This window comes from Eupeodes corollae, chromosome 3, assembly GCF_945859685.1.
Source record: "Eupeodes corollae chromosome 3, idEupCoro1.1, whole genome shotgun sequence".
NCBI classification, from domain to species: Eukaryota; Metazoa; Arthropoda; class Insecta; order Diptera; family Syrphidae; genus Eupeodes; species Eupeodes corollae.
The window spans coordinates 84,311,166-84,383,254 of NC_079149.1; the positions used below are offsets into that span (position 1 = coordinate 84,311,166).

General features: G+C 34.0%; 3 protein-coding genes across 4 annotated transcripts in view; all 3 read right to left on the reverse strand.

The window, feature by feature from the left end:
• Window positions 1-1,458: 1,458 nt before the first annotated feature.
• Window positions 1,459-25,454, reverse strand: LOC129950658 (facilitated trehalose transporter Tret1-like). Its single transcript, XM_056062583.1, has 11 exons — window positions 25,342-25,454; window positions 25,031-25,260; window positions 20,788-20,918; window positions 20,373-20,716; window positions 19,897-20,309; window positions 19,747-19,840; window positions 10,436-10,665; window positions 2,810-2,940; window positions 2,401-2,738; window positions 1,935-2,347; window positions 1,459-1,868 (listed from the first exon to the last, which is right to left on the reverse strand). The coding sequence occupies exons 1-11, from the start codon at window positions 25,418-25,420 to the stop codon at window positions 1,662-1,664; spliced, it is 2,610 nt and encodes an 869-aa protein (XP_055918558.1). The 5' UTR covers window positions 25,421-25,454; the 3' UTR covers window positions 1,459-1,661.
• Window positions 25,455-35,218: 9,764 nt separating this feature from the next.
• Window positions 35,219-48,472, reverse strand: LOC129951443 (facilitated trehalose transporter Tret1-like). The gene is made up of 6 exons (XM_056063585.1): window positions 48,159-48,472; window positions 47,870-48,099; window positions 36,481-36,611; window positions 36,071-36,408; window positions 35,596-36,008; window positions 35,219-35,532 (listed from the first exon to the last, which is right to left on the reverse strand). The coding sequence occupies exons 1-6, from the start codon at window positions 48,235-48,237 to the stop codon at window positions 35,326-35,328; spliced, it is 1,398 nt and encodes a 465-aa protein (XP_055919560.1). The 5' UTR covers window positions 48,238-48,472; the 3' UTR covers window positions 35,219-35,325.
• An 11,867-nt stretch (window positions 48,473-60,339) lies between these two features.
• The window catches only part of LOC129951442 (facilitated trehalose transporter Tret1-like), a 14,995-nt gene continuing 3,245 nt past the window's right edge, over window positions 60,340-72,089 (reverse strand). For both annotated transcript variants that reach the window (XM_056063584.1, XM_056063583.1), the window contains exons 4-7: window positions 61,583-61,713; window positions 61,179-61,516; window positions 60,704-61,116; window positions 60,340-60,647 (exon numbers count right to left, since the gene is read on the reverse strand). In XM_056063584.1, the coding sequence (XP_055919559.1) occupies window positions 60,435-60,647; window positions 60,704-61,116; window positions 61,179-61,516; window positions 61,583-61,713 (1,095 nt within the window). In that variant the 3' untranslated portion in view covers window positions 60,340-60,434. The remainder of the gene's footprint in view (window positions 60,648-60,703; window positions 61,117-61,178; window positions 61,517-61,582; window positions 61,714-72,089) is intronic.

The window sequence follows — 72,089 nt, forward strand, 5'->3', positions numbered from 1 at the left end:
TGCTTTTATAATTCTGTTTTCTAAAGCTACATTTTGACAAACATTCTTTAATTTATCAATTGTAAACAGGCAGTCGTCACTACTGTCACTAGAATGTTCGGGATGTAATTAACGCTATTCCTTAATCATTGTCATATTTTTTAGAACAAATCATTCTTAAAAACACGCGTCATAATTTGGATCATTTAAAGTTAGTTTGAACACATATTTGCCATAGTATAATGATTGCTGTTCGGCCTAGAACCTTTAAATCAAAATTACAACTGTGTCTTTCATTTTTTTTCGATCGGCGGTTTGGTTTGAAACGTCTCATACAAATTTTCTCATCTTTTGGATTATGCGCATTTTACAGTGAAACAATGAACTATGAAGAAGCAGCAGTTTTCAGTCGCCCAGCTCACATTTTATCACCAGAAAGTGGTACATTTCTTCAATATATTGCAGACAATGCTGATATTAATGTAAATACTTTGGACGGTAATAATTCACTTTATAAAATGGGAAGTATAGAAATTGTTACCCCAAAGATTCAGTATTACAAGAAGGGCCGGTGCCACGACTAACTGAAGTTCTTTCAGCAAAAGATCCAAAAATCCTAAAATTTTAACCTTTGAACCCGAATAACTTTTTAAGCTCGCATGGGATTGATTACTGAAACCTAAGGCATGATTCGCATAGAGACAAAGAATGTTCTAACCTGTGCAATAACAATAAATAAAGCTCATGGGCAAACGCTGAAAGTTGCAGGTGTAAATTTGGACAAAAAAATTGTTTTACCATGGACAATTATATGTAGCGTGCTCACGAGTCTCAAACTCCCAAAGTCTTTACGTTCTGGCCAAGGAAGGAAAAACAAAAAACGTCGTATATAAAAATATGTTGGAATAACTTATCTTCTTCTTAAAATGTTTTAACCTTACCTAACCTTAGCTTAGAAAGCTAAAAAAACGCGTGGTTGTGGTTCAGCCGTAAAGCCTAAACTGTCTGATTGCTTTCGTAGTCAGTGGATAAGAAGGACCAAAACAATCGCGTGATCCACAAAGACTATCCACGTTTGAGTTTCCACTTTTCAAGTAAATTTAGATTAATTTTATTAACGCATTTACATTATTTTAATATGACACTTGAAATTCCAGTTAAGTTTCACTGGTGTCAGCATTATCAACTTCAAACCACAAAATGAACTTTCACAATTGTGGACTAATCTTAATTCGATAGCTATCTCAGTTTTTTGGATTTTATGTTTTTCTTTCTTTTTTAATACTGAACATAAAAAATATTCATATTTTCTAAATGGCATTATTACGGTTCTAGTACACTTTATGACATTGTGTGGGTTCTTGAAGCGATTAATATTTATTTGTCAAATGTTCAAAGACGACCACTTCAAAAGTTAAAGCCGTCTAATTTTAATGGTCACTTAAAAGTCTTAAAAGCGAAAAAGTGGTCCAAAAGAGATTTCAATTTTTAAGTGCATTTATTAATGTTTTCATTGAATTTTGTTTAAATAAACTTAATATGGCAAATTATGACATTGTGAAAAAAAATTAATATTTTTCGTACATTTTTAAATACATTGATATTTCTAAAAATTATTAATCTTAATACTATAGTAACATTGAAGTTTTCTTATTTTTAAAATAAACTACTATTCCTACTTATTATGGTTTTTCAATGTCTAATGATTTTCCTTTTGTTTCTTTCAAATACAATATGTTGAATATAAAACCAAATAAGGCGACTCCTCCGCATATCCACATAACGCCAGCTAGTCCGATAATCGTCATTAAAACTGGAAATGCTTTCAAAGAAATAGTTGAAAAGAGTCCCATGAGAACCAAACAAAATGTCGACCCTAATGAACGAATCTAAAATAAAAATTAATTTAATTAAAAAATAACTATAATATGTAAATGTATTAAAACAAACTTTACCTTCAAGGGAAGAACTTCAACGAGAATTACAAAAGACACCGACACAACTCCCAAATTTGCCGAAAATATAACAAATGAAATCATCACTAGAGGTATCCACTGATAGTTGGTCAGGTCATTGTGGTGCGACAAATAAGAATAAGCTCCAACTATAGCACAACCTGTGCAAAGAAAACTTGTCGAAAGCATCATTAACATTCTTCTTCCGAGTCTGTCAACTAAAATTGTTGCGCTGTATGAACCAAGTATTTGTGCCAATCCAATAACTATTGAACTTCCGTTTGGATTCAATATTGAACCTATGTCAGCAAAAATTATAGATGAATAATTAATTATGGCGAAATTTCCTGACAGCATATAGACTCCCATTAGAATTCCACCGATTCCAAGGCCATTTAGAGCTCGTTTAGTTACTATAAAATATAAACTGTCAATAGAATTTCGATTTCCAAAAGCTTTTACTTACAGAAATCATGAATTGTCACTTTTTTCTGATTTTCAGCTGATTGAATGTTTGTTTTTAGTTCGTTAAAATCCAAAGACATCTGCTGGTCTTGTTCTTTATTGCCACTTTTATGGTTTTTGTAGAACTTAAATGATTTTTCTGCCAAAGAAGTTTTCCCTTTTCGCAGCAGGTATTGAGGCGTTTCAGGGTATTGAGTTAAAAGCAGTAGATTTAGAATAGGCAAAGTCAAAATGACACCGGGAATCACAAAATAAGGAATGTATGATCCAATCACAAATCCAGATACCATACCGCTGTTAATTGTAAAAATAAAAAGCGAACCCAAGGAACCACGAACTCTGAAATATGCATTAAACATTATTGTAACTGATTAAAAAAATAAATTGTCAAAATGCATTTTCAAACTCACCTTGGATCAGCGATTTCAGAAATGAATATTGATATAACCACAAAAATGCCACCCCCTGTTACGCCTCCTAAGAATCGGGCTATGTAGAGGTGATAAACTTCGTGGGCGAAGTAAATTATGATCCAAAATGCCTATGTATAAAATTGAACACAATTTAATAATTTTAGTTGGTTTTGAATTAATTAAGAGTTATTGTTGTCGAAAATTCAGAATGTGTAAGATAATTTCTCTACCAAAGCTGTTTCTGTCAGTAATTGTGTCCGAAAAACATAGATGCAGCTGTAAATTTTGTTGTCAAACTGTTTAAGATTATTTTAAGAATTGTGAATTGAGAAGCGATATGCAAGGATGCAACCAGAATTTTAATCAGGGGGCGTCACACACTTAAAATAAAGGTAAGATTTTAAAAACTGCTTAAAAATGATCTTTAATGTTCTGTAAAGAAGGCTGACAAAATGTTTGTCTTAACCCTACATTTACATATTCCAAGTGCCAAAGTGACATTTTTAATTGTTAGATTATTTTAGAACGCTGTTGTCAATAAAGATAGTGTCTAACTATTTAAGTTAGACGACTCCCTACATACGAAATCATTCCAAGATTCCAACATTTTTCGAAATATGTCATATTTAGACGCTAAAATATAATAATTTAAAGTGTTTTTGGTGCATTGCACGCAGAAATGTTAGGAAATGTGTTGAAACGTAGATTTAAAAAAAAGTAATATCTTCTGTTCTGAACGTTACAAAAATATAGCAACAAGGACCCAGAAAATGAGAAAGTTTTGTCAAAGAAATGTTATCTTTTTTTGTAAAAAAATAAAACAGAATCTGATATGAAGAATTTTCGGACTCAATTTTCTGAAGTGTCCTAAAACTTTCGTTATCAGCCTGTTTTCTCTAAAATTACAACGGATTCTAAAAAAATAAATTCTAAAAAATTAACGTTTCGCGTAAACCTTTTGAAAATATTCTAATTTTAAAGCAGTCAACAAAACTTAAAAATTGTAAAGAGAATAATGTTTGGTTCTTGAATTTAAGGAAATAGATGCATTTAAGTTAATTTTAGTGTGACACTCACAAATCACACGTGGCAGAAACTCTTTTCCCTTCTTTAGTTCAAGAGAGATTTAATGCTTTTATACTTACTTACTTAAAGTGGCGCTACAGTCCTGTGTGAACTAGGGCCTCACTCAACAAACTTATCCATCTAGCTCCGTCCCTAGCTAGATGTCTCCAGTTTCGCGCTCCAAGTTGGGTGAGGTCACCTTCCACTTGTGCGCGCCACCTGATCCGCGGTCTTCCTCTACTGCGCTGTCCTGTGGGTGTGAATTCGAAGACTTCCCGGGCCGGAGCATTGGTTTCCATGCGCTCTACGTGACCAACCCATTTTAGTCGTTGGACTTTTACCCTTCTGGTTAAGTCTACGTCGCTGTACAGCCCGCACAGCTCGTCGTTCCATCTTCTCCTCCACTCTCCTTCGATGCATACGGGACCGTAGATCACACGAAGAACTTTTCTCTCGAAGGTCTTATATAGTAACACTTTGGTCCCTCGTGAGAGGACTTTACCACTCAATTGCTTTCTTAGTCCAAAGAAACAGCGGTTAGCAAGAGTAATTCTGCGTTTGATCTCAGCGCTGGTGTTGTTTTCTGCGTTTACAGCGGAGCCTAGGTAGACGAAGTCTTTGACTACCTCAAAGTTACGTCTGGCGATGGTGACGTTTGCACCAAGACGTCGGCGTTGTATGTCTTTTCTTGACGACGACATGTACTTTGTTTTGCCCTCATTAACCGTTAAACCCATTTTTGCCGCCTCTGCCTCATTACTCACAAAAGCCCCATTGACATCACGATGAGTTCTTCCGATTATGTCAATGTCATCAGCATATGCTAGTAATTGGACAGACTTTTCAAAGATAGTGCCTCTAGTGTTGACTTGTAAGCTCTGCACTATTCTTTCAAGCTAGATCTTAAAAAAATCACATGACAGTGACCTTGTCTAAAACCTTTTTTGACTTCAAAAGGTTCTGTTAAGTTGTTTCCAACCTTTATGGAGCAGCGTAAATTCTCCATGGTCATCCTGCACAAACGGACGAGTTTGGCAGGGATGCCAAAACTAGACATGGCTCTATACAGCTCGTCCCTGTAGATGCTGTCACATGCGGATGAAAAGATGGTGGGTGTCGATTTGGTGTTCTTGGGTTTTATCAGGTTGTTGACGATGGGCTTTAGACGTTCACATATTACGGCAGAGAAGATTTTATAGGCGATGTGAAGTAGACTGATTCTTCTATAGGTGGTGCAGTTTAGAGGGTCTCCTTTTTTCAGGATCGGGCAAACAATACTGAGGTTCCATTCATCGGGCATGCTTTCTTCCGACCATATCTTACAGAAACAGTTGGTGCTTGCTCCTTACCATCCGCTCCAGTGGCTTTATTAGACTTCAGCTTAGATTTGGCAATCTTTACTTCGTCTAAGTCGGGAGTGCGGGATTGTTGGCTATCGTCGTCTTTGTTGAATAGATCATCCTGCCTGACAGCGGAATTCAGTTCGTCGTCGCCATTATACAGTCTGCAGAAGTGGTCATTCCATATCCTCAGCATTGACTGCTTTTATTCTAAATTTATAAACATGGAACGTTTACTATGTTTTTCAATTGGCCATTAGTTTGACGAAGGTGTCGTTTTTGCTGTTTGTGGGACATATACGGTCTTGAAATGTGTCTTTTAATCCCAGTTCTAGACCATCCTAAGAAAATTCACTTCAAAAAGCAGATTTCCTTAATTTTTAAGACTTTAAAGAAAATCGGTTTTGAAAAAAAAAAACTTTAAGAAAGCCCTACACTATTTAAGTACGTCAAAAAAATATGATGGAATTGAAGACAAGTTTCAGGAAATTCCTGAATCTTGTCTTTAAGTTTCAATTAAATTAGGCAATTTAATATCAAACTGGCGATTTTTTATTCAAAGTTTCTTCTTAAGAACCTGAATATTTGCTTTTTCTTAAAAAAAAAAAAATCTTATGAAAATAATTCAAAGCATTGACTGCACTAAATACAGTGAAACATTGCGCTAATTATAGTAATTTTGGCATTGCATAAATGATCTCGAAAATTGACCAAAGCTTATGGAGAATTTGTGAATGTTTGTGGGTTCTGTAATTGCCACTTCTTTCGGCAAATTCTCTGGCTTTAGGTAAAACGTTTTTGGTTTTGGATTTGGTGTTACAGTTTTTTGTCTCTTTCTTGTTATATATCGCAATATTTAAGTCTTTAGACAATAAGACAAACATGTTCATATTTGTATTTTCATATTAAAGTCTTAAGTTGTTTGAGTCTATGTGCCCAGGTTTCTGAATTAAATCTTTTTTGCCTATCGTCAATGAACTAGTTTCCCGGTTGAGTTTGTACGTCTGCAGGGACATCTCACACCAGAAACAAAAACACATCTCAATAACAATGTATTGATGATTAATGGTTTGTGTTTTTTCCTATTTCCGTTTGGGACAAACGACTTTTCTTAGCTTATGAGTAGGTTATTTTATTATAAGAACTAGGACGAATCCAAAAGATTCTTGTGATATGAAAAAATATGTCTCTGCTTAGATTTATGTATGGTGATAGGTGGTATTAACATCATAATAAGAGTAGATAGGGAGGTTTATCGAAACAGTTTAATGATTTTAGGATCATTTGTAGGCTCTAATAATTTTATGGTTGGAAAAATTGATTTGTGATAAAACAACTAGAGTGACAATTGTATTGTTTTCGTTTTATAATTTCTTAAAAGACTTTTGTGCATGATTAATTTTGATAAACTTCAATTAGAAATACAATTTGGTTGCTAAAGTTGTCGCACAGAGACGCTAGTACTACATTAACCATAGTGTCGGAATCAATTTTGAAACGTTGAAACAAAAAGAAATGGCCTACAATTTTAAACAACCTATTGTATAGGGCATACAAATTTACTAGCAATCAATTTGCAAAATATTTAGCAATTTACTTAGGCGGTCCAATATTTTAAACCTTTCTTTTCATTGTACTAACTTGTAAATTAATAATTCCCTTTTATTAAAAAACGAGCATCCAAACATGTCTAAAAAAAAAAAAACAGTTTGTGTAAATAAACCACTCAATAATATGTTTGAATGGATCTATTAATTGGAATTTCGAACTGTTGCGTTGACTCGAAAATTTCAACCATTGCTTAAATAAGAATAATTATTCAGAAGTCATATGGATTTAGCAAATTGATAAAAGTTAAAGTTGCTTTTATGTGATTTTTAGTTTTACAAAATTTAAAATTAGCTAATTCATCTTTTAAGTTTAGTAAATTGCCAAAAATGGTTTTGAGAATTAATAAAATCGTTTAAAAATTGTGCGTCATTGCTTTTAAGGCTTAAAGGAGAGTCGAAATCAATTTTAAAGCTTTGAAACAAAAACAACATTTTGTATGAAATGGATTGAAAAATATTTGTTCTCAATAAATGCAACAATATTTTACATATGCTTATTTATTATGTGCACAGAGAAATGTTACAGTTGTTAACTTCCCATAGGGTCCGATTTGTCAAATTAAAAATGTTGACATTTTTCGAAGTTTCAAGATCCCTAGAGTCGAAATAAAAGATTTTTAGAAAGATTTCTGTGCGTGCGTGTGTACGTACGTTCGTACGTTCGTGACGTTTTTTTCGTCGTCCATACCTCAAGAACCAGAAGACATATATTAAAGCAGTTAGATGCAGAAAGGGCTCTCAAGAAAATTGCGTTTGTGGTTTTCTTACCATAGCAGTTTAAAAAAGGCGAACATTTTGGTTAATCCTGAATATCTCATGAACCAAAAATTAATTAAATTGTATATAATGTATTGTAACGTGATACCAAACAAGGGTATATATTGAAAAAAAAAAAAATAATTAACGGTTTTCTTATAAATCAACAAAAACTGAAAAAAAATTGCCACCTCTAAAGTTTTAGGAATACAGAATGATTTTATCTCCAAAACAATTTTGTGCAACGAAATATAACGTTTCAGACATCTGGTTAGATTTTGAAAAAAATCGAATGGATAGTTTTATTTTATAAAGAGTAAAAATCTAAAAAAAAATTACTTAAATTTGTTAAAAATTGAATTTCGACTTAAATATCTTTTCAAAACTTTGAGATATTGGCTTTTAACTACTTTCATCTTTTAAAAAATATTGTTGTCAACATTCAGTAAATTTTTGAGAAAAATCTAAATGACAGTTTTCTTACAAAAAATAAAATTAAAAAAAAAACAATACTAAAACTTATTCAAAATTTACTTTCGACTCAAATTGCCTTCAAAAATTAAAAATATTATCCTCAAACTTTGTATAATTCACAGAAAATATTGTTTTCGACATTCAATAGTTTTTTTTATAATTTTTAAGAATAATTCAACTAACAAGTTTTTTGAGCCAACAAGAAAACACAAACTTTTAAGCAAGACAAATCGACAGACGGGATGGGAAGTTATCAGTGTGGGTCGCATACCACCCTCCTTTTTAATAATTATACGTTTCAAAACGTTTGGTGGGATGTATGTGTTTGCTTTTGTCGTATACGTTCGTACGTCCAGTAGAGTTATTGATTTAAAAAAAAAATTGTTATTTGCGGGTTATTATTTACTATAGCAATACAAAAAATTAACAAGCTCAAAATAGCTCACAAACCCATAACGCTAGCGACTTGTTTTAATTGTCATATTATATAATGTAACGTGATATCAAAGTAATACTAATTTGGAAAAAAATCAATTGACGGTTTTTTTCATAAATCAAAAAAACTTGCACCTCGAATACTTTACGAACGAAAATGATTTTATCTCGAAGATAATTGTATGCAACTTAAAATAACGTTTTTACATCTGTAAAAAATTTTGAGAAAAATCGAATTGACAGTTTTCTTACAAAAAATAAAAACCTTAGAAAACATTACTAAAACTTGGTAAACATTTATTTTCGAATCAAATATCTTTTCAAAATTAAATTTGGATGTGATAATAACAATTTAAAAGCAGCAATTGCTATGTTTATAGTTAAACCACAGATTAAGCCTTAAGCTTAGGTTTAAATTTATTTATAAATAGCCTTAACTCTTGACTTGATTAATAACAACTTAGCAAGAGTTTAGCAAACAACTATGAATATGCCCCATTGGGTTTGAATCATATTCAGCTTATACAAAATATTGTTTTCGACATTCCATAAAAAAAAAACTGTCAATTGATTTTTTTTTTCAAAATATTACTGAATGTTAAAAACAATATTTTTAGAAAGATAAAAGTACTTTAAAGCCATAATCTTAAAGTTTTGAAAAGATGTTTGTGTCGAAAGTCAATTTTTACCAACTTTGAGTAAAGTTATTTTTAGGTTTTTATTTTTTATAAAAAAAATTGATTTTTATCAGATGACAAAAACATCATTCTTCGTTGCACAAAATTGTGTTGGAGATGAAATCATATTTTAGTCGAAACATTTTTCGAGGTGACAATATTAAGTTGTACTTTTTTCCAAAAATGTACTTGTTTTGTATCACGTTGCAATATATTATATAAAATTTAATTTAAGTCTCTAGCGGATTTGGTTCATAAGATATTTAAGGTTAACCAAAATTGTAACCTTATTTTAAACACCTATGGTAAAAAAAATCACCCTCGTAATTTTCTTGAGAATACTTTTTTCATATTTCTGCCTTAATATCTGTATATCAAAATGTATTGGAAGTCGATATCTCTTTTGGTTCTTGAGCTATGGACGACGAAAAAAACGTCGCGAACGTACGGACGTACGAACGTATGTACACACGCACACACAGACAACTTTCTAAAAATCTTTAATTTCGACTCGATGAAACGTCGAGAAATGTTAAAATTCAATTCAATTTCAATTCTACAAATCGGACCCATTACAATAACTTTCTATGGGAAGTTAATACAAACTTTCAAGGAAATGCTACTTAAATTGGTAAAAATTGAGTTTCGACTAAAAACATCGTTAACAAAAATAGACTTTGAAATGTCTATATAATTCATCATATTCAAAACATTGTTGTAAATTAATTAGTTAACTTTTAAGACAAATTCAACAACAAAAAACTTAGTAGAACAAAGAAAGATAATAATTTTAAATTACTTATCTCACACAAAATATTTATATATTTGTTAAGCAAAACAAATCGACAGACGGAATGAGATCAGTGTGGGACGCACCGCGACCATTTTCTGTATTTTTAAAAAAGAAGAACTTCCTGTTTACATTGACATTTCAACGTTTGCTTGTATTCCTTTTTTTACCTTTCAAGAAGTTTATAAAATGGGCTATTTTTCTATGCAGAAAAGGCATTATTTAGGTAATAAAAATAAATTATATGATTATTTTGGAATTTATATTATTGGTATAGTCACTAACTAAGTCAAGAACTAACTTTTGGCTACCATCATGCAGTATGGAATATCGCATGTTTAAAAAAATTTCATTATTTCATAACAATCGTAAGTTTGAGATAAAAATACACAATAGCAAAGCCTTACGTGAAAACCTACACATTTTCCACCTTTTTCTGTTATAAGTACCAATCTAATCTAAATTAATTTACTTACCATGTGTGGTAGAGGCAATAAATACAAGGACATTTTTCTTCCAACTAGATCCAATATGATACCAAACAAAATTGTTCCCAGCATTCCTCCAATGCTAGTAAGCGATCCAATCCATGAAACTTGCTCCACTGTGACTTTGAACATCAAAGGTGAATCTTCCGATTGAAATAATAGAAGCATCGGAGAAAGCCATCCCAAACCAATTCCATAGCTATATGCGATTATAATAACTGTTGTTTGTTGTAAGAGATTATTTAAAAAATCTGATGTAACACTAATTTGAAAATGATATAAATACCTGTGAAAGTGGCCGTCAATTGACGTCGATAGGATTTATTCAACACACTTCCTTCATCATTGAAACACGATATTGTCATTTTAGTAAATATTTTTTTTCTTTAAGTCGAATGCACGAACTGATGGAAGAAAATTAAACGTAAACTTTAGAATTATTTGCAAGGTTATATTCTTGCATCCCTTCCGGTGTTGAACAAATTGGAAAGCAAAGTGTATCGGTATTAAAACGATCTAGAAGTTCTTTTTCTGCATTTCGCCACTGGTTAATATGATGCTCTGAGATCACACCGCCGGTTAATGGTGATTTTTAACTAATGGGCAAGTTATGTGTTTATGCTTATGAAATGACTTAAAAAACTTCTTTTCTTGCATCACCATCGACCGATTAATAGTGATGCTCTGAGATAGCACGCTTCTTTTGTTACTATCTAAGTTTATAATTACTTTGCAAATTTGTTGCTTGAATTTAATCTTATCATACGAAGTTGACAAACATTTATAATATTTGCTCAAATTGTGTTTTTACAACCTAAACAAATTAAATTGTCATTTTTGAAATGATATTTGTTTTGTATGTGATTTTAAACAATACTAAGCCTTTTTCACAGTAAAATGACTTAACAAAAACCCAAAAATAAAACATAAAAACATAGTTCAAATAATATATTTTTTTTGTGAAGAAAACAAAACAATTGAATCTCACTTCTTTGATCTTATAAGATTTCAGATTCAATCTTTGAGGGAGTAAATATTAGTTGTTTTTTTTTCATTAATCCCAACTGCCTTGAAGTTAGGAAGTCTCGAAACTGACTGTCAAGCGGTAATTTATGCAACAATTTGGAAATTTCATTTAACTATAAATAAAAGCTTAAAAAATGAGATTAATTATTGAATATGTAATTAATAAAACAACTTGTTCGTTGATCCGAAGTTATATGGATACAACAAAATTAAGTCATCGTTTTACAATATTTGTACTAATGGCATTAAAAAAACATCCTTACTTTCTCCTTCAATCATGTAGCCTTATAATTTAAGGCTAAATCCTCTTAATCTTAAATTGTTATACTTGTTAATAGGTATTTTATATTAAATCAAATCGTTTTTACTTTGTTTTAACTTATATTTTTTTTTTGAAAATTAAATTAAAAGTACTTCATGTCAAAGCAAGCGTTTTTCATGTAAAAACAACATTGCTACACTAAAAAATGTTTTTCATTTTGATTTTACATGATTTTTGTTCTAAAGTAACTATTATTAAATTATTATTATTAAGGTTTCGTATAAAAACTATAATTCATGTGAAGGAGCATGTTTAAATAATATGAATGAAGTAATTATAGTATTGAAATAATATTAAAATAAAATGATTAACATATATTTTCCATTTTAAAAATACTTCATGTTAAAAAAGCGTTTTTCATGTAAAAACAATATTGCTTCACTAAAACAACGCTATTCATTATTATTCATCGGAATAAATTTAAAAAAACTGGAGCTCCATACATATCACACAAATATGTAAGATCGAGCTTAAAGGGTGATATGAAACAAACCGCCTCTTTTAGATATTTCATATTATGATAAGTATTTTTATAAGATTTCAACAACATTTTACAAATTACAAGCAATTCAATTAGAATTTTCTCTTTCCGTTACTTTCTTCAATTGTATTTTTGAATATCGTTTTTACACTTAATAAATTATCTTTCCATTAATGTATAATAAGTTGACTTTTCTTGGTTTACCCTGTATCTATCAAATAAATAAATAGGGTGGCACAACAGTCCGTTGAGAACTAGGGCCTAGTGACTTACAACTCTCAAACATTCCTGTGTGCGAGTAATGTTGTCAGGAATGGAGGGGACCTAGGGTTTATATGCCGAATCTGAACGCCTCATTTGAGAAAGCACTTTTTCATGACAAGAGTTACTCTTGGAGAATTTGTCAATTCCTCGCAAGAGGCAGTACCCGTGAAAAGACTTTTAGATGGTATAGGCAGGGATCGAACCCAAGACCTCTGGCATGACAGTCCAACGCATTTTTTTTTTTAAATTCATAAAACTAGCCTAATTATCCATAACTTACAACTAACTTAATGGTCCCATACGAACACTCTAAGTTAAACTATAACACTAACTAATAATGCCTTTCGGTCCTAAGATCTATTTTAACTTCAATTCAATTTTATTTATTTTTGTATTAATTAGAAAATTTAAGAAACCAATATCAATATCCTTTTTATTTTTGCTTAAAAACTACTTAAAATAAGGTCCCTAATATAAAACTTAAAACTAACTTAAACTACCTATTCTACCTATAAACTACTTAAAACTAGAACAACCACAGTAGCAAATCTAACGTTTTTTGTTTTTATATTTTACTGTCTTTTTCGTATGTTTTTTTAATTTTTTTTTTTGTATTTTTTTTGTGCCACCATGCCTATTCTACTTAAAACTAAACCCTAAAACTATAAAACAAGTATGTAAGCCGGCCAAGGCTTAAAACCCCATCCCGACCACCTACTATCAAGTGCCGATTGAAGCCCAGAAAACTGGTTCTCCTGCTTCACCCTATCAGTTCGGTCCCGTTCGGACACAGCCCTACTGAACCGAGGGAGCTCTGTTCCGCCTTGTGCCATGACGTGTACAGGAGTCGCCTATCCACGGTTCTTCGTCTGACGTGGTAGATTAACGGAACTGCCAATCTATCCTGCATCAGACCGCATTTGTCTAAAAAGAGGAATGCCTCTGGTGGAATGAAGCCGCTCAAGCGTGCACTTTCAAAATACTCGTCGTTCGGATAGAACGCCCCGAAAATTAAATTGTTGGTCGAAGACATAGCTCTTGCAATGTGACCTCGAACGAGTTTTATCACGAAATTGTCAATCCTGTTGATTCGAGCCCCGTTGTACAGGACCTCGTTGGAATAGTAATGCACATAAGAAGATTCGGCTGTTCGATATAAGCCGGTACAGCGTCGTAAACACTGCCGCTCGAACACCCGAAACTTCTCCATCTGGGAAGGGGCAACGTTGAACCACACAGGACAACCATAAACGATCATCGGCCCTGGTCAGAGCAGCATTTATATGTCTGTCGAAATATAAATACTGATCTAACCAGTTACCGAGGTACTTAACTACACTTTTGCTTGCTAATGGCTGCCAGTGAAGATCAACGATGACCATCTTGCGCCAATTCTTGCACGTATCCCTCGTGGCCCTAGCCAATGGAGTCCGGAAGAGAATTGTCTCCGACTTCTGGACGTTTATTAACTTCCCATAGGAAGTTATTGTAATGGGTCCGATTTGTCAAATTGAAAATTTTGACATTTCACGACGCTTCAAGGTCCCTAGAGTCGAAATAAAAGATTTTTAGAAAGATGTTCTGTCCGTGCGTGTGTACGTACGTTCGTACGTCCGTACGTCCGTACGACCGTACGTTCGCGACGTTTTTTTTTGTTGTCCATAGCTCAAGAACCAGAAGAGATATCAACTTCAAATAAATTTTGTTATACAGATAATAAGGCAGAAAGATGCAGAAAGGGCTCTCAAGAAAATTGCGTGGGTGGTTTTTTTTTACCATAGCAGTTTGAAAAAAAGGTGAAAATTTTGGTTAACCCTGAATATCTTACGAACTAAAAACGCTAGAGACTTGAATTAAATTTTATATAATATATTGTAACGTGATACCAAACAGGTATATTTTTTGAAAAAAATCAATATAATGGTTTTTTTATAAATCAATAAAACAGAAAAAATAATTTGTCACCTCCAAAATTTTACAACTGAAATATGATTTCATCTCTAAGACAATTTTGTGTAACGAAAAATAATGTTTTTGACATCTGATAAAATTTTGAGAAAAATCGAATTTACAGTTTTTTTTATAAAAAATAGAAATTTAAAAAAAACATTGCTCAAAGTTCGTAAAAATTGAATATCGATTCAAATATCTTTTCAAAAACTTAAAATTAAGGCTTCAAACTTATTTTATCTTATAAGAAATATTGTTTTCAACATTTTGAAAAATGTTGAAAAAAGTCGAATTGACAGTTTTTTAACAAAAAATAAAAACCTAAAAAAACATTAATAAAAGTTGGTAAAAATTGATTTTCGACTCAAATATCTTTTCAAAACTTTGAGATATTGGCTTTAATTTACTTTTATCTTTAAAAAAATCTTGTTGTCAACATTCAGTTAAAGTTTGAAAAAAATCGAATTAACAGTTTTTTTTACAAAAAATTAAAAACCGAGACAAAAATTAACAAAAGTTGGTAAAATATGATTTTCGACTCAAATATCTTTTAAAACCTTTGAGATAATAGCTTATAATTATTTTTTTCTTATAAGAAATATTATTTTAAACATTGGGACAAATTTTGAGAAAAATCGAATTCACAATTTTTTTACAAAAATTAAAAACCTAAAAAAAAAATGTATAAAAGTTGGTAAAAATTGATTTTCGACTAAAATATCTCTTCAAAAATTTTAAATATTATCTTTACACTAATTTTATCTTATAAGAAATATTGTTTTCAACACTTTTTATTTATTTTTTATATTTAAAAAAAAATCGAATTGAAAGTTTTTTTTACAAAAAATAAAACTCTAAAAAAAACAGTACTAAAACTTGGTAAAAATTTACTTTCAGCCCAAATAGCTTTTCAAAAATTAAAAATATTGGCTTCAAACTTATTTTATTTCACAAAAAAATATTGTTTTCGATTTTCAGTAATTTTTATGTAAAAATCCAACAGTCCGTTTTTTCATATAAAATAAAATCTACAAAAAATAGTACACAAATTTGGTAAAAATTGATACGAGTATATATAGACAAACTTTTAAGCAATATCGCTGAATCTTGTCGAAATCACGCTGCAAGAGAATTCTAATAACCTCAACCTTTCGGGCCGTTCTGTACGCAATTAGATCGTCGGCGTACGCAATTGCCTTTGTAAGACTACCTATCAGATCGCTGGTGTAAATACTGAAGAGAATCGGCGAATTCACCGCTCCCTGTTGAAGACCATTTCTAATTGAGAATGTTGTGCTAGAAGTTACATTGCCACTTTTGACAACAAACTTTCTACCGTTAAGCATATCATAAAGTATATACAACAATGGCTTGCTTATGTTAAGCCTGCTCAGTTTTAGGTAAAGACCCTCTAACCATACGGTGTCAAAGGCCTTTTCCAAATCAACCAGAACAGCACCTGTGCATTGTTGTTTTGATTTATTCCATTGGATATCAGAAACGAGTTTAGACGCAGCATGAATTGTGTCATGACCCGCCTTGAACCCGAACTGTTTATCCGGAATTATTTTGTTGTCCGCAGCCCACTTAGTCAGAGCCCTATAAATGATCTTTTCGAAGACTTTGCTGATGCTCGGAACAAGACTTATCGACCGAAGATTTGACGGGTTGGAGTTGTCCTTTCCCTTTTTCGGGAGAGGATGAACCACAACGGTCTTCCAATGCACTGGATAATATGCATTATTCAGTGCATTGTTGAAGAGTGGGGTGTAAATGTCAATTGCTTCCGTCGTTAAATGTCTTCGTACAACGTTGGATATACTATCGATACCTGCCGACTTTTTGTTTTTTATTGAGTTGAAGATGAGCTGAAGCTCAACCTTCGTCACTAACAAGGGACTTGGTCCCGTTTGCTCGGCGATTATGGCATTTGCCAAGGAATCGTCATTGAACCGCATGAAACCGCGGTTCTCAGATCGCCAATGTGTGATATCATTACGGAGGTAAAAGTGATTAAGTAGGGCTCTGTTTTCCAGGTCGTGGTTGGGGCGAATGCTAAAATTCACCTTGTACACTTGCTGGAAAGCAGCTCCCACCGCCTCCACTTTTTCCTTCGGATCTTCAATTATATAAAAGTCATCGTCAAAGATGGCTTCTTCTGGATCTATTTGCGCTGTCATGAGAACGTCTCTGTTTTCTTCGGTTCTTTGGAGTTTCAGACTCGGAAGGTCATTGTCGTTCTTTTTCCTGAATATCTTGTTGATTTTAGGGAACATACTAGGGTCACTCGAATTAACTGACCGGATCTTGCGGTCCCAGTACTTGTTAATTGATAGCCTGTAGTTCTCCTTAATCAACAGATTGACATTTTTATTGACGACTTCAGTGTCCTAACCTCCAAGTCGTGTGGGTCTGTAAGTCGTCTGTACAAGTTTTTGAGTCTTGTCAGTAAGCCACTCTTGTGCCTACGTAGTGCGTCAATAGTCGCGTTTCTGTAAGCGTTCATTTGGTCCCGTTCTTTGTACTTTGGAATTGTTCGTTCCATCGTTCGTTTTATTGTTTCGTCCATCTGTTGTAAATGTTGGTCAATTTCTGTATTTGACAGTTTCTGTTGTTTCGTGGGGCTATGTCACTCGAACGAATTTCTCTCGCTAAGGCGTTGGTGAAACGAGGCCAACGCATCTTACTGTAATTGTAAGAGTGCGTTGCAACGTATTCTTCCAATTCCACGCGTTCGTTCGGAATCTGCATTGCAGCAGCCAGTCTGCAGTGATTACTGTCGTACTCGACTGTCTGTAAGCAGTTTCGAGGTTGATTACCCACTTTGTCTGTAACTGTCAGTCTGGTGTCGTACAGCAAAAGATCCAGAAAGGAGCCACTTCTTGGATAAGTCCAACGCACTAACCATCATGCCACGGGTACTACTACCTGTATCTATCGTCATTTGTAAATCAACGTTGAAACCTATTCAATCAATTTGAATTCCTTATTAAACAAAATGCAACCTCTAGAATTTAAAAGGAAATTATGTAGAAGTATTATTGATTATAGTTAAATTCTTCAAATTTTAAGAGATCCCTTTACTTTAAAGCCAACCAATATTTGGGTTCGAATATGTAAATCATTTCCGTTTGTTTCGTGGCTTTTTTTGTAAGGTTTTGTGCAAAGTGAAATAAAAATAATTATGTGTGATATAATCAATATAAGTGAAGCGAAATGCATCAATTTCATTACCGATATAGAGGGCAATATCGTGTTAAATGTTCCGGACAGCATCGAACAAAAATTGGATGACTTCTTAAAAAAATTCAACCTGACTCAAGCAAACAGAAAATACCTAATTGGTAAGTATTTACGAGTATTTACATATTTGTTTTCACTGCACAGCGTCAACTTAAAAATGTAATATTGTTGCTTATCTAAATGATTATTTGGTTAAAGAAGAAGTGGTTTTAAATTGTATTTTTGTATTGGCAAGTCCTTACTGAACTATTTGATCGAAAGAGATCCAAATAAAAGATAATGTATTGACCAATGAATATATACTTATGTGTATAGGAAAAATTAAGTTTTCCTTCGGCTTTTTTGGTCACTTTGATCGTGGCAATGAAACAAGGTTGTTACATTAACTTTTCCCGACGTTTCGGCAGGGGTTGCCTTCCTCAGGGGAACTTTATTAAACATGAAATATAAAACACATATAGTACAATATTGTGGACAACAAGAATAAGAAAAAACTTACAATTTAACAATTAAATTTAAAAACAGTGTAAAAAAAACCCTTCTAATTAAGAAGTTCAGTCTATAACTACATAATTTTTCCTATACACATAAGATCCAACATAACATATCTCTTTCTTCATGAAATTCGTGGTAAACTTCTTGATCGATTTGGATGGTTCAGACGATTCTTAGTTTGAATTTACATCTTCTAAGAATATTTAATATCTGTTTTCAGTTCAAATGATCGGTCCCTCTTTGCCCAACCCCAATACTAAAGGATATAAATGTTACATATTTATAATGACCGAAAAAAATAATTATTTTGTTGACGTTTAAACGCAGTTTGTATTCCATTCGCATGACAGTTTGTATTGGATTCTTGTAAATAATGCTGATTTTATTGCTGATTTTTTTGTAGATGCTGAAAATGATTATGAAAGCTTAAGATTTCTGTCCAAGAAAGATATAGAAGAAGCTATCAAGCCAATCGGATAACGGGCTCGTTTTCGGGAAACACTTTATCGTTGGTGGAAATCCGAAGTAAATTTACTTGTATAAATACGTCATAAAGTTAAACTTTATATATGTTTGAACGAATTAACCAACTCAATTTATGTTATTATTATAAATTATTTATTTATCTTTGTTGTATAGTTCAATTATATTATTAAAATAAATCGATGTAAAGAACAGATTTAAAAATGTTTTTTTTTTTTCTCCAAGGAAATTAACTTTTTTAGATAAGCCGTAAAATAAGACGTTTTTTTGTCATGATATTGTTTTATCTGTCTTGTCCCTTGTCACTTTTCGATTTTTTCCATATTTCAGCAGTATGATTGCTTACAACTTCCTTGCTTTGCTATTTCACGTCCTAAGTGCTCTAAATCTATGAAATCATCTCATTTTACGCTTTATGTCGCTGTCTAAGTCTTTCCATTGTTTCAAATTAAATTAAAACAGTTGTTTTGAACACTCTTTTGGATATTCTATACAAAAGTTTTTAAAAGATCACACTTCCTCACGAAAACATTCCACCTTTTTAAACGCTTGTTTAAAAGTTCTTTAATTGATATTGGTCATTTCCAAAGCTCGTTTCTAATTTAGCCTTTAATTTTATGAATTTGAATGACGTACATTTGCACAGGTAGTAAACGTTTCCAGGTGCAACACTTCCACCAGCAATAAAAATTGAAAATCGATTAAAAAATTTGAGACCTCATCCTAGTGGTCTTTTATCAATCAAATCAATGCATGTTGAAGTCGCATCTTAGGGAATAGTATTTAATGTGAGTAAAAGTAGCAAATTTGACAACATGTGAAAGATAACATATTATTAAAACTGTCATAAGAATTTCATTCTTTTATCGAATTTTGAAAAAATCAAAATAACTTCAGTCATAGTTTTATATTTATTTTAATTAAATGCATCATTGTTGTCTAGAGATTTTCCTTTAGTTTCTTGTACACAAAATAAAAAGAACAAAAACCCTGAAGCAGAAACAGTAGCGCATATCCACATAACACTCGGCAAACCAATGCTTGCCATTAAAACTGGAAATAACTTAAGAGCTCCAAATGCAAATATCCCCATAACTATTTGACACAAAGTCGCACCCAATGACCGAATCTGAAGATAAGGTACAAATATGGATTAATTCATGACGTAAATTAATAAATAATTACCTTTGGAGGAAGAACTTCAACTAGTAAAACAAATGTAATGGCAGCAATTCCGGTGCTTCCAGTAAATATAATAAACGAAATTAGCAACACTGGCAGAAAATGTATCCTAGTCAAGTCAATGCGATCTGTTAAGTAGACATATCCACCAAAACTCGCTAGCAGAATAGCCATACTCCCCGAAGATATCATCATAAGAATCTTCCTTCCAAATTTGTCAACAAAAAATGATGCAACGTATGAGCCCAAAATCATAACTCCGCCAATAACAATTGTGCTAGTATATGGATCTATAGAAGATTTAGTCTGGGCAAAAATCAGCGAGGAATAATTTGTAATGGAATAAAACCCACAAAAGACATTAATGAATATTATCGTGATTCCAGTTGCCATTCCCTTCAATGATCGTTTGTTCACTAAAATTTAAAGAACTTGCATTAGTACAAATTTGAGAAGAATAATTGAAGTACAATTTTTACTAAAGTCTTGTGAGGACACCTTTTGCTGTATGTTTGACAAATTGATAGCTTCTTTTAATTCAGCAAACTGTGTATTGAATTTGTCTTCACCATCTTCATTGTTAACATTGTGATTGTGATATGAATAGTATTTCAATGAGTTTTTCGCTCTATCGAAATATCCTTTCTTTAGTAAGTGCTGCGGAGTTTCGGGACAGCGTACAAGAAATGCAATGCTCATGATTGGTAGTGTTAAAACTGCTGGAGGCACAATGTGGTATGAAACGTGTGATGCCACTATATTTCCAATTAAAACACCTACATTTGTAAAGAGGGCTACAAGTGATCCCAGTGTTCCACGAATTCTGAAAAAAAAATATAAACACAAATAATTTATAATCTGATTTGTATGCATACTTTAAAGTACAGTACTTACTGAGGATCAGCTATTTCTGATATAAATATTGGAAAAATGAGAAAAATACCACCACCAGTTATACCACCTATCAGGCGGGCTAGATATAGATGGTAGACGTTGCTGGTAAAGTATACCATAACCCAAAAGAACTAGAAAATACAATATGTTGATTAAGTCGTTTAATGGTGGTGTTAACAGCATCTGAAGGAAAAAGCTTTACAGAAAAATGTCTATCATCCCTATCAAAATTATTCGTTCTGCGGCTCTATCAAGGTCGAAAAAGATCTCACCGACGACGCATTTGATGTCAAGCGACTTATTCAACATAGTTCTGGAATTGCACAAAACTCAACACCGTCAAGACCAAGTACATGCTGTCATCAAAAAAGGAAATTGAACGATGACGTCTTGGAAAAAAACGTCAACATGACTGTTATGAGTTTGAGGTAGCTAAGGACTTTGTCAACTTAGGCATCGCTATAAATTCGTAGAAGAATAACTCCTGCAAATCGCTGCTCCTTAGAACTTACAAGTCAATTAAGTAGTAAAGTACTCTCTCGAGCATTTAAAGTCACCATCTATAAGACATCATCCCGGTTCTCAGTTATGGACCCTGTCAAAAAAAGATTCGAGCGTCTTAGGATGCTTGGAGAAAAAGATTCTTCGGGTGATTTTTTGTTCCGTCTGCATAAATATAGAATGGAGGAGAAGATATAACGACGAACTGTACGGGCTTACAGCAAAACTGACCTAGTTTACACAATTAAAGTGCAACGACTCACCCAACTGAGTCAAGTAGAGCGAACGGACATCAACACTCCAGCCCGGAAGGTCTTCGAATTTGATCCCGAAGTAGAGAAAGACCGCGACTCAGGTGGGCTACGTTGGTGGGAGGGGACCTCACCAACCAACTTGGGGTGAAAAATGTAAATGGTCAAATGATCTTTAAACGTTTCGTCAGCGTAAGTTAAGGATTTTTTACCATAATTTTTGTGAAAGTTTGATTTGGAACTCCCTTATGCGGGTAGGTTTTATATCAATCGATTCTGAAAAGAAAAAATCATGGCTGTACTCAGATTATTCCTGGTTTTCTTCCTGGAAATCATAATTTCGAGGTATTACTTTTTGAAATTCGAAAAAAAAACATGTAAATAAGGCTCTTTAAGGCTATCTATCCATTTATTAAATACAATAAAATCCGTGAAGGTTTTGCAAATCTATAATCCTTTTTTTTTAATATTCAGTTGAAATATTTATATTATTTTATATGGTATTAGAAAAACCTTCATAAGTTGTTAGGTTTTAACAGTCTAACAAAAATCTGAAAAAAAGGCTAAACGGTTGCAACAGATAACACATAACACATAGTTTTAATCTGGTAACAAATCTATTGTCTAAACAATTCGATTATATCAAATTTTTGAAATATATTAAACTAATGTTCCAATTAAAGTTTGAATTCAAATTAAAAAACCACTAAAAATAAGTCTTTAAACCTATTTTTGAAAACAATGAAAATATTTTATTTAAAGTTTCGTCAAAATTTTATTTAGAGTAAAAATAAGACTCATAACTAATGAGAGTTTCCAAAAACTAAGATACTAAAGTAGTCTAAACTGTATCACGAAGACAAAGAGTTTTAATCTTCAAAGTCATTATTTAAGTTATTGTAAAGAGATATTTAAAGTTTTAACTAAGCTTTAAAAACGGTTTTTGGTTATTTTTAGCATTTTTTAAGGGGCCTTTTCTGATGTGATATTAAACAAAATTAAAGGCCTAAATCGAATTCAGGACTGGGTAGAATAAATTTCAGTCTAGAGGCGCAAATTTCGACAAATTTTTGGTAAAAAAAGTGCACAATTTACAGACGTTGTTATATCCATTATATGAAATGACAAACGAATCTCAGTATAAATCAAGTAACAACTGTCCAAAACATCAACGCCGAATAAATTATTTTAAAAGATTAAAAAACATTCGTTATATTTATTAAAATAATAAAAATAAGCAAAGGTTGATCAAACCAAATTAATGAATTAGAACAATTTGTATAAAAGGGGAAACTGGGGGAAGAAATCGTTAGGAAAAACAATGGCAAGTGGAATATTAATTTTTCGCCAACAAATTAAAAATAGTTCTGCTACTAAATTGAAGACTTGAGACTCATTACTTCACTTGAAAACAAAATTTGGTTGCGAAAGTTCCGAAACGGCTGCGCTAGTAGATGGCAAGTAAAATAATATTTTCTAAAACAACTTTTTTTTAAAAATTAATCTGCTATTATTTTGGCTCTGTAGCTAGCTGCTTCCTTACAGAATGCAGCAATCGGCTTCCATCCTTCACATCGATTTTAAATATTTGTTGTTCTCTCTTATGTTATTTTCGAGCTGTCGAAAAAAAAACATTCTTATCTCACTGAGAATCGGGCATATTGCTATGAAATGGAATACATCCTCTCGTGATCCAAGGTTACATAAAGTGGAAAATAAATGAAGATCATCCCTGTGTGGTTTGAAATTAAAGTTAATCAGTTCTCCGCTTGCTCTAAAAATGGTTAATATGTTGAAGGTAATTGGATTCATTTAAGTCGTAATTAAGTGTGCAGTAATATCGTCTATAAAGAGATGACTGCGCTTGCTTTTTTAACTTCCCTCTCAGTTTCTCATTCAGTCTCCTTACGAAAACATACAAATTCTCTCTCCAAGCATCCATATTAGCAAACGTAACATTTAGATCCAGGTTGTATCTTCTTGCCAAAAGTTGCCAATTTTTGTAAAACAAACATTTGGAAGAGATAGCATGCGTTACAACAAGCCTAGTCAAACTGTTAGATGGCTGTGACATTGCTTCAAAGTGAAGCTTCAAAGTTGCAGTTAATAATGGCTACAATCCTGTTTCTAATAAAAGCATATAGTTTGGACAGTTCGAAGGGAGTTTGGACTATCTATCAAAAACTTCACTTTGTTCGTAACCCCAAACATGAGCAGCGTAAAAACATGATTGATTTAGAAGTCGCATCAAAAATTTTGTACTTTGCACTTAAACTGAGTGTAGTCGAATTAATGCAGGATTTACATGTAGAATTCAGTGCTGTTTTAGCTAGCTGAAACTTGTTGGAAAGATGACTTTTCAGAGATAAATTTGATGATATTTTCATGCCAAGATATTCGTACTCCTTGACGATTTCAATATATTCACCAGCAAATTTCCACTTTTCATTTTGGGCATACTCAAATTCACCGTGAGATTCCATTTTGCGCAGTATTCTTCAAGCTCCAAAATCATGCGACTTAGTCCTTGAGCCGTGTCCGATAAGAGAACAATATCACCAGCATACATGAGCACTTTAATTCTCCTTCCAGCCCACAAAAATTCCACCGCAAAGCACATCATTCAGGTCGTCAAGAAATAAAATGAACAAAAGAGTTCTTAGAAGACACCCCTGTTTTACTAACATGTTTTTTGGAAACCATTCCGAAGGTATCTTTCAATTCCAAACTGCTGATTGGTACGCGGGTACGAGAGTTTTAGAGTATTTAGCATCTTTCTGGACATTCAAATCTATGACAATTTGTAAAATAGTGACCTTCTATCGATAGAATTAAAAGCTGCTTTAAAATCAACGTAAAAAGATACAGTTTCTTATGTTGGCCCTGGAATGATTGCGCAATATTCATTAGAGTGAAAATCTGGTCGATTGTTGAATGATTTTGCCTAAATCCAGCATGAAAATCACAAAGCTGGTTCTCCTTTTCAGCCCATGTTGTAAGTCTTGTGAAAAGAACAGAAGCAAAAATCTTTAATGAATAGTTCCCGAGTTCCCACAATTGAATAAATATTTGATAGAAAAAGTGACCAAAGTTTTCGAGCGTCTAATCAATAAACAAAATACAATAACCTTTTTTGGAAATCGTCTAAGTTTTACAATTTTGTTATTCTTAATATCTTCTTGTCCCACTCAAGAGGCGATAAATAATTGTACAGCTGTTTCTTGCCATCAATTGGTGATTGTTGTAATATGACACGTCAACTAATTGAGATGAATAAAGTTTTGATCAATTTATAAAACCTAACTTTTTAAAGTTTAATTTTACAGAAAATCTGAGGTAACAAATAATTCACCAAACATATAATATGATGTTTTGAAAGTTAGGTTAAATTGAGCTTTTCTTTTTGGAGGTTAAGCGACTACATTGGTGAAGAAAAACAACTTCCCATTAACATTTCTCGTATTTACAAAATAATTTAAAATGTTTCTTACGGCATGTGGCAGCGGGAGGATATAAAGGCATATCTTACGTCCAACTCGATCAATCAAAAATCCAAAGAAAATAGTACCAGCTAGTCCTCCGACATTTGAAAGTGAACCGATCCAGGAAGCTTCTTCAATTGAAATTCTAAATGCTAATGGTGAACTGGCTGAGTGCAGTTTGTAAATCATTGGTGTTATCCATCCTAATGAGATTCCATAGCTAAATGCCACTATAAGTCCTTTATGATGATGATTCAAAAAGCAGTTATTAATAATTATTGATTTTTATTTAACTTATGTCTTTCTATACTAAAATGTACCTGTCAGTGTGGCTGACAACTGCCTTTTATATTTTTTAGAAAACACGCTATTTGAATAATTAACGTCAAAACACGTCATATTTCAATACAACCGTTCTGAACTAAAACACAACCATGACTATGTATCTTAGCAAATATGTTTTGATCAACATCAAATTTTTAATGAAAATAAAAACGAAAACCCAGATAATTATGTTTAAATAAATAATCTAGAACGCAGATGAAAAATTCAAATTTCATTGTAGTCCAGGGGGTCTGAATATGTGAGGTTATGAAGTGAAACACTTTCAAATAAATTTATTTTAAATAACGATTTTCGATGAGTGAACAATAAAATACAAAAGTTATAGTTATTTTATGTTCCAAAATTTTGTAGTTATAATATAAAAAATTCTGTGAGCAAGCGAAATATGTACGTTTTTCAATAATAGGATTCATTTTGATAAGGGGTTTCTTTCAAGAAAAATCAATGGATGTGTAAAATTTGACATTAAAAGCAAAGGCTTTAAATTTGTTGTTATAGAGAATCATTGATTATAGCTCGGGAGCTCAATCCCTTAAACCAGCCTAATTTGAGAATAATAAAAGAATGAGAAATGAAACAATTATTGGAACCATACTTCTTAAAAATAATAATTGCCTTTGGTCATTGCGAGGTTTATTAATAATTATTAATCTTTGAATTTCTGCTGGAATTTTTATAAACAGAAATTAATTGATTGAAATGTGTTATATCCCAATCACACTTAATAACAACGCGTTTGTTTTTTAAATCCACCAATTTAATCAAAAATGATCATGCCCTTAAATGTGTACCCACAAATTTTCCTATAAACAATAACTATTGTCTTAGAGTAATTTGGATACACTAAAATAATATGGTGCTTTTTATAATATGTTAATGACGTTTAAAGAAAATTATACATCAAAATTCATCTTTCTCAGAATTTCACTAAATTAATATCTTATTTTCCTAGACTATACAAATTTGTTTCATCTTAAACATTTGGTTTCATTTTTATCTTAATTAGAATTGAAGTTCAAACAATAAAATTCGGATTATTTTGTTAAATATAGTTTTAGTTTGAAATACTGATGCAGATGAGATAGGGCGATGCCGGAGAACTAGTTTTTTTTGGCTGCAATAATTTGATAGGTGGTTTATAAGAAGTTACAGGTAGACTAATTCATAGCTTTAATTTTGCTTTAGGAATTTTTGTTTTAATTTTGCTTTGCAAATTTTTGTTTTATTTCAATCACACTCAAAAAAAAAACATGGGATTCTAGTTTTATTTTAAACAAGTACATAAATAGTTAAAGCTTTGCATGATGCCAGTTAGTACACTCCGCTTCAAGTGAATATGTACAAATATTTTCGAAAATGCTTTTTATCAAATATTGAGGGTTTCTGTGACATCTGTAGATGGTAAATATGCCTTAAAAAAACTGCGATTTTTGATTTCGCCCAATTCTTAAGTTCTTTTTTTATTCAACTGAATAGGTACAAAGACAGTTTAATCGTTTTTTTTATGAGGGTTTTCAAGTACTATATAGTTTAAACCAACTATTTTATTGTTGTAACAGTTTAAGACCAATTGGTAATACATGCCTCAGCAGTGTTACAAAAGCTTAAATCAACTTGATAAGATACCATGACCTAACCGGACGTGCAGCAGCTGATAACATTTTCCGAAGTCTTAATTGTTTTTATTTACAGTTGAAAAATAAAATAAATTCGTAAAGACAAAACATAAAGGAAGGTAAAGAGAATTGCAAAAACAGCAGCAATTTTAAGGTGTCCATCTGATTGTTGTGATTGTGGGAAAACATAAAGTCAAATATTGGCATAAACGCAAGTTTCTCTACAGTTTTAAGAATTATTAAAAATCAAGCCGCTTTAACGAATTAAACTTAAGATGAAAAAGCTAACTGACGAACAACTTTAGTTGAACCCCTTTCCTTACGTTCATATTCAAACTTTTTCCAGAAACAAGCAAATTTCCCAGTATATAGAAGGCGTCATTTCTTATACCAATTTACAAGAAAGGTTACAATTCGGTTATAATAAACCACAAGCCCATTGCAAAGCTTTTTTGCATTCTTAAATTGTTTGTGAAAATGTAGCATTTTTTAGTATGAGAATCTCATTTGCGAATACGTGGTTTTGTAAAGTAAAGATCAACCGTAATAAATCTATTCACATTCTCAAACTTAGCCAAAAATAGCCTTGCCCTCTACCAGTTGATAATTTTTACTAAAAAACGAATCGGTATTGTGTTTGAATATTGTATATCACAGCAAAAACTCTGTCGCGTCTCCACATTTAAAGATTTAGGTGTACATTTCTGTTCCAACTTAGAGTTTATACATCACATTAATTTTATTCTTTATACTATGCCATGTTTGTCCTCACATTGAATATATATGGAATCCCTATTACGAAATTCATAGAAAACGTATTGATTGAATTCTACATAAAGGGTCTTCATTGGGATGATCTTTATGATCTGCCTCTCTATGAAAATCTCATTCAGCTTCTTCAAATGCAATCGCTCCAGCAAAGGCGTAATAATAATGACTTAGTTCTATATCAACTCATTAATGGTGAAATTGATGTATCTTTCCTTTGAACATTTGATTTACCGATTGGGGACTCATCACCTGGGAAGAATGAAGCTTGAAGTCGAATGAGCATTTTACATTACTTAAAATTTTCATTGAGAGATTTAAATCTAAATGAGGCACCAAGTAATGAATCGCTGAACTTACTATTATATACCTACTTATTTTCCTGGTAGTTCTCTTACCGAAACTTGCAACAGTTATACACGTTCAAGTCCTAATACAGCATATCCAGTAGGTCTGATCTCAAGCGACAAGCTACAATTGGCTTTCAACAGTTTCAAACCTTTTAAATCTGCAGGATCAGATGGAATAATACCAGCCGAACTACAAAAAACTTCTGACATAATTGCACCAATCCATGAGGCAACTTTTACCAGCTGTCTTTACCTGGTCCATGTTCCCTCGGCATGGAGAGAAGTTAAAGATGTTTTTATACCTAAAACAGGTAAATGCTCCCAAGTCAATCCTAAAGATCTACGACCTATAAGTCTATCATCATTCCTTCTTAAGACATTGGAAAGATTGATTGATATCCATTTAAAGGCACGTATCGATACAAGACTTCTGTCTTCGTCTCAACATGCCTACTGTAAAGGTAAATCGGTGGAAACAGCGTTACACACTTTAGTACGCACCATCGAATATTCCCTCCATCATAAGGAGTTCACTATGGTTGCTTTCCTTGACATCGAAGGTGCCTTTAACAACATCTGCAATCACATCTGTACTAACATCTCTAAATGTAGAGAGTTCGCTTCGGGAGTTGATTAATTTTATTGTGATTAGCAGAATATTAACTAAAAACTGGGCAACTTTTCTGGCAGACGATTCCTTAGTAGAGGGACACCGCAAGGTGTTGTTCTATCACCTCCCTTATTGAACCTAGTGGTGAATGAAATCCTAACTAGTCTGGATGCGGAGGGCTTCAGATTGAAAGCCTATGCGGACGACGTTGCTATAGCAGTTTAAGGAAAGCATCTTAACACCCTAAAAGAACTCTTAGAAAATTCCTTAGACAGACTAATACTTTTGGGCTGATCGGTTTGGACTAGGTGTTAACCCAGACAAACCCGATTTGGTCTTATTTTCGAGGAGATACAAAATTCCATTTGTCAACCCTCCCTATATTAAAGGAATCCAATTAAAATTCTCAGACGAGGCTAAATACCTGGGACTTGTCTTAGGTAAATACTAAATTGGAAACGCAACGTTCAGGAAAAAATCAATAAAGCTACTGTAGCTCTCTTTTCTTGCAAAAAAGCTATTGGTAACAGATGGGGCTTGCAACTCAGAATCACGCATTGGCTATACACGTCGGTAATCAGACCGATTTTAATGTACGGTGTGGCAGTATCGTGGACTGCTTTAGAGAAAGGTATAAACAGGGATAAGTTAAATAAAGTCGAACGTTAAGCTTGCCTAGGTATAACCGGATCGCTTCGCACCACCCCATCTGCGGCACTGGACACCTAACTCTACCTTACTCTTCCTGGCCTAATGAAAAGATATAGTCAGGCCGCTATCAAATATCTGGACTCTGTCCCTACAAACTCTATAACAGTCAATTACTGTCGATCATCTCTAATGGAGATGGCGCAACAGTTTAATATTCACCTTTGCTGGGTCCCGGGCCATAGAGACATTCCAGGTAACTGTAAGGCAGATGAACTCACCAGGAACGGTACAGTACAGCCTACCAGTTTGGCAAGTAGTGGTAGTATTGGTTAAACTGCTGCTAATGCAAGACGCTGTGAGTAGTGCAGGCACCAGGTGGAACAACATCAATACGTGATAATTCACAAAAAACATCTGGCCAACACTGGATTTAAAGCGTTCAAGGTGCTTGCTCTCTCTAAGCAGATCACATATAAGCTCGATAATAGGTGTTATAACCGGACACTGTCGAATAGGAAAGCACGCCACGAGACTAGGCGTATTCTCAAATGACTTTTGCAGAAGCTGTATGGACGAGGAAAAGGTGGAAACAATTCTTCATGTTCTCTGGACACACCTTGCTCTGGCTCGAAAACGCAAGAATTATCTAAGGAGAATTCTTCTTTAACGATCTAAATCATATCAGCATAATCAGCCTCTCACGTTTCGTAAGGAACTCAAACTGGTGCCATTGAGCATAGGAGGAAGCCGCAAGATTCATGTGGTATCACAATGGGCCATTAAACTGGCCTAAGTGTGTCCGTTTTCATCTTGGACAGCCACTTGAACCTAACCTAACCTAAGGTGGGATTAAAATCATTGTTTAGAACCAGTGCTACCCTATCGTAAAGGCCTTTCTTTTATTTGTTGGTGTGTATTAGTTTATGTTAAAAGTTAATTATGTTTTGTGTGTGTGTTGGGCTATAATTGATTTATTTTCAAACTAATAGCTAACACATACCCTTATGATGAGCATCCGATCGTAGTTTTGTGTTTCCTTACTACGTTCTGAAAGTTCTGAAGTGGAAAAAAAAGATGTCAGTTTTTACGGAGCAGTTAAGATTGACGTGTGAACATACAAAAATACTGCAGTTGGGCTTAAGGGAACCTTGGAAAGAAATTTTTCTAATTAATCTAATTTTTTTTTAAACCATTAACTTGGCCTACCAACATGGTAGCATTCCTATTCACTCAGTGTGCATAATATAAGCTTTTACAGAGGAGCAAAATTTGCACTTCCCTCAATAACTGCTGTACTAATCTGATCCTAATGATTCTGGTCGTCAGTTTAAACAATAAGAATCCTTTATTTCTGTAATTAAGTTAGCGATAGCGAAATATCGTTGAACTATATCAAAAGGCTGTAGGATTCATACCGGAACTTATTTTCGAAATAATTAAAAGTAAATGTGGAAGTATCAACCAAACTTAACAGGAACTTATTTTATTCCAATCCACTAACAATTTAAATGTTTGTACCTATTGTACAATGTTTGTTTATTCTACTCGAAAAAATATTCAATTCATTCCTAGAATAAACTTTTGCAAGTTGGCTAATGCAAAAACTAGTGGTTGATTTTATTTAATTTTTTTGAAATTATTTTCTTTACATTTCAAGGCTTAGTCAGCACCAATAGATGGCACAATACCAACAGATATTCGGAAACAATGTTAAAAGTATTTTCAAACATTTCTGTGCGCATTCGGTTGAAGCGGAGTGTATGTTGTTATAAACTATTAATAAGTGAGCTATTTTTAGTGTACACATTTTATCAATGCAAAATCAGTCAAACATATTTATAGGAATTCAAATAAGCAAAACTCCATTTCAATACCTTAATACAGGTTTGCTTAATTTTAATCAATGATTAAATGATTCTGCCAACAAATTCAAATTTATAAACTTATACAAACTGTTTCACTATACCCCTGGGAGATTATGCTGATCATTTAAAAATGAAGTAGGCTTTGTTGAAGATATTGTCACAAATCTGATTCTTTACGGATCAATTAAGCTATATGACTTCAATTGAATTGTATGTTATATAAGATTTACCATTAGGGACGGTTGATTTTGACAGCTCGTGACAGCCATGTACTTCGAAAATGATACTGGCCAGGCCATCGTCGGAACGCCGATCGGTGTAGGTCGATGATGAACAACTTCCTGTGGCCTGAAGTAGTTAATAAGGACACCGAAGGCATACGATGGATGGCGCTACTTGCCACAAAAGTTAAAACGCAATCGATATTTGTGAGAGGGGTTCCATGGCGTGGTTATTGGTTATCGGCGTGAATTATCCATCAAGATTGTGTAAATTGACCCATTCAGGCTTTTTCTATTTTACGAAAAAAAAGTATTATTGCCCAAAGTAATTTTGTGCGACGAAAAATAATTTTGTACCTACAGTTTATTTTTTAAACTACACAAATTGACTTTTAAAGGTCTAGACTTTAAACTTTTCTTATAGGAAAAAACAGTTTACATTTCATTTGTAGAAAAATTCAAACATATTTTTTTTGTACAAAAATTAAGCTTACAAATTATTGAAAACATTGATTTATATTCGCTGGATTATAAAACTTATTTTTATTTTATACCAACTATTGTTGTTGACATTTGCTTATAACGGATTATCTATTTGCGGTTTCAAAAAAAAATGGCTGGAATTCGACATCTATCAAACTAAGTTGTTGAACCACTATTTTTAGTTGAAAGTCTGACATTTACGAAAATGGATTGCTTAACACATACAAATTGTTTAAGCCTAGTAAAAAAGTGGTTATTCTGACACAGCCACATATTGTGCTTTAAGAGGAGATTATGGCTTACATAACTGTCCAACTATGTAAGCAATTGGTAATAAATTTAAAAAGACTGGATTGGTTACAGATATTGTAAGGTTTGTGTACATCGTTTCGCACTTTCTTATCTTTTTTAGGAAATAGGACTATCTTAAGTCACATTATTAATGCAAATTTTGGATCCTTGAGCAACAGGCGGTAGACGGCGATTTTTAGAACAAAATCTTCTTCACCGACGAAGCACATTTCTCAATAGGTGGGTATGTAAATAAACAAATTTGTCATGTTTGTGATTCTGAGAATCCTCAAGTAATTGAAGAGAAGCCATTACATCCAAAAAAATCACTGTTTGGTGCGTTATTTGGTCCGGAGGAGTGATTGCATCTTACTTCTGTCACCGTCGATTTGGACCTGATAACCGAATTTTTTTTGCCTGCTATTGAAAAATACGACTTGGAGAATATGAGGTTTCAACAAGACGGTGCCACATGACACACAACTTTAGCGAATATGACTTTATTGCAAGAGACATTTATTGGCCGCGTAATTTCTTGTAGTGTCGATATAAACTGGTCACCAAGATCATGCGATGTGACACCGCGGGACTGTAGGGCTATGCAAAAGACCGTGTTTATGCAGATAAACCTTTAACTCTTGAGCACTTAAGAACCAACATTTGTCAAGTTATGGCTGAGATACCGCCCAATGTGTTTCAAAAAGTGTTCGAAAATAACCTCAAAATATTTTATATGTATGTGTTTTATTTACGTTTACTTTTGAAAAAGCATGAATAACCCATAATTTAGAAATATACAGTTTTCTTACAAAAAATAAATTTTACGAAAATACACAATAAATTAGTTTCACGTCGCTAAAATCCAGACCAAAATCAGCTTTTTTTTGGTATTATGGCTGAGTTCCTTAAAGGGTCCCAACGAGAAGTTTCTCTCCTCTTTTATCAATGCAAACTTTGACAAACCCTAGAAGTCCTTTAGGTTAAAAAAAAATCATTTTAAAACTAATTTGTTTTTTTTTGTTTAATATTTTTGCTTTTTAAAAAGAACGTGAAAAAAAACATAAAACAGAAGACAGATTATAATTGCTTTCGTATTTTTTTAAAATTTAATTTCAATAGTTGAGCATTTTTCTTCATAGTTGACTTTTGATAATTTTTATTGTATTTTTAGTGGATTTCTAATATTTTTTTTATTTTATGCAAGTGTATTTCTTTATATTTATTTTTTAAATATATATGTATGAAAGTTCAAGTATTCAACAAAATATTATTAAAGTCATACTTTTCTAACTTTGTCAGTTGCAAAGTCATCGAATATAATTTCCTGCAGTTGTTCATTTTTAATTGATAAAATTGACAAGCGGTTTAGTCTATCTTGTAGCATTGTTCTTCAAAGCTCATTTTATTCAGTTGAATTTCGAAAATTAACGCTCTTCACTGCAGTTTGAAACCATCAAAGATAAAAATTCTACAGGCAGTTTCTACATTTGGAAGGTGTTTCTAATTTAATCCACTGTAATTAAACTGTACAATTTTGATATTGTAATAAGATCTTCATTTACATCTTTATTGAATTCTTTTAGTACATGGTGCAGGCATTTCCCAAGTTCTTCCGCATTAACATCTCTATGCTATTTTTTTGAAAACTGTTGGCAAGAATTTTGCAACTCCACTAAAGTCAAATGTTGCAATCGACAAAAATAGGCAAACAATGCATTCATTTCTCGATAGCGATTGGATCGTATTTTTAATTAAAAGGTAATTGCGTCAATAATTGGAAAACAAGTTGATATTTTAAACTTTTTTTTCCCAATTAGCTGGACAGATAGTGGAGGGCCATCAAAATATGTGGCACGCGAACTTCATACTATTTTTCGTTGCATTAAGTCTTTATAATTAGCATCCGGATTCTGAATTTTAGCATACGCTTCAAATTTGTCGAAATTCTCCCTTAGATCATTCATGAACAAACATAGTGAACAAAGCAAATTTGTAGCAACGTCAATCGTTATTGTTTTTTTGAAGGCTCTTGCTGGCTTTATGAATTCTTTCTAATATTGTGCTCCAAATTTCTGTTAAAATGAGGACAAGTTTCGAAATTTTTTTAGACAGGCCTATCGATTCGCTTTTTGTGTCTGGAGCTTGCTCTGGATCTCTAGAGATAGATGTCAAGGCTTCAGTAATTTGCTTATAACCATGATGAAGCGCGTTAACTGCATCAGCTTGTGCAGACCATCTTGTTTCAGAAAGACTTTTAAGAACTCTATGTGAACCTAAACATTCATTCAATTTATTCCCGCGATGGGTAAAAGTAGAAAAAAGTTGTATATTTTTTTAACCACTTGAAAGAAACTTGTTGCCTCCTGCACACAACCAGCCCCATGAAGGCTGGCTAAGTTAAAAGAATGTGCTGCAAAAGGTACAAAGGTAGCAAATTCATACTTCTTCTTAAACATTGCTTGCAAACCACATATAGCTTTGTCTTGTACAATCCTTTATTGAATTATCATGATTTTCCAGAAATTTCAAGATTATGTCAGCCAAATATTCAGATTTATGCTCTTGAATAGGTATACATTTAAAGAACTTTACGATGGGAACACAATTTTTAACATACCGAATGCAAAAGTCAAAGGGTGTACTGTCAAAACTTGTGCAGAGCTGTAGAGTAGAACGAAAGCAGAGTTTTTAAAATAATGTTGACAGCGTGTGCAGGTATATGATTAAGGATTCATGTTGCCAGAAGTTTAAGATGTTGAGGAGAAGAATTTAAATGAAACGGAGAGTAAAATGAAACTTGTTTTTCTGTTACTGTCTAAAAAATTTATTCATTTTGAGTTAGTGGGTTCGGGGTCAAATAATTTAATTTCATTAAACTGCAGCAACAAGAACATTTTATGAAAAACTTTAGAAAGTTGTCGAACATATTGCTCCCGTTTTAAAAGTTAAGCAATGTGAAAGTTTAATTGATTAAGACTGATGAATAAAAAAGTCAAGTATCAAAAAATATAATTATAACTCTTTATTATTATAGCCTTATTTATGAAAGACAAACCTAAGTTAATTAAATTAATTATATATAAATACAGTATATTTTTTAAATCCTATGAACTTTCAGTATCGAGGTTCTTTCCTTTAGTTTCTTTCAAGAAGATTAAGAAAAATATGAATCCAAATGCAGTTGCCGTTGCAAAAATCCACATGACAACTGCTAGCCCCGCGCTTACCATTAACACAGGAAAAGCTTTCACAACTATAGTTGTAAATAAACTAGACAACACCAGGCAAAATGTTGTACCAAACGATCTTATCTAAAATTAAGAAAAATGTACTAAAGTTTGTGTTTAAAGCTTTTGTTTCAGAAATAGGGTTACCTTTGTAGGAAGAATTTCAACAAGTACTATAAAAGTAACTGAAATTACTCCGATATTGGCTGATAAAATTATCATTGACATTAAAACAACAGGAAGCCATGTGACGTTGGTAAGTTCTATCTTGGAGCCCATGTACGAATATACTCCAATAATTGTAAACCCAATACACATCCCAGCAGTGGACATGGTCATAAGGAATTTCCGGCCATATCTATCGATCATAATAAAGGCACAATAAGATCCTATTATCTGAAAAACTCCGATGATGATGGTATTAGTTTTCGGATCTAGGGAGGATTTTGCTTCGGCAAAAATTAGCGATGAGTAGCTAATGAGAGCATATATTCCAGAAAAACCAAACACAAACATGAGAACTATTCCTATCAGAAGAGCTTTCACCGATGTGGGATTACCTAAAAGTTTTGGTTTAATTATTAATCTTTTATCAGGGGATATTATATTACTTAATACCTACAGAGGTCCTTAAAGGAAGCCTTTTGTTTGTTTGTTGAGGAGGTGATACAAGATTTCAACTCATTAAAATTTGCCTCGAATTGAAGCACTTCGTCCTTTGTATGTCCTTTGATATTTCTGTAGTATTTTAGAGACTTTTCAGCAGCATCATTGTATCCATTGCGGAGTAAATATTGCGGCGTTTCAGGGAATTGTACAACAAGAATAAGGTATATTACAGGTAGGACCATTACAAGACAGGGAATGAGTAAATACGAAATGTGGGAACCAATAATGTTTCCTAAAAGCATTCCAATACTCAAGGCGAATCCAAAACCTGAAGCCAAGGTTCCCCGAACTCTAAAAGACACATTGGATATCAAAATAAATCAGTTCAATTATTATTGAAAACTAAATAAAAGTATAACCTACCTTGAATCAGCAATTTCAGCCACAAAAATGGGAAGAACAACGTAAGTTCCACCTCCAGTAGTGCCTCCTAATACTCGTGCTATATAAAGGTAATACACGTCATTGGCGAAGAAAACCATGCACCAAAAGCACTAAAAGAAAAAAGTTTAAATATAGTTATAGGTTAATAAAGAAAATTTAACAATAGGTAGCCATTGGGAAATTAAAAAGAAAATACTGCTTTTATCTTTAAAGAAGAAAAGTACACTAGAATTAAGTTTTCTCTCTCGATCCTCTCATTTGAATTTTTCTATAACATCACGCTTTTTAAAATATGCCATATTAAAAATGATAAAATGAACAAAAACTAGGTATTTTATTCAAAATTAAAACACAAACAAATAAATTGTAAGATAATTTTCCAAAGTAGAATTAAAGTAATGTTTTCAAAGCTTATTTCGAATCCAAACTCCGATTTTTGCTATATGTGATCAAACTTAAAAATATACGTTTTAAACATTATTCTTATATTTTGGCAGGTGAAGACTTACAAGTAAGATGGGATTTTTGTAAAATAAATAAGATTGCTATGTCCTTAGACCTGTTGAGTCTTCTAGGAACCCATTAAGTGGCATAGGGTCTCTACTACTCCTACGCGTCATCGTGTACGGTTTCCGGAGATGTGTTTCAGCTCCATCCAACTCTTGCCTTGTGACGCTGATTCCGCTCAACTGTCCAGCGCCATGTGCTTCTCGGTCGTCTAGCTCTTCTTTCTTCTTGTGTGAGCGGATTTCACTGCATGGCTTGGCCTCTAATGCAGTTGTTACCTTTTCGAAGCGTATGCCCAATCCATTGCCACTTACGCCCTCGTATTATAGAGTCTGTAGGTTCCTGGCCTGACATCTATTTACGAAGGTTTGCAGTTTTCTTGTTATAGCTGAAGTAATCTTCCAAGTGCTGCACCCATAAAGAAGCACAGATTCGACATTTGTGCGAAATAGTCGTAGTTATTCCTCCAAATTTTTGACAACATACCGCACGCCGCTTTTGCTTTGCCGATGAGGCAGATGACGTCTTGTTCGGTTCATCCTTCGATGGAAACAATACTTCCAAGGTATTGAAAGCTATCCACTTTTACCACCGGTTGCGAGAAAATATTTATTTGAGAGGATGGTCAGGTTCCGAGGCTGATCATTTTTATTTTGCCGGAATCAATTCTCAGCCCCAGACATTTTACTTCTCTCTCCATACTTGTTGTCATTTGATGGAGAGCTGAGCACAGTGTATCGCCTACCTGAAATGAAGACATTGTTTACAGCATTCCAATGGTGTTCGATGTCGTCTGATTGTTGATTGTTCTCATTTCGTTTGACAGGTGGTCCCTAAATTGTTGACAGGTCGTGGGATCCTTTAGCATGGCGATGTTGAATTTGGGAACTCGTGTTGTTTCGTTGGATCTTCGAAGTGTAGCTGCACGCAATCTAAAGGTAGCTATCATTAAGTGGTGGTAACGGGCAAGTCCCATATCGATTCCTCTGCTGTTTCGTACATCCAAGAGAATGCTTCTTAAGCGTCGACTAATATAGCGAAGTTGTCAATTTGGTTGGCAGGCGCTTGCTGTCCGTCGACACCCAGCTTATTTTATGATAGAGTTTGTGCTCAAACATAGTGCCACAAATCACAAGGCTATTGGCGTTGAACCTCTCACCATTATCATTGCAATTGCTAACTCCGTGAGCACCCATCACATGCCTTAGCGCATTGAGGTCTCCCATAACCAAAATAATATCTCCGCGGGTAGTGTTGTTGTAGGCGGATCGCATTTGACTATAAAAGCATTATTTCTCTTCATAAGATGCGAGCTCCGTCGACGGTGCGTTACACTGTATAATGGTGACGGGTCGTACTCTACTCTGAAACCTAGCTTTGCTAAGCCTTTCCCCAAGGGGCTCCCATGACATAAGGCTCCTGGTTGCCTTTTTTGTAGGGAGTAACCCAACTCCAGCTTTTCGAGCGTTTCCTGGGTCATGACCAGAGTAGAGCAATATAGTGTTACGTGTCGGTGACTTATATTTGGCCGATCCCAACCATCGCACTTCGGTTAACCCTAAGATATCTGTTCTGTACCGCATAAATTCTCTCTCTAATTGGAGGAATCTGGCATTGTGCGGACCTTCACTTCCTCCGTTCAGAAGCGTCCTCATATTCCAGAAAACAATCTTTGTCCGGGTAAAATAAGTAAGATACTAAATATTTTTAAACGGAAATTTGAATAAAAGGAGTGTAGATTCGATAAAAACACTACTTCATAAGTTTACATAGCCTCAAAAAGCCTTATATAAGTTTTTTTTCGAAATATAAACGGTGAATTTTTAAGAGCTTGAGAACTTTTAAAAAAAAAAAAAGCATAAAATTTGCAAAATCTCATCGATTCTTTATTTGAAACATTAGATTGGTCCATGACATTTACTTTTTGAAGATAATTTCATTTAAATGTTGACCGCGGCTGCGTCTTAGGTGGTCCATTCGGAAAGTCCAATTTTGGGTAACTTTTTCGAGCATTTCGGCCGGAATAGCCCGAATTTCTTTGGAAATGTTGTCTTCCAAAGCTGGAATAGTTGCTGGCTTATTTGTGTAGACTTTAGACTTGACGTAGCCCCACAAAAAATAGTCTAAAGGCGTCAAATCGCATGATCTTGGTGGCCAACTTACCGGTCCATTCCTTGAGATGAATTGTTCTCCGAAGTTTTCCCTCAAAATGGCCATAGAATCGCGAGCTGTGTGGCATGTAGCGCCATCTTGTTGAAACCACATGTCAACCAAGTTCAGTTCTTCCATTTTTGGCAACAAAAAGTTTGTTAGCATTGAACGATAGCGATCGCCATTCACCGTAACGTTGCGTCCAACAGCATCTTTGAAAAAATGCGGTCCAATGATTCCACCAGCGTGCAAACCACACCAAACAGTGCTTTTTCGGGATGCATGGGCAGTTCTTGAACGACTTCTGGTTGCTCTTCACTCCAAATGCGGCAATTTTGCTTATTTACGTAGCCATTCAACCAGAATTGAGCCTCATCGCTGAACAAAATTTGTCGATAAAAAAGCGGATTTTCTGCCAACTTTTCTAGGGCCCATTCACTGAAAATTCGACGTTGTGGCAGATCGTTCGGCTTCAGTTCTTGCACGAGCTGTATTTTATACGGTTTTACACCAAGATCTTTGCGTAAAATCTTCCATGTGGTCGAATAACACCAAACCCAATTGCTGCGAACGGCGACGAATCGACATTTCACGGTCTTCAGCAACACTCTCAGAAACAGACGCAATATTCTCTTCTGTACGCACTATACGCATTCGTGTGGTTGGTTTAATGTCCAATAAAGTAAACTGAGTGCGAAACTTGGTCACAATCGCATTAATTGTTTGCTCACTTGGTCGATTATGTAGACCATAAATCGGACGTAAAGCGCGAAACACATTTCGAACCGAACACTGATTTTGGTAATAAAATTCAATGATTTGCAAGCGTTGCTCGTTAGTAAGTCTATTCATGATGAAATGTCAAAGCATACTGAGCATCTTTCTCTTTGACACCATGTCTGAAATCCCGCGTGATCTGTCAAATACTAATACTACTAAAAGTTTTTTTTTGAAATTACGCCCTGTTTTTTGTATGGTATAATTTTGGTTGTTGTTCGAGCAATTAATTCATGTTGTATATTTTGTGAAGTCTTTTACGTACATACATACTTTTGAATTTGGAACTTAAACAACGACAGATGTAGCAGCACAATAAAAACTCATTAACCAAGACATTAAACTTTGATTTTTTGCTTGAAGAATTCTATGAAATATTAATAAACTAAAAATGTGTGTTATTAGACCGAAACGAGAAATAAATACACATTTTTTATATTGTTCTATTTGATTAGCTGGTTTGAAACAAATCTTGCATTTTGATTCTACGTCATCGCACCCTGGAGACTTATTTAAACTTGTTATCAAGATAATATGTAATCAAATTTTAATTAAAAAAATAGCTAGCGGAAATCCGACTCATGACTTAACTTTTTTAGCAATTCTATTGAATGTACGGCAGTTTGTGTAAGGCTACAATAATGAATGAGGTGTCAAATATTCTTGTTTTGATTTATTTAATTTCTTCTTACTAATTTCGTGTAATAGTTTATTTAGATAATTCGAACCACAGAACAGCTGAAATAACTTATCGGTATCCATTACTTACGATTTTTAAAGATTTTTACACATTTTTATTTTTTTTTATTTAAATTGTAATAGTAAACAAAACTGTTTTAAAAAAAACAATGTTAACCTTATTTAAAACTAAACATAACAACAAATATTGAAATTCGGCTTATTAATGGGCATATAATTCACTCTAGATTTATTTTGGATTCAAGTGAATTTTAAAATCTCATTAAAATTAAAAATGGTTGTTCATATTAACTACTGTCTAAAAACATAAACTTAATGGACTAGAATTGAACAAAATTTATTTGGAAATCATGACATTAAAAAAAACGGAGATTCAAACATTAAGTAGCATACAAACAGAAAAGAGGACGGTAATCATCCCGAAGGATTCGTTCAAGCAATAGTCTTTCGAGAGTAGACGGTCTTACGATGCTGCTAATGAGTGACTTTTCAAAGTCATTTTAACGATGATCATACGAGTATATATTTTATATTTTGAAGAACAGTGGCACAAACCTTTAAATCGTTTGAAGAAAGCAAATGCTTGCGTTTGGTCAGGGCCGTGGAGCCCCCACAATAGAGACTTGTTTCAAATTCCAAATACTAAACACTAGTTAACATCTTTTCCTTTGATATTTTTTTTTACTGGGAAAGGCAGCTGCTAACTCTTGTACATCGGCTGTTCAATTCTTTGATTTGGTGTAGAATTTGTACACGTTTTTCAACTAGTACAGAGCGGCACCGAATTAAGATTGAGAAATTATCGGAGAAGAAAAGCGGCCAATTTTTGAGTTTTGAAAAAGCTCAGCGACACTCGTTGGTTTTTTCGAGCTGAAGCTACCAAAGCCTTGGTCAACAGCTATTCAGAAATCGAAAAAGCTTTAACCAGCATATGTTCCAATAAAGAGCAAAGAGGCATCTAGAGGAATGAAGAAACAGAAGACGAGTGGTCTCGAAACCGCTTTTTTTGCAACATTTTGGAACTATACCTTGGAGCTATTCAATGCTTCAAACAAGATGTTGCAAGAACCGAAATGAAATGATTTTTGAATCGGCAATGCGTGCACAAGAATCGTTGCAATTAATCTTGGAATCCAAACGAAATGATTTTGATAAAGCAGGAAGCAGCCAAAAATAAAATCCCATACTGATGAATATGTACAATCACGTACCCGCACCAGAGCGAGCAATGTGAGGTTGATTACGGTCGATTACGGGAAAGCACAAGACGTAAATTAGTCACCTAAGGAAAAATACAAAGTATCCGCCTTCATTCCAGTTATTGACCAGCTATCCGTTTCTCTTACTGAAAGATTGCATTGAAGTTGTGCGTTCGAGATTTGGATTCCTGAATTACATCGAGAAGATAAATGCTGAAAATCTGCACGCTGCAGCAGAGGCATTGGTTAAAGTGTATCTGGATAATTTAGAGCCTAGTATTGGTATTGAGTTCATTCAATTTGTGTCTTTGACTCATACAAAAAGGAAATGGATCAATCTCCGGAACTATTTTACTACCGAAATCTCTAAAATCAAAATTTTAGAGCTGCATTCCCAAACCTCACAATTGCATTGAGAATGTATTTGGTTTTGATAGTAAAAAATTGCACTGGAAAGCGCTCATTTTCAAAAATGAAAATTTTAAAAAATATGTAAGGAAATCATCAACGATTTTTCGTCGAAAAAAACTCGAAAAGTTCTGTTCTTTAATTTCAGATAATTCTTTTTTCCGTTTATATTTATACATACATATGTGTTTGTTCAATACTAAAGAAATCTACTTGGTTTCACAATAAATTATTTATTGAAAAATTCGAGTGAAAAAAAATGGTTTTCTTTATTTTGAAAACAATTTGGGACGAAGGGGCCTCCAGCCCTTTTATTGCGCCGAGGCATCTGGAACTCTAAATTCGGCCCTGCGTTTGGTATTGATAAACCTCTTCTTTGTTGGTTAAGAAAGCACCTTTCGGTCCATTCAAATCACCAAAATACAATCTGGTGTATCGCAGGGTTTCGTTTTGTCTCCAGCATTCTTCCTTATTTTTATAAATGGTATTTTGTCTGAAAATCCTACCCCACTTTCAGCGTTTTATGTTCGTTTTTAGATTCACAGTCTTGTCCCTCGAAGGTGGACCACCAACGAAATGTTATGATGAGCTCATTGAATTCTCATATCAAATCATGCAGAATTTAATGCTTCGAAAACTCCATGCTGCATGCAGTCGCTAAAGAGACCCACAACATTATTGATCGTAATTAAGGTCTCATTATGAGTATTACTTATATTTTATCGCTATTTTTATAAAAAATGCTCAAGTTAATTAGTCTGTTGCATTACTCTCCTCAATCAATTCAACTGCAATAAACGTTTTTCTAGGAACGTTTTCACTTGGGCCTAATTTCGGTGTAATGCAAAGTACAGGTATTCTTTTTTTAGCTGCCCTGCACAAATGTGTGATGATTTACCAGCCTCAGTATTTTGTTTATTTATTGAATTCGTTAAACAAACTAACGTTAGAACTTAAGACTTATATTGCATTTATGCTAAGATTTATAGATTTACAATGCTTTAAGCAATTTGCAAAAAAAAGCTATTAAAGTATTAAAAATATTTACTTTAAATGTTTTACTTTGAAAATTATCGCTTACGGAATGCACCCAGAAAGTTATACCTGTTGTAAACTGAAATCAATTGGTTGAGGGGACTGTTTTTACCATTGTTCGAACTGCTTGATATAGCACGTAAAGGAACTTGTCTCCTAATACTTGAACGGCTATAAATAAAGTTTAATTGTACCAAAATTGATGGTGATATTACTGACCCATTGATTTATTTTATAATAAAGCACAGCTGAATGTACTCTCTGTGTTTAGAAAGCGATGGAAGATTTATGATTGTGAGCCTATGATTGTACGGTGGAAGTTCGAGCCTATTGGACCATGGGAAGAAACGAGGCGAAGCACATGAATCTTCTTTGTACTCCTTCTATTCTGTTATTATGCACTGAATAAAAGGGAGCCGATATTATGCAGCCATATTCCAATATTGGTCTTAAAAATGATATATAAAGAAGTTTAAGAATATAAGAGTCGCGAACATCATGTGAAAACCGTTTTATAAATCCGAGTGTCTTATTTGCTTTTTTAATAATACAGTCATAATAATTTGTTAAAGTTAATTTTGAGTCATGAATAATACCTAGGTCCGATAAATTTAAGAGTTTAGTCAAATAATAAGAGTCTAATTGATAATTCAAGTCAAAACATTTTGTTTGCGTGTAAAACACATTGAGTTACATTTGTCTATGTTTAGTAAGAGCTTATTTACGAGGATAAAACATCATTCGCGAAAACTGTTAAGATAATCTTGTAGGAGTAAAGAGTCGTCAAGTGAGTAAATACATTTGAAAATTTGAATGTCATCAGCGTAAATTAAAACAGATGAGTGTTTTATATAATATAGAATGTAAGTAACGTACAAAAAAGCAGTAAAGGTCCTAAGTGGCTACCTTGTGGTACGCCAGAGTTGGTATACAAATATTCCCCGCTCAGTAAGTAATTCATAATTATTTTGGGCTTACATGTCTGAATAATATGGTAGTTTGCATATGTATCATTAGGGTTAAAGGCTTAATTATAATAAGTTAGGCAAAGCCTACGAGTTTCGGCTTTTTCAAACAACCTACTCAATAAATACAAGTATGATTGTAGTGTTGATATCTGTCTTTTTTAAATTCTATGTTTTACTTGATAATATTTACCTATCTATGTTGCTAAAAACTGCCGAGGTTTTCCCAACTTCTAACAACATGTGTTTTGCTTATTTTGTTGTGTTTTTATTTTTAAATTACAAATAGAAATTTGTATATGAAGTAGAAAGTATTTTTTGTTATAATTCTTATAATGCATGTACATTTTGTTAAAGTATGTACTTTTTGTGTGTCAAGTTCAATTTTGTTTAAACAATTACACATAATTTGTTCAAAGCAAATGATTTTGTATCAGTTTTGCCTTTATATATAAATGCATAAAAGTTTATTCATTAAATAGATATTTAAACTTAAGAACGGTATGACGCTGGATATACACAATCAATTCAATTGGCTCAGCGTCATTTGCATCCGGTTCAATTGTACATGGTCCAAATTCCCCCGGCATAAACGACCGAGAAAAAACCACTTCCACATATTGAAAAAAGCGGGTTTATAAAATGAATTCCAAATTTTTAGTCATTTGTTGCGAAAAATATCTTAAAATTACGAAACTTGTAAGCAGATATGTAAAATACCATAAAGTAAAAGTTGCTAAATAACCCAGAAAATATTGAAAGAGGTATAGAGACATCAAGGATCTGTTTGCTTGAATTTATATTTAACTGTACAAAAGTCGATGGATCGACAGAGCTAAACCGAGAAACCTAAGTGCACTCTCGAAATATTCGGCATTCGGATAGAACGCCCCGAAAATTAAATTTTTGGTCGAAGACATAGCTCTTGCAATGTGACCTCTAACGAGTTTTATCACTAAATTGGCGATTCTGTTGATTCGCGCCCCGTTGTATAGGACCTCGTTGGAATAGTAATGCACATAAGAAGATTCGGCTGTTCGATATTAGACGGTACAGCGTCGTAAACACTGCCGCTCGAACACCCGAAACTTCTCCATCTGAGAAGGGGCTACGCTGAACCACGCAGGACAACCATACACAATCATTGGCCGTATGAGGGCCATGTAGCAAATTACCTTCACTCTGGGGTCAAGCCGACTGCTGTTAAACAACCGTTTCGTCATACCAAAGGCTCCTCTGGCCCTGGTCAGAGCAGCATTTATATGTATGTCGAAATATAAATACTGATCTAACCAGATACCGAGGTACTTCACTACACTTTTGCTCGCTAATGGCCGCCCGTGAAGATCAACGATAACCATCATGCGCCAATTCTTGCACGTATCCCTCGTGGCCCCAGCCAACGGAGTCTGGAACAGAATTGTCTCAGACTTCTGGACATTTATTTTCAGTTTCCAGTCGTCGCAATATCGCTGAATCTTGCCGAAATCACGCTGCAAGAGAATTCTAATAACCTCAACCTTTCGGCCCGTTCTGTACGCAATTAGATCGTCGGCGTACGCAATTGCCTTTTGTAAGACTACCTATCAGATCGCTGGTGTAAATGCTGAAGAGAATTGGTGAATTCACCGCTCCCTGTTGAAGACCATTTTTAATTGAGAATGTTGTGGTAGAAGTTACATTGCCACATTTGACAACAAACTTTCTATCGTTAAGCATATCATAAAGTATAAACAACAATGGCTTGCTTATGCCAAGCCTGCTCAGTTTTAGGTAAAGCCCCTTTAACCATACGGTGTCAAAGGCCTTTTCCAAATCAACCAGAACAGTATCTGTGCATTGTTGTTTTGATTTATTCCATTGGATATCAGAAACGAGTTCAGTAGCAGCATGAATTGATGCTCGGAAGAAGACTTATCGACCGAAGACTTATCGAAGCACTAACCATCATGCCACGGGTACTACATATACCTACTACATATACCGAATTAGAACGGCTTATTTGAGAAAGCACTTTTAATGACAAGAATTATTCTGAAAGGATTTGTCAATCCCTAGTAATAAGCAGTGCTCGTGAAAAAATCTGTAAGTTGCGCAGTCAGTGACTGAACTCAAGAAGTTACGGGATAATTTGCAACACTAAGAACAAAATTTGGAAAACATTGAATCGGCTGAAGTCCTAAGATTAATTTCTTCGATGCAAAGGTGATTGCAGAGAATTTTAGGTGAAATATGAATGTTCACCATTAGCAAAGGATTTTTTATTAAGGGCTGGTAGACGTTGTGTATAGATGTCGTAGTATTTGCTGTGTGGCACGTAGCGCCGTCCTGCTGGAACCAGATGTCGTTTAGGTCCATATAGTTCAATTTGGGCCATAACAAATTACTTGTCGTTGTCGTTTTTAAAAAAGTACGGACGTTTTGCTTGTTAACACAGCTTGCTTTTCGGTCTAAATTGGGGTCCTCTACCAAACGATTCAAAGGTCAGTCAGCGAACGAACGGCGGCATTGTCTATATGTTCATGAACTTTGAGCTACTGGGTCAGTTGGATTTTATACGGGTATAAGCCCAAGTCCCGACGCAAAATTGAAGTCCGGGAGAGGCCGAGTTTTTTTGCACTGTGAGGGGTTCTGCTGTGTAATGGGTTTGAACTTATGGGGAACATACTCCAGTAGTCAGAACTTTGACTTTAAGTATAATACGCGGTGGCAGTAAGACAATTCTCTGTGTTTAGTGGGCCCATTGTAGTATGGTATACTTCGAGTTATTAAAACTTAGTGAGACGGTGACCGAAAACACATTATCAAATTGAATAGTGCGTTGATCGAAAAAACGGACGGAATGGCCCAAATGACATGGAACATGAAAAATCACCGTCTTAGAGCGCTAAAGTGGTGAAGAACATATTAAAACCATTGAATTGGTTAATATTATCAAGCCCGCCGTATTCTCGCGTCGCCCCAACTCCGACTGTTACTTTCTTCCATCGATATAAGAATCACTCGCAAAAAATTACTCGTCGAATGGTTTTCCCAAAGGATATTAAATTTTCATTGGATTCGTATTCATGATTTGCTTAAAAGATGTTCAAAATGTTAAGAATGCAATGGTCAATACTTTGAATACAATTTTTGTTGAGATTCCTTTCAGAATTAGTTATTGGCTTTTTTGAAAAATGTGGAAAATTTTAATTATCACTATTGGCTTAACAGTATTTTGACCGTAAATGTGTTTGACCTTAATATTTTAGGGAAAAAAGTCATCAGCTCTAGCTACCAACATAAAATAACTCAAATTTAAATATTCATCAGAAGCACCCAAAGGTTCAATATTTGAGTTTTAAAAGTGAATCAAAAATGATAATATTTGCTGCTTCAGAAGTTATTTCTATAATTTATAAACATTACCGAGATGAAAATTTAAAAACTCATATGTACTCGTATATGTACCATAAAAAGTACTTTGTTTTAGTTTAAATATGTTCTATTTCCCAAAATATACTTTCATAGAACTACTCGTATTAGGAATCTATTAACACAGGTGTTAAGGTTATTTACGTGCGCACTTAAAAATTGTTTAAATATAAGGCGTTTTTAAAAATAAGAAACATGCAAATATTAACTTACTATGTGTGGGACAGCTAGAAGATACAAACACTTTTTTCTTCCAATAAGATCCAAAAGGACACCAAACGAGAAATTTCCAATTAATCCTCCAACACTGACAAAGGCTCCAATCGAGGAAGCTTCCTCCACCGATACATGAAAGGTCAACGGCGAGTCAGAAGATTGCAATGTCAAAAGCATCGGTGCCACCCAACCGAGTCCGATGCCATGAGAAAGTGCAAGTACATTAACTGAAAATTTTTAATTTATGTATAATTGTGATAAAGTCCAGAGTCTTCAATTTGCATACCTGTTAGGGTTGCTAGCAATTGTCGTCGATAATTCTCATAAAATAAACTTTCCGGATGGTTGAAATTTATTAAAAACATTTTTGAGGCGTTTTACTTTTTTTGTTGGGTTGCAAAAATCTTTATCAAAACAACAATTTTGAAAAGTAACCGTATGCTTTCACTGCTACATCGAGATTGAATCTGATAATGTGATACCGATGAAGTGATGATCTCTGCCGATCAAAGAACACGATATCTAGTTTAATTTGTCTCTCAGAGACGTACAGTAGGAATATTAAATAATTTGTTGCTCAAATTTTACGTGTGGGTTTGGTTAATACAAGTTATAGGTATATTATTAAAAATGTAAATTTTATTTAAAGATATTTGAAAAAAAAGAATAAATTGTTTTCTAAAAAAAAAGATTGGTAATTTGAATTAGTTTCAATTGTATCAGAATCAATTTAATAAAATTTGTGTGAAATTAAATTAGATTCCAAGTCAAAACAATCTCCAACAATAATGTAATGGAACTTCTCAAATTCGAAATTCATGTCTTGGAAGAGCGAGCCTTAGCTAATCCAAATTAGATTTGTGTTTTCTTTGTTTGAAAACACGACACAGTAAATGATGAGATTTAATGATGACTCGATAAGCTCAAGATAAATATTAATTTAATCAGTTGTGTACTCTTTTATTTTCGCATTTCTTTAGATATTCTGTTTATAAAGTGATATAGCAATTTTGTTTACTATGTAAAATGCATTTGATTAGTGAGTTAATTTAGTAGCCAGAAAATATGAACGGTGTATATTGTTTATATTGTGGAATTATTTACGAATGTTTTGTTTTATAAAAGATATTTATATCTATTAAGACTTAATTCAAACTTGCGTCTTAGTGTCCTATTAATCAAAAGAGCTTTGTATTCGTGCAAAATATTCTATTTGAAATTCTTATCGGACATGACTTATTTCGCTTTCAGGTTCTATGCAATTCTTTTTGTAAAAAAACATCCAAATATTTTATTGTTTAATGAGTTTGAGTTTAAATGTTTTAATATAATAAACAGAATATTATATTGCATCACTTTTCGTTGGTTAATTGAAATTGTGTCTTTTGTATATAACTTTTATTAAACTATCTTAATTCCAATGTTTCACAAAAACGGGTAATTGTACACGAATGTGGTTACAGCCATTTCTGAAGTTACATAAGCTTGGTAAAACGATAAAATATGTCTGTAATATGGTGTCCTACAAATTGTTTTAAATAAGTCCGCTATGGTTTATTTAACATTTAAAAATGAGAAAGTTGTTCTTCTAATACTTGAATGGAAAACCATTTTTCTCAGTGTTGTTTGTGTATTTTTTATTAAGAAAGTTATCATTTAAATTTTTCTAAAAAATCAACAATAATATATTGCATATGGTGAAACAGTTTGAATCATAAAACTTATTTTTGTTAATGAGATTTGAGTAAAAAACTATTTTTAAAAATTAGAATTTAAAAAAAATAGGATTTCTTGAACAAATATCTATTGGTTTTTTCTAATACAATTTAGCACATTATGAAATCATTCTTTCTTTTTACAATTCTCGAGATATCGAATCGAATATCAATTTTTACCAATGTTGTGTGCTATTCCTTATTGATTTTAATTTTTATGAAAGTTTACAACTGGGGTGGAATCGGCTAAGATGACAGTTGACTATCAATTTTTTGATTGATTCATTGGCACACATCGGTAATCAGACCGATTTTAATGGACGGTACGGTGGACTTCTTTAGAGAAAGGGATAAATAGGGATAAGTTAAATAAAGTCCAACTTTCAGCTTGCGGCACTGGACACCTAACTCTACCTAACATCTCTTGACATATTAAGCAAACAAATAGCTGCAAGCTCTGCTATTCGCCTCAAAGCTTCGTCGCAGTGGACTAACAACAACATTGGCCACTCTGTATTTAGAATCAATTCCAAAGCACACAGACTACACCATCCCCCAACTGCAATTCAACAGAAATTTCCAGATTTCTATACCTCCCAGATCTTTTTGGGAGGATAGGACATTCTTGGAGGATGAGTCGATCCATTTTTAAACAGATGGGTCAAAAACAAAAGAAGGGGTTGGTGGAGGAGTGTACTCAGAATGACTGAAATTAAGTCCCTCATTCCGCCTTCCCAATCATTGTAGCGTATTCCAGGCGGAACTTTTGGCGATAAAGAAATCTTGTCTTGGCTCAAAGAAAACGTGATATCAACATCTGATATCCGTATTTTCTCCGACAGCCAGGCCGCTATCAAATCTCTGGACTCAGTCTCTACAAACTCTATAACAGTCCATAACTGTCGATCATCTCTAATGGAGATGGCGCAACAGTTTAATATTCACCTTTGCTGGGTGCCGGGCCATAGAGACATTCCAGGTAACTGTAAGGCAGATGAACTCGCCAGGAACGGCCACGTTTGGCAAGTACTGGCATACCAATCGCTACTTGTAAACTGCTACTAATGCAAGACGCTGTGAGGAGGGCAGGCACCAGGTGGAACAACATCACCACGTGTCAAACCACAAAAAACATCTGGCCAACACTGGATTTAAAACGTTTAAGGTGCTTGCTCTCTCTAAGCAGATCGCATATAAGCTCGATAAAAGGTGTCATAACCGGACACTGTCTAATAGGAAAGCACGCCACGAGACTAGGCGTATTCTCAAATGACTTTTGTAGAAGCTGTATGGACGAGGAAGAGGAACAAACGGTTCTTCATCTTCTCTTCGCAAGAATTACCTAGGAGAATTCTTCTTTAACGATCTAAACGATCTAAATCATATAAGAATAATCAGCCTCTCACGTATCGTAAGGGACTAAAACTGCTTCCATTGAGCTTAGAAGGAAGCCTCAAGATTCAAGTAGTATCACAATGGGCCATTAAACTGGCCTAAGTGTGTCCGTTTCCATCTTGGAGAGCCATTATAACCTAACCTAACTTAACCTTGTGTAAGCGTCTGGTAGCTCTATTTGGAATAAACATATTTGTTTGAAAACGACTATCACAATTTTTTTTTGGGACAGCTTTTAAGGTATCAATTTGACCATCGGCTCTGCGAAATTAGGCCCTAAAAGAAAAAAAAATTAAATGAAGCCCCTAAAAATGCATACAAGGCAACAACAATGAATATTCTTGAGTTTTGGGATGTTATTTCGTTTTTTAGGGCCTTATTTAATTTTTTAGGGGCCTTATTTCCAACGAAAAAAGTCCCCAACATTTAATTTGGGGATTAGTTTCATTTTATTTTGAAAAACAATTTGGGGCCTTATTTCATAAAACTGCACAAAACGACATTGTTTTCACAAATAGTATTAAGAAAATCCGCTAATCGAGGACCCAGATCTAGTCAAATACCGCTTAGTGTGGTCCCAGCAATCTTGTTTCAATGTAAAACCGAGGTGATGTAAAAGCTTGAAGAGATTTTTACTTGCACATATAATTTTTAACATATTTTAAAATTTAAGATTTTTCCCATTTTTGTTGTTGTTATGGATAAAAGAACAAAAAAAGGCGTATGAGCAGCTCTAGATATAGTGTTTAACGGATTATGAACAAGGAATGAGACAAGTCGTTAAAAATGTTTTCACGCAGGCAAAATTAATCGGTTGCTGGTAATAATTTTTTTTATAATAATAAAATGGTTTATACATAGTAAATTTCAACAATGTTTTCTACAATTAAAGGTTCCATTTTTGTCAGGTCGTAAGGCGTAATATGCGAACCAGACACACCTTGTTTGAATACATCAGAGCTTCAAAACCAGCCTCATGCGCATTTCCCATAATAATTGCTCTTCCTCTACCCCCACCAAATATTATTCCAATTGCATTTCGGGAAATCAAATCAAGGATTTTTTTGATGGACAGTAATAATAATTTCGAATCATTCCTTAATTATTTTGAAAAATTCTGGGTTCTCAAAAGGTATTTGTAAGTTTTAGCAGAACGTCTTGTTCTGTTAATTACTCATGTTTTTATTTTTAGGTAGGGTGTGTCAACTTTTCTGTTTTTAAAGAAAACATCCGAACGACTTCTGCTGTTAATGCATACAACGGTGTTTTGGGTCGTTCTGCCTTAAAAAATGGAGACTTCTTCAAATTTGTTGTCATGATATGGGATGCCGACAGTTTTCAACTTTAGCAGAAAGAGGTGGTTTAGTTTGGCCAGACGTAAAGAATACAACGTTGAACTAAGCTCAAAAATTGAGGAAGCAACTTCGTTACTTGAGGATGGTAAATTAACCGTTGCTTCCTTCCTTTTCAAGGATGGTTTTCTAGAAAAATTGGATATATGTAGAGATGCTTCCAGAAGAAGATATTTTTAACGTTGAGACTTCTTCAAATTTGTTGCCATGATAAGGGATGCCGACAGTTTTCAATTTTAGCAGAAAGAGGTGGTTTAATGGGGCCATTATCATTATTTTGTCGTAAAGTATTCGAGGTGAAAATTGTTTTTTTTTTTTTAATTTGTTTTTAAAATGTCACAGTTTAAAATATATACTCTCTGAAATATCCTATGTTAAGAGATTTTTGGAAATATTCATACTTTATGCCATTCTATTAAAATGGTCCTACAAACTTAGTTACGGATTATCGTAATATAGCGAATTCTAAATGGTGTGAATGATTTGTATGTGGCATAATCTCTTTTGATCGGTCTTCTGATGTACAATAGTCGGAATAAGTATTTTGACGAAATAAAAATAGTGCATTTTTCAGTTTAACTTTTTAATGGCTTTATAAAGAATTTTTGTTTATTTTTTTCCTTTTTATATATAACTAACACAATCTTTAAAATAGTCAATCAAATATTTTTTCCCTGGTTTTATTTAAAGAAACTGTTCTTTTGCATTTCAAAAGAGACCAGACGTTTTCTATAATATTTAAATCTGGACTTTGAGGTGGCCAGTCCAAAGTAGTAACACCAACATCCTTCAAAAAATTCATTACCAGCCTGGCTTTGTGGCATGGGGCATTGTCCTGTTGCAGGATGAATGATACATATTCCCGGATGGAAAGGCATTATCATTTAGGGTACTAACATATTGGCTTTTGTTCATGGAGCCGGTGATAGGAACCAAGTCACCCAGTCTATTATAAGCAACACATCCCCAGAACATGACAGAGCCTCCACCGTAGCTCACTTTTTGACAAACTGGCATTTTTTTCTGTCTTACAACCTTTGGTAATCTTTTAAAACATTTATTTTTTGATGAGTTATACTCAAAGGAGCTTTCATCTGTCCATAGAACGCTTCTCCAGGACTCCTTTAGCTTGTGCAGATGTTCCTTTGCGATGGCCAGTCTTTTAAATTTGTTTACCTTTGATATGTACGGTACGACCTTAACTTTAATTGTCTTGAAATCTCCTTCTTTTAAGCGTCGTTCGACAGTACGGCCACTGATTGGATTCTTGAAATTCAAATTCCATTTATCTGCAGCAGATTGAGGCTTCACAAAAATAATTTTTTAAATTCCCGTAAAAGAATTCGGTCTTCAGTGAGCGTTTTTAAGAAAGATTTGCGTGAGAGCTCCGTGATCCATATGTTATTAAAATTCGGTATGACTCTTTTGTCAGGCCAATTCTTTAGTACGCTTGCGTTGTTGTATGACCGTTATTCACAGTAATAAAATAAAAAAATATATCCAATATAGATTTTAAAGATTTTGTCTTTGTTTTTGTACTGGCTTGATAAGCTTTAATTACCTCCATAGTCAAAGGCTCCCCTTGATAAATCCGCCATCTTTTTCCAGTCACAAAGAGTATTTGCAGATCTGCTTTATAGCTAGTGTATTCCATGGAACAACTTCGTGTCTATCTATTTGTTGTCGATTGTATGCTTCTGAAACATGGAAATGCTCTGCCAACATCTCGCGCAGACTACAAGCTTTCGTTAACCGTTGTCTGCGCTCTATTTTGAAGATCTAACGTTGAGGTGTGGAATAGGACCGGACAGAAAAAATTACACGTAGACATCATGCAACGGAAATGTCGTTGGATAGGCCATACACTGAGGAAACCTGACGACAATATAGCAAAAAAATTCGTCCAATGGAATCCTCAGAGTAATAGACGCGTTGCAAGACCAAAGACAACTTGGAGGTCATCAGTTTTGAAGGAGGCTCGATCTCAACGTATTCAATCATGGCCACAGCTGAGTTCAGTTGCGGTGAATCGGGATAGGTGGAAGGATATTGTTGCTTTCCTATGCTTCAGGAAGAATTCAAGCGCTTACTTGCAGCCGGACAATATATATGGGGAGGATATTACCTTTTAGAAATATTTTTACTAGATTTTTAGTTAACTGTCCTCTTAATCAATTAACCAGTATTTTTTCTGAACTCATTGACTAAGCTCGCAGCTTAAAATTTAATACTTTTGCTATAAGTAGTTGAAATAATGTTAGTTTGAAGTAAAAATTTTAAGCTTAGTGTTAACATTCAAAGTATTCAATAAACAAATAAAAACAAGAGTTTGGTTTACCGAGAAACCTAAAAAAAAAACTTGAGAGCAAAAACCTAGAATGCACAAAATTAAAAAAAAAAAAGAATCAACAAGGAAAAACCAACATTGGTTTAATGTGATCTATTAGTCAAAAGTTAAAAATCTTGATTTAACCTCAAAAATAGCGAAATCTACCAAACAAATTTTGAAAATACTAATAATATATATTAATCAAAACATCAGCTTTTATTAAGTACCCATCTCATGGGTATACGCATTGGTCCAAACTTGTATGAAAACTGGTTACCTTAGCCCATTCCATACATGATTTATTTGACTTCAAACGTTAAAGGTTGCTTTCGATGTTTTTAGCTCATCAGTTGTGTCTTTGAAGGTTTTTTAAAATATCGGTGTTGTAATTTTCGATTAAAAACAACAGACCCCAAACCATACTTGGTAACAGAATTGCATCTTGTACCAATAGAATTAACCACCCATGCATTTTTTGTATAATTAGCCTTTAGGTGTTGTAGTTTTTGGCCTGAAGTTTCTTATACGTTCACCCCAGATATATTAAATTATTTTAAAATTAAAATAATTTTAATGGGCCTTCTATTAAGTGTATCGTGTTAAGAAGATTTCTACAACTTCCCATTAATTGGAATGTTCTCTTCGACAAAAGGCATCATTTTGATGCTTACAGTCCGGATTAAGTTTGCAGCACATGATTTTTCCTAGCTTTGGAAGGTGAAAAAAAACTATCTAAAAATCATGGTGCTTCCACCAAAATCCATCCATGTCCATGGTCTTCAAACGTGATTTTTCTCATCGTATCTAAATAAATGTATCGTTGTTTTTCTAAACGGACGATAATGGAATCACGGGTAGCCGTTTCGTATTTGCAAAACGATAATCCTTAATAATTTGCTCCACGCAACTTTGTTACTATCGTCTCTTCAATTGTTTTCACTATAAGATCGTTCAGTGTCTCTCAGTTACTTTTATTTTACAACTGAAATATCGAAATGAACTCAACGGAAGATAATGATTATCCGAAAGACTAAACATTTTATTAAACTTGATTTCTGTCAATGGGAAATTATGGAAATTTGGAACAAAATTCTTTAGGCAAGAGGTGGATCGGCGATTCTTATAAAAGAAAGCTTAAAACATTATGAAGTAGCCAAGTTTACTAGTGAAAATATGCAAGTAACAACTATTAGTATTGGTATGAAAAAGAAAGAGTTTAAGATAGCAGCTATATACTGTCCACCAAGGCGCTCCCCGACAGAAGATGACTATACAGATGTATTTAATCTTCTTGGGCATAACTTTCTTGTTGGCGGAGACTTCAATGTGAAACGCACACATTGGGGTTCAAGACTTATATCAACAAAAGGCAAAAGACTTTTCCAAGCAGGCCGTAAATACAATTGCGAATTCTATTGCGAATTCAACTTACTGGCCTTCCGATACTAACAAAATACCAGACCTTATTGACTTTTTCGTAGCTAAAGGAATCAAACGAAATCTCATTAGTGTTGAAGGTAATTATGATCTGTCATCAGATCATACTCCAGTGATTCTATCACTAAGTGAATCGGAAGTACTAGAAAAAAGTAAGCCAAAGCTTGTAAATAAGAAAACAAACTGGAATGATTTTAAAGAAAGGCTTTTAAGTTTTATAAATTTAAGATTTCCCATGGATACAATCACGCAAATTGACCATGAAGTGGAACAATTTATTGCTGATGTGCAACATGCCGCTGAAGAAAGTACTCCAACATTTTCTAATAGAAGACAAAATGAAATAAAATATCCTTTAGAGATAAGAGAGTTGATAATAGAGAAAAGAAGAGCTCGAAGAAAATGGCAAAATAGTAGGTTTCCAGATAATAAAACAACGTTTAACCGTATAAGCAACAATCTTAAAAAAACAAATTAACAAATTCAAAAATGATTCACTCAGTACATTCCTAAGGAATTTTACGACTGATGCTTCAACCGATTTTTCGTTATGGAAAGCAGCCAAGCGCCCGGAAAGACCGCAGTTACAAAACTCGCCTTTGAAATCTCAAGATGGGAAATGGATCGGTAACCCGAAAGAAAAAGCTAACCTTTTCGCTGAACATCTTGCGAATGTTTTCAAGCCATACTCATCAAGATAGATGAAAGTGAAATAGTAATTGTAAGACTTAAAGAAATAAAAAGTATGTGTTTACATCAACTACCAAATAAAAAATCACCAGGTCGCTAATTACTGCTCAGGTTATGAAAGAAATGCAATTAAAAGCCTTCATAAGACTCCAATATATAATAAATGCATGCCTCAAGCAACGGTATGTCCCGCACCATTGAAAAATTGCTGAAGTAATTGTCATACCAAAGCAAGGTAAACCACTACATAAGTGACTGCTTACAGACCAATATCGCTTATACCAATTATGGCAAAAGTTTTTGAAAAACTGCTTCTGAAGAGACTTAGCAAAATCATAGAAGAAAGAAGGTTAATACCAAACCATCAGTTTGGCTTTAGAAATAAACATTCCACGATAGACCAAGTTCATAGAATATCGGATGTAATAGAAAAAGCATAAGAAGAAAAACACGTATGTTCATCTATTTTCTTAGATGTTGCTCAAGCATTTGACAAGGTTTGGCATGAGGGACTTGAGTACAAACTGCAAAGGCATCTTCATAGGCATGACTTTGAAATATTAAAATCGTACATCTCAGACCGATTGTTTAGAGTAAGGTACGATCAAGAATACTCGTAATTGAAGAAAATAAAAGCCAGTGTACCACAAAGAAGTGTCCTAGGTCCTACCCTGTATTTACTATACACAAGGGATATTCCAGTTGGTAATCACACCATAATGGCTACTTTTGCAGATCATGCCGCAATTTTGGTACCCGACAAATGTGTCTCTAAGGCAGCAGTAAAACTACAAAATGCCGTCGACACAGTGAGAGCTTGGACCGAAAAATGGCGTATCAAACTCAATGAAACAAAATCTTCACATATAAACTTTACAAATAAAAAGATAAGCAATATTCCAATATTCATTAAAAATCAAGCTGTACCTTACGCCAATACGGCCAAATACCTTGGAATAACTTTGGATGCAAAGCTTAAGTGGAAAGAGCACATCAAAAAGAAAAGATAAGAACTAAACTTGAAATATAGAAAAATGTACTGGTTGCTTGGTAACAACTCTGATTTATCAATCCAAAACAAAATAATGTTGTATAATCAAGTTCTAAAGCTGTTTAGACCTATGGAATCCATTTATGGGGCTGTACAAAGAAAACAAACACCGAAATCATCCAAAAATTCCAAAACAAAGTCCTTCGTGGAATAGTTAATGCACCTTAGTACATAAGAAATACCGATCTACATCGTGGCTTACAAATAGAAATGTTTACAGAAGTTGTTAAAAAATACGCTGCCTCGCACAACCAGAGACTGCAAAGTCATACTAATTCTGAAATGGAGTCTTGAATATAAGAAACCATGTTCGGAGATTATGAAGAACCAAGCCTCATGAGCTTATGGTCTAAAAAAACATGGGAGAGTATTAAAAGTTTAAACTTCCCCCAAAGTAATTATACAAAATTAAGAAAGAAAAATCGGAAGTCGATCCTTCAAGATTGGTCCTGATGAAGTGGTGGTTTTAGTGGTTAAAAGTCCCACACTACTTGGTGTCGAATACTGAGAAGTGTCTTTTGAAGATTTTCTCCTATCAAAAAAAAATTATAGTTTTCATCAAACATAGGTCATTAACAGCTGCAAATTCGAATCAAATTTATGGATGAGCATCCTTCATTGGCCAATGAATATTAAACCGATTTTGTCCAAAGGGAAGAAAGAAAGGACTTTATTTTCTCCACAAGGGTCATAACTTGGCTTTCAAAATATTTTTTAATTTCGAAACTATTCGTTTCCAGACTCACATCTGTGTTCTTCGGATGTGGAACTGCAACGACAAAATATAATAAGCTCATTAAATTCCCACCTTAACAGCAATTTTTAATGGGGGTTAAAAACCGCGTGGTTTGCCGTTATCCATGTATGGCACTTGCATCAATGAGACTAAACACCTCGATATTCTCGGTATGTGTGTGAATGATCACTAACGCGATGTCGCCAAAAATGCCGCAAAGTGTTTGGCTATGCAAGAAATAATACACCTCTTCTGATCTGGCTGTTATCTACAAGGCTTATATACGTCCGAAGCTTGAGTATAACTCCCATCTCTGGGCTGGTGCTCCTGAAACTTACTTAAGCCTCTTGGATATTATTGAACGTAGAGCATTTAAATTGATTGATGATAATATCATCATAAGTTCATTTACTTCGGTTGAACATCGTCGTAAGGTCTCTTGTCTGACCCTTTTTTACCGTTATTTTAACGGCTTATGCTCTATTGAAATAGTTGCATTCCTCCCCTTAAACACCGTAATACTCGTGATTCTAGGAATGTTCATCAGTATACCTTCGAGCTCAATTTCGGCAGTGCTGTCAAATACAGAGATTGGTTCTTTAGCCGTATTACGCGAATATGAAATGCCTTACCACACTCTGTCTTTCCTAGTCATTGCAATGTTCAGGAATTCAAAACCATTGTCCACCGACATCTCCTTTTAAACCTTCTCTCTTCTTCCTAGTGCTCACACTGTGCCTCTGCATAAAAGGGGTAGTAATATTCCCTTGAGTATGTGTTTATTATAAAAAAAAACTATTTAGTATAATGTGCTTTGTGCAAGAGCACAAAATCGTTCCCTGTTTCAAAAATCTTTCAAAATTGTATCGTGGCGAATGGAACACCATTGGAATTGTCGTGTTAATGAATCTCTGTATACGTACTAACAAGTGCGGTAGAGTTGTAAAATTCCCACATCTGCAGATTTGATCTTAAATCAAAAATAAATCAATTTATTTTTCCCCATGGAATGCAAAAAAAGGGGAAATTTGTATTTTGACAGATCTAGATCAAGAATAGATTAAATTAATTAACTCATGGTAAACCCCATTAATATTAAAGGTATTTGTGTAGAACGACAATCGCCTGGCAATTTTATTGTTTCCCACATTTTAAATTCTGAAAACGTTCAATTTGCACCATAATTGTTTAAATTATTGTGCAACAAGTTAGAAAGATTAATTTTGTACGTATTTAATTTTTGTATAACAAATGATTTGTACATATGAGTTAGAAGAGTTAGGGGAAGTCATTTCTTCGCAATGGTATTAATTGATTGCCAAACGCTATCGTTTTGACGATATCACTTTGGCAATTATCGCCTTGAAGTATGCAGAGGGTTAACAAGCTAAGATAGAATGCGGTTTAAAGCTTCTAAAAGAATGCAATCTTTAAAGATTGAAATTTTGTATGACTTCAATTCAAAGACGGCATTTATTGAATCCTAGATGATAAGAAACAGTTTACACTTTTGGTTTATATTCTGTTCTATCTGAAATTTTTCACCCTTGATTCCTTAGCTTTGTCCAATAATGAACTTTCTTAAGACCTGCTTTGTATAGGGATGTGACATCTGTATACAATTATTTGTGCTATAATACTGACTTGAATTGCACATGCATACTTGCTATTATAAGAAAGCATTGTTCTTACATCTTAAATCCTATATAAATATATTAGTCACACTTCGATAAAAAAATAAAATCCTTTTGTTGACAATTCCTTAAATTATTTAAAGAGCTTTTGGTATAATTTACTCGTATCAATCTCATATAACATTTTAATTCACTAAGTTTTATGGTTTTGTTCTTATAAATATCAATCATATGCATTATCATCGTCCAGTGATTTTCCCTTAGTCTCACGTAAAAATAATAAAACATACAAAAATCCAAATCCAGAAATTGATGCACATATCCACATAACTCCCGCCAGACCAATGATCACCATTAAAACAGGGAATAATTTGAGAACTGTGAATACGAATACACTCATTAGCACCAGGCAGAATGTTGATCCCAATGAACGAATCTATAAGAAAATAAGTTACCAATTTGAATTTAAAATAATGCTTTAAAAATCACTACCTTCGGCGGAAGAACTTCAACCAGAAGCACGAAAGTGACCGCAACAACGCCGATATTTGCCGAAAATATAACAAATGATATTATAACCACCGGTAGCCATGACATGGAAGTCAAGTCGATTGTATGTGCAAAATATGAATACGCTCCAATAGTGGTAAGGCCTAGAAACATTCCGCTGGTAGAGAGAAGCATTAGAATCTTCCTTCCATGACGATCAACTAAAACGGTCGCGCAGTATGAGCCAACTATCTGAACTGCTCCAATTATGATGGTATTCGTATTTGGATCCATCGTGGATTGAGTTTCGGCAAAAATCATCGACGAGTAATTGAGGATCACAAAGACTCCTGACGAACTATTCACAAAAGCAAGGACAACACCACTGCATAAGGCTTTCAAGGATCTCTTTGTCACTAAAAAAAATACAAACATTGAAACATGAAAAATCACACCTTCAAAAAAAAAAAATTCTTACAAAAGTCCTTATATGAAACTTCCTTCTTATCATCTGTGCATTGGACGGACAATTTAAGTTCGTTAAAGTCGGTGTTGAATTTTTGATCATTTATTTTACTGCTTCCTTGATAGTTTTTATAGAATTTCAAAGCCTTCTCGGCGTCATTTACTAACCCTTTGTGAAGCAAATGCTGAGGTGTTTCAGGGAAGTGTATTGCCAGCAAAAGGTACAGAATTGGTAAGATAACTACCACACAAGGAATTACCAAGTAGGGGATGTGTGATGCAATTATATACCCCGAAAGAATGCCCACATTAAGTGAGAAACAGAAAAGTGACCCAAGTCTACCACGGACTCTGAAAATAAAAATAAAATTGTACTCAAATTAGAACAAATAATTCAAAATGAAAAATGAAACTTACTTGGCATCTGCAATTTCGGAAACAAATATTGGAATAAGAACATAGATGCCTCCTCCCGCAAAACCTCCAAATAAGCGGGCCATATAAAGATGCGAGACATCATTAGCAAAGTAAACCATGATCCAGAAACCCTGTAAAATAGCATTGGGTAATTTTAAATATAAAAGTTAAGTAATATTCATTATTGGTAAAAACTGATACATATGTGGGGTTTTAAATAAATGTATATTTTGCTTGATTTTTTGCAAAAGTTCTAAAATAAACTATTAAAAACTCGATCTAGTAACTATCGGTTGATCTTTTGAAATTAATTTTAAAAATATTTTGAACTCTAGCATTTCACCACATCTAATCATATCTGTTCAAATGGTAGACATGTGCATTCAAGAGGACAGAAGCGTCCACGGGTTTTTCTCAAAACCCACCTCTGTCTATCGAGTCCTACTCTCACTTACCCGTGGTAAACATCGGGTGCCAACCCCAGTGAAAAGTTGTTGGGGGCAGCAAACGAGAGAGGGATAGAGGTGTTTCCACTAAGGCACATCTCCTTATCCAGACGGCAGCAGAGGAATTACCGAGATGGAATCAACGGTGGCGTCTACAATTCCAGTAAATTTGAACTACTTAGTGAACACCTTATAGAGCTTCTACGATTTATTCGGAGCCCAGGGCTATAAGGAGTGGTTTAACCGGCTCCCCGTCCTTGGAGTTATACTAAGGATCTAGAGCTCCCGGTTGGGGGTTGCAACATTAGCCTGATATGCACGAACGCCCCCACAGAAGATAAGGATGACAACACCTCTTCGATCGAGACGAAACATATCAGCAGTGTCCTAGCTACGATATTAAAATTGTCCTGGGCGATTTTAATGCCAAGCTAAGAAGGGAAGAAATCTTTGTTGGAATAATCGGGAAGAACAGCCTGCATGACAACACTTCCGACAACGAATTTAGGCTCATAGATTTTGCTGTGGGGTGAAACGTCATGGTAGCCAGTACGCAACTGCCGCAACATCCACAAAGGAACTTGGAGTTCACCAGATCAAACTACCGTCAACCAGATTGACCATATTGCGATTGACGCCAGACACGCTTCCAGCATCATGGATGTCCGAAGTTTCCAAGGATCTAACAAGGACTCGGACCACTTCCTCGTTGTAGCCAAGGTAGCACTCGGGTTTCCAGGCCCAAAGCAAAACAGGGAGATGCTGGGAGAAGGTATAACGTCGACCGGCTACAATCGCCAGAGATCGCCAAATCCTTTTCCGACCGAGTTACAAGTAACCTCTCTCGAAGGTCTCTGCCGCCAACACAATCTATCGAAAACCAGTATCAACATTGCCAAGTTGAAATCAGAGAAGCCACCTCTGATGTCCTGGGTTTCAATAAACCACCAACAAGGAACCTCTGGTTTTATGAGGAATGTTGGCAAGCAAATGCAGCCAACCAACAGGCACGCAAAGCGGCTCGGCAAAAAAGGACGAGAACTGCTCATGAGCTCTATGAGCAGAAGAGGCGAGAGGAACACCGACTTCTCAGAAGTAAAAAGGGAGGGTCGCTATATAAGACCCTTATTTTCCCCGTCCTGCTTTACGGTGCAGAAGCATGGACTATGACAAAAGCGGATGAAAGCACCTTAGGTCGGTTTGAGAGAAAAGTTCTTCTTGTGATCTACGGTCCCGTATGCATGTATGTACGGACAGCGACGTAGACTTAGCCAGAAGTGGAAAAGTCCAACAACAAACGAGCTAGATGTTGAAGTTTGTTGGGTGAGGCCCTTGTTCACAAAGGACTGTAGCGCCACCTTAAGTATTAGACATCTTTACTTGAATAAAAATCAAAAGAAAATAGTTTCAATTAAACCTTTTTCACTGTTTCTTGAAAACTAGAACCATTCATTCAGATATTAAAGCTTTGCAATCCCTATAGAATTCCATATGATGCAATTTACAACACGAAGTCATGTTGTTAATAGATTGAGCCTTTAGGTTATTGTCGAGTTGAAAAATGAAACAAAATTGATGAAAGTTTAGTATTTTTAAATATTTCTTCAGTTGCACATAATGTCAAAACGAGCGTCTTGTTTTCTATGAATATTTTTATCTACACTTTTGTCTTGTCATGTTGTCTATGGTCTTTGATCTTTTGTCTTTTTGTGCAGACTCAAAACTCGTGGCCATTATAAACGCTGATGTGTCCTTCCATTTTTTATTGCGAAAAATTATGTAAAACCAAAACAAAGCACTCGAAAAGTTAGTATGTTAATTGGCTTAAATGCATATGTAACTAACACTTTATGATACTGTAAGTGCCAGGAACATTTTACATTACTGTCCTTGTTTACATATTTTCTAAAAATATTGTGTTATTGCACATTAGATGACCTTGTGGTCTGATTTAATATAAAACCGAACGAAATTATGCCTTTGGAAGAAGTAAAAAACATTGCTGAACCAAGTTCTAATATCTTAGACCTCCAAATTTGAATGTCTATTAAATCGAAGTTCTAACTGAACTCAATCGAGTTCTAATTTATCTATAAACCGACTTCCATAGACTAAAACTCTGTCATGAAATTTATTAAAAATAAGGTCACAGTCACTGATTTAATAAATAATTTTATATCGAGTCTCTTAAGTCGTATATTTATCAATGCTTGCCTACCTAAATAATTTAAAACACTTGCTTAGTCACAACTCTTCTCTAAAATGTATGGTCTTATATTTCTTGTGGAGAAAAACAGACAGAATTAAGTATATATAGTATGTATTTTGAAATGTAATATTAAACGTACGAAAAAATCGGAATCAAATTTTAAAAATATATTTACATTCGTTTAAAGTGATGTTTATTTTCTGGATCTGATAAAGACAACAAGATGAAGCACGAAATATAAGATACGCCACTTATGGAGAAGCAAAATCATTCCAGTAGTTTACATGTCAAAATATAACTTTTCAGGTGTTGTCCATGAGCAATTGTGAGGTTTAACCAGAAACAATAGCTTGATTCCTGATATCAATACATTTTTTATAAAACATGTCGTTTTCTTCTAAATAATATCTTCAACAAATGTTCAAATTTTCGTGGAATGAACTATTTATGAATTAACACTGGTTCACTTTTATTTTTATTTTATTAAAAATTCATGTTTTGAAAATTGCACTTTAATTGAATAAATAAAATAAAAAAGCAATTAATTTTCCCATTCCAGTTTAACAACGTAAATACTTAAAAAAAAAAACAATGTTATGATCAGGCTTGTAAAAGAATGCAATCTTTTGGGAATGCAATCATAATAATCATTTATTGAATTCAACTTAAAGATTGCATTAATTGAATGGAATGACCAATTGTTTGGCCTTAAGAAGATTGCATTCAATTTTTCTCTAATTATTTATCCGCAAACAATTGATTTCGAATCATTTAAAACTTCATGCATTTATTTCAAGTGTTTGTAGTCTTTTGAAGTCTAAATGCAAAGAATCCATGAAGTCTCAAATGATCGCAATTGATTGATTGTAGTGAAATTAATATAGAAAAATGATTGCGTTCTTTAAGGTCAAATAATCGGAAATTAAAAAATTAAGTGAAATTCAATTAATGCAATTCTAATAACTAAAACATTCCATTCCGAAAAGATTGCATTATTTTACAAGCTTGATTATGACATGCGTAAGTTCCATCTTTTTTAAGAGAGAACATTTTCGTAGTTAATAATTTTTGTACAAATTTTGATAACACTATTTGTTGGCACACCAAAGTGACTGAGATAGAGCTAGTAACCCTTATATTCTCCATTTTATAAAATATGAAAATGTCTAATTTAAAAAGCCCTACACAGTTTTTATTCGTTGTGGACATCGTAAGACCTCGAAAAGTTCAATCAAGAATCGTCATTCTAATGGTGTTTTGTTTTTGCTGTTAGATTTTTAATGTGTTTGTTTAAAGTTTTTCAAATTGCAGTAATATGGAGAATGGCTGAATTTGGTTTTTCGAGATCATAAGTATTATTTGCACAAAGTTTAGAAAAATCAAAAATAGCAAAAATGAATTTGTAAAGAATTTAAAACGTTTTCATATAGAAAGACTCCAAAACAAACATTTTGGCAGTTTGTTAATTTTGTAATCTTAGCAAACCTAAATCCTATTTTCCTTAGATGTAATAATTAAAATTGATAGTTGGAATCAACAAGATGATCTGAAATATGTATTACAATGCACAATTACCCCATACTTTATACTATTTTAAAGTGAGTTTTAACCATACGTCTAAATCTTTAGTATGAAATGAAGAAATATTTGCTTAGAGTATTGATTAAATATGGGGTCTTTTAACATTAAAGAGTGAATTCGCACAGCGCTGCAATTTCTCAAATTGGTCATGGAAAATTTTATGCAAAGGATAGTATCTAGTACAGGGTCCGCAAGATCTCCCATGTTTTAAAGGGCAATGATTGCTCGTCGAGTCATTTGTGGTGTAATGGCTGCCACTTCCTGAGTGATTGACTCTTTAAGTGATTCCGAAGATGTTGGGCGATGAGTGTAGACTTGGGCCTTTAAATGTACCCAAAGAAAAAAAATCACGAGGTGATAAATCGGTGGACCTTGGTGGTCAGATAATGTCTTCGCGTAAGGAAAGAAGATGCCCTGGAAACATCTCTCTCAAAATGATTAGTTAACACCGTGAAGTGTGTGCTGTGGCTCCACCTTTTTGGAACCAGACTTCTTTGTGGTTCCTAGTTAACTGATTTAAGCTTGGTTGGAGGAAGGTCTCAATCATGTTACAGTAGCGATCCGTATTAACTGTAACTTTTTTCCCATTTTCTTCGAAAAAATAACCGCTATGAAGTAGTCGTTGATGAATTTCTTGAGGGTTTTCTGTTGCCCATTATCGGAAATTTTATTTATTTACAGTACCCGATAAATGGAAATAGGCCTCGTTAGAGGAAATTAAAACAGCACCAACGAGAATGTTTTAAAGAATGTCTTCACAAACAGCTCTGCGAGTTTAAAAACTCTCTCACTTAATTCTTGTGCGATCATCATTTTGTAGGGATGCATATGAAGATGTGTGTGCAAAATTCGTCTTACACTCCTATCAGACAATCCAAAGGCAGCTGCATGTTTAAGTGCTGAACGCCTCAGAGACTGCTGGATAGACGCACTTACACAGGCCACTTTATCCGTCGTTGTTGCGGTTAAAGGTCGGCTAGACGATTTTCTCCTTAGCGCAGAACCCATTGCTCTAAAGTTTGATAACCAAACTTGAATCGTTTTTCTATCCGGAACAGGATCATGTGCGAAATGCTAGCTGAGTTGTAATCGCTGAACCACCATTACGGATATATTCCTCTACGACAAATGCGCGATGCTCACCGCGCCAGGCCATTATGATTATTAAAACCGGCACGTAGACCTCTATCCATCTAAACCCGATCCCGAAATACCATTTAATCTATAAATAGCTTTAAATATAAACGTCTAAAAATACGGGAGGTTTTTTTTCCGGACTCTGTACAAGCAGTGTTGGTCATTTTACAGGGCATCGTTTTCCATTGTAAACGGTATAAATTTCGCTTTATGATTAAATAAACTTTCAATAGATTTGTGTTAAAAAATGATCGTTAAAAACGAAAACTCTTATTGCAAAAACTCTTTAGAGTAGTGTAAAACTAAGAAACTTTCAACTTAACCTCATTCAATGAGTCCGAGCAGGGCAGTATGCCAGTAAAGAGATTTTGGACACGCTCTAGAAAATAAATCTTCGCGTCGGTTTCAACAAAAAGAAATGTTTGAAATAATTCTTTGTAGGTTTTCGTTTAATGTTACCCTTTAATCCCGAATTATTAGTACTTATTCTCCATTTATTCCTCCAATAACATTTGGTAGATATTTTCTATATATTTACATTTAACATCAGCCGAAAGTTTTCAGTCTTTTAAGGAATTAGTGATTGTTAAACATTTTCATATAAATTATGTGTTTCTAAAATGATTCCAACTTGCTTTTGCTGCATACATAAATCAAGATTAACTCGTTTCGATATATTTATAGTGAAATGTGTGATAGTATTTCGCAATAGTGTATTTTTACTTCCCTTTTGGAATGATTGGTTGGCATGATGTTTACATCATCTCAGTACTCAATTCCCCTAAATGGTTGAATGATAGTTTTTGCAGACGTTTAAGCATAGCCTTTTAAGTCGTATAATAATGATTAGAAAAACTAATCACGTAAACGATCTAGTTTTACTCCGTGACTGAATGAACTCACGTGATCAATAGTTTTTAAATAGGTGGGCATAGAGAGGGGTAGAGGAAAGGGTTATATGCAAAAGTTATTCTTTCAATGTTTTTAAATTTATTACTTTGAAAGGTTTAGAGACAAAAGATCAATTAACATAGCGAATTCCATGATTGATTTTATTTACGAAAAATCTGTTAACTTTAATATTCCGTATACGTTAAAGAGTCTTTTTGTTAGTTATGTAAGGTCAGTTCTAGAATACTTTTTAAAGATTTTTTTTTTTTTAATTTTTTGCAATTATGAGTGCTAAAAACAAAGTGCTTTGATGTGTATGCTTTTATTGACATTGTTAGGCTAATGTTACTAAAAGCATTTATTTTGGTATCTGTTAATTTTTCTAACTTATTTATAAATGATTTTCAAACATTTATGAGATAAGTAAAGTTGAAAATTAATTTTTTAGGTCATTCGAAATTATTTTCGTAAAATTAGTTTTTCTTCAAAACTGGCAGGAAATGCCAGATCGCAGATCTACCTTTGATGGGGATGATTATGTTTTACAACATACTTAAGTAGCAGCAGTAACGAATGTCATAATTTGTTGACATTTCAACCTACCAAGGAAGAACAAAAATGCATTAAGAAATGATAAGCTCATAGAACTTTCGAAAGCACTGATGGAATGGAAAATGAATGACCGTTAAGAGAAAACGACTTTGAATGCCCTTCGCCTTATGGGAAGAATTCCGAGAGACTTCATCGCTAAAGGGGAAGATGTCACCTTTGTTCCAAAGCAAAAGGCGCATAAACCAGATCCGCTTGTGACTGCTACGGAGATATTGTTGCCATCGCTACACAAACAACATTTGCATCAAATGCAACGTAGAACTATCAGGCCTATTCTGCTATTCATGGAGGGGAATTACACTTGAGTTTTCACCAATCATTTGCTATTCGTTCTAAGTTAATCTGTGTATGTCGGTAACGTCGGAAATCCTGTTCGGTATTCTTCTATTCACGTGAAAGCATTCATTCTATAAATTCAGATCCGCATATAAAATGCATCGGATTTTTCATCTGGTTTGTAAATTTTCTTAAGTAAAATGTAAGTAAAAACTAATTTATTGCTTAGTTTAGAATATTTGTTTTATAAATAAAAGAATATTAACATTTTTAGGGCAAGGAAGACACTTTTTAACATTTCTCCAACGCTCTCTGTTTGAGGATTCTCTTATTCCTCTGCTTACAATTGGAATACAAAGCCAATTTTTAAAAATTACACAAATTATTCTGTTTAGGTCGATTGATTAAACTTAATTTTTCCATGAATCAAAACAATTGATCCAACATTTCCAAGATTTGTACATGAACAGCTGTTTATTTGAATGTCGAATTGGTTTGGGATAATGTAGTAATGTAGGCAGAGTAAAAGGGAATCGAATGGGTGAATCGAATATACGATCCACGTGAATAGCAGAATAGGGCTGTATATCAACGTCTTCAACCTCAAACTAGAACTACATATACTATATAGATATATTCTTATTAAAATAAAAAAATGTTTGGACAAAATTCGTTCTTCTGTTAGATATTATATCTTAGATTACAAATGGTCCGCATATGGTCATCCTTATATTTTTAATTATTTATTTAGAAGATATAAAAATAAGATTTGTATTTTACTGATTGTAACTTTGTTGTTAAAAGTAATAATTTAAAGTTTTGAGTGAGGAATGGACTACAAACATAATATGAATCGGAAATCCAATTTCGCTGACCAAATCCATCAACTTTTGACCAATGGACGTTGTAGGGTTCATATAAGCTATAAAGGTAATACCGTTCAGTTGTAAAACAAAGATTTCATAATACAAATCTTTGTTCCACACAATTTAGAATTTGGGCACACTAAGCAATGCTTTAAATTATTTCGAAAAGACATTTTTTGAGAGTAAGAGCAAATGTTCAGGTTCTTAAGAAGAAACTTTGAATGAAAGATAAATAATTTGATGTTCAGTTGCCTTTAAATTTCTGAAACTCGTCTTCAATTCCACCTTATTTTTGACGCACATAAAGGCAATAACACAGTGGATAATGTGTATGCTCAGAAAGAGACAAATTACCTCTGACCTAGCGGAAAAAAGGGTAAGAGTAACCACATCCAGTGGCACCCCTTAAGGTGGAGTTCTCTCACCGCTACTTTGGGTTCTTGTCATGAACGGCATACTCTCTAAATTGAAATCAAGTGGAGTAAGGATAATATCCTACGCTGATGATCTTGCATTACTAGCGACTCGCAAGTTCGTACCCACTATCAGAGAACAAACCGAATACGCCGTCTAGTTTGTAAGCAAACGGACTAGGAACTGTGGGCTGACAGTCAATCCAGCTAAAACGAATAGTACTCGGTGTGATCTTAGATAAAAAACTAAACTGGGGCCTGAACACCAAAGATAGATTCAAACAACATCGATTGCTTTTTACTCCTGCAATAGAATTTTCGGGAAAACCTGAGGACCATATCCTTAAATTATCAGATGGATGTGTTTGGCAATAATTAGACCAAAACTTATCTATAGTAATTTGGTATGGTGGAAAGATTTAGAAAAAAGCACTAACCTAAAAACAATGACAAAAATTCAAAGACTTGCGTGCACTGGCATTACGGGAGCAATGATATCCACTCCAACTGCGGGACTGGAAGTTATACTCAATCTAATTCCCCTATACATCCTTGTTGAAGATTGGCCAAAAGTGCCCTGAGACTTAGTCAAACCAAAGTCTGGATAAACAGTTCCATAGGACATACCCAGATCCTTCATAAAGTTATGGGTCATAGTACTACAACAGACTATAAAATACTCGAACTTGATTTTCATAAACAATTCTAGGCTGCCATCCCAAGCAGAGAGAAAGGGATAGATAATATACCATACTGCAGTGAGTCGTAAATAGCTATCTATACTGATGGCTCTAAAATGGACACTGGTGTAGGGGCAGGCTTCTATTCTGAACCTCTCAAGTTAACCGCCTCGCTTAAGCTTCCAAACTACAGTAGCGTCATCCAAGCGGAGGTCCTGGCAGTGACAACAGCTGCTAAAAAGGTATCAATGGTGGCGATACCACGAGCTGATATCACCTTTTACATTGATAGCCAAGCGGAAATAAAAGCGATTATTGTAACTGAGGTACAATCAAAGCTTGTTTCATGCTGCCGCGAAAAGCTTAAGGTTCTTGGGGCACAGCACTACATTAGACTTTGCTGGGTCCTAGGCCACAGTGATATACTAGGCAACGAGAAAGCCGATGAATTAGCAAGCTCAGCTAGTTAGCACCCCTACCTGTTATTTAAAACAGGAAATCTCAAAAAGAATAACTATCAAGGCCGATGAAAGGTGGAACCTTCTTGACACCTGCGGCACTACAAGAAAGATCTGGCCCTGATTTGACAAACAAAGAACGGAAAGAATTATGCAGCTACAAGCGATCACTTCGATCTCTTGTGAGCATAATCACCGGACATAATTTGTAAGGTTATCATATAAAAAAGATGAGAATCAGTTCAGATGATCTATGCAGAGGATGCGGTGACGAGGAGGTGCATAAAGACACTCCGCACTTTCTGTGTCACTGTCCCGGACTCTCACATCAAAGAAATAAACTGCTTGGCAACTATTTTTTCGGGGATTTAGAAGAACTCTCTAGTAAACCAGGTACTAATATTCTGAACTTCGTCAAAGCCTCTAAATGGCTTGACTTACTGAACACATAGGTTTTTCTTATTATCTTGAGTAGCAATACTCACGGGTATCACAATGGATCTGTACTGTATGGTCTAACCTAACCTAAGTTTATGGCTAATTGAAAAACATAATTAACGTTTCATATAAATTCATTTGAATCTCTGGAGAACTGAAGTGAAAAGAGATTTTGCAACAAGTAATTTGTGAGCGCCACACTTAAGTTTATTCCCAACTTATTTGTTTACCTTAATTTGTTTTTACTTAATTTTATGAGAATTTAAGAACCAGACATTTTTCTTTCAACAACTTTTAAGATTTGTTGACTCCTTTAAAATCAAAATATTTTCAAAAGGTTCCCGTAAAACAGTTTATTTTTAGAATTTGTCTTCTAGTACCAGCTCCAATCTATGATAACGCTAGTAATAATAGTCTCCCGAAAAAAAAATTTTTAAAGCGTTTTTCACATTTAAAAAATGCCAAGAGAAACAGAATATATTATTTTTGGAACAAAGCTA

What these genes read in the sequence shown, in the direction of transcription:
- LOC129950658 (XM_056062583.1), bottom strand. Translation starts at nt 25,420, where the DNA reads ATGACGTGTTTTGACGTTAATTATTCAAATAGCGTGTTTTCTAAAAAA. An exon ending in TCAGAAATAGCTGATCCTCA is followed by an intron (nt 20,717 to 20,787) that starts GTAAGTACTGTA and finishes TTTTTTTTTCAG; the next exon opens with AATTCGTGGAACACTGGGAT. An exon ending in GGTGTCCTCACAAGACTTTA is followed by an intron (nt 20,310 to 20,372) that starts GTAAAAATTGTA and finishes TTTAAATTTTAG; the next exon opens with TGAACAAACGATCATTGAAG.
- LOC129951443 (XM_056063585.1), bottom strand. Translation starts at nt 48,237, where the DNA reads ATGTTTTTAATAAATTTCAACCATCCGGAAAGTTTATTTTATGAGAAT. An exon ending in ATTGCTAGCAACCCTAACAG is followed by an intron (nt 48,100 to 48,158) that starts GTATGCAAATTG and finishes AAAAATTTTCAG; the next exon opens with TTAATGTACTTGCACTTTCT. An exon ending in GGCTTCCTTTAAGGACCTCT is followed by an intron (nt 36,009 to 36,070) that starts GTAGGTATTAAG and finishes CAAAACTTTTAG; the next exon opens with GTAATCCCACATCGGTGAAA.